Source organism: Piliocolobus tephrosceles, chromosome 1, assembly GCF_002776525.5.
Source record: "Piliocolobus tephrosceles isolate RC106 chromosome 1, ASM277652v3, whole genome shotgun sequence".
NCBI classification, from domain to species: domain Eukaryota; kingdom Metazoa; phylum Chordata; class Mammalia; order Primates; family Cercopithecidae; genus Piliocolobus; species Piliocolobus tephrosceles.
Genome location: NC_045434.1, coordinates 192,778,697 through 192,850,785, shown reverse-complemented (window position 1 = coordinate 192,850,785; position 72,089 = coordinate 192,778,697).

Sequence of the window (72,089 nt, the reverse complement as noted above, 5' to 3'; positions counted from 1 at the left end):
CCTAACAAGGCTGCTTGGGTCATCTGAGTCTGGGGCTAACGTGCCCTTGTCTACGGAGATGACTCGATTGCTTGATCTTCCTTGTAGGAGGAAGAGAAAGGGGACATGGCACAGTGGGAAATGAACCTGATTTACATTCCTGGAGGGAAAGAGGAACAGGGCAGCCATCAGGCATTTTTATTGCCACGGGGCTTATGGATTTGTACTACTGAATAGCTCAGGAATGGAGTGGCCTTCAGGTGTCGCCTGACTCAGGTACTCAAAAGATGCCATCAGGAGATGTTTCTTCCTTCTCTATATTTTGGCACCACTCCTCTATGCAAAGCGAGTTTTGGGCACCTTCTTCCTGGTTTTCAGATGGTTTCTAGCCCAACTTGAGTCCAACAGAGAAGAGAGAGCCTCCCTGCCCCCTGACAAAGACTCTGTCATTGACTAGATTAGATTTTAGTCAATCTCCTCTGAGCCCTCTTCTCCACTAGGCCTCCAGTTTGGCTTGCCTTTAGCAACAATCCCCCTACCCTTGATATCTAATCAAGTTCCTCTTAGTAATTTCTCACCCATTCCCTCACTCTGTTCATTGGCTATAAATCCCCAGCTGTCTTTGCTGTATTTGGAGTTGAGTTTAGTCTCTCTCCCCAAGTGCAACAGCCTTGAATAAAGTCTTCCTTGTCATTTTAAACAAGTGTCAGAAGAATTTTTCTTTAACACCAATAACAAATTAAAAGTCCTGGGCCCAACTCCCATTGGTCCCAAAAGCCATAGGCCCATCCCTGCACCAATTACAAAGGCCAAAACATGGAATGTATTCATTAGTTTAATTCAATCAGGGCCCAATACTGGAGCTGGTGGGGTTAACCCCACTGGAGTCATATGGGATGAGAATAAAGCTTGGGGGTTTCACAAAGAAAATTCTGGATATTAGTTTACCAGCAAAAGGGTACAAGGCAGTGGGTGGCAAAAGCCCACAGATGTCTTCTGCTGAGTAGGGGTGGGGAGGGAGGGGGCAAGAAAAACAAACACATTATCAGAAACCAAAGAGAGGAGGGAAAAACACCCGATTAGTATTCATAGCAGATCTCATTTTATTCTCCACAAAAGCTAATCACTTTTAGTTATTCTTATCCTACGTCTAGAAACCTAAAAGTTTAGAGCTGGAAGTACCTTCAAAATTCCTTGGTCTAGCACCCAGATCTTGGTTTCTAATATTATTCTCCAGTAATATGAATCATAGAGTCTTAGGGAAATGGCTGATTCTGTCTGGGAAAGAGAAGATAAAAGATGAGCCTGGAGAATCTTGTAACAGTGCCACAAAGTAAAGAAGCACTCAAAAAACAAAATGATGGGGGCACGGCAAACGGTCAGAGGAACCTGAGAGAGCTCCCAAAGATGGAACAATTTCAGGAACAAAATAAATAATGCAGTACTGGATTAAAATATAAAGTATAAAATAAATATCCATGAATCCATACTGAAATAAATAAATAAATAAATAAATAAATAAATAAATAAATAAATAGGAGGAAAAAACCAAATCTTCTTTATAGAAGGCTTTCAAAGAATTTATACTGCCCCCTTTATGGGGTGAAGGTTAATTCTCTAACTTTTTGTGTGTGGGCCTCACTTAATGATTCACTTGCAAAGAATAGAGTGTGGGAAGGGAAGGGGTGGGGCACCTGAGAGTGGAGAAATTCTGCAAACCTTAACCAAGTGATGGAGTTTGACATCACCAACGGTAAGTCATGGAGAGCATGTGCACCTGATATGATGTAATGAGAAAGGCACTTCATCTCTGTTGGATTGATTCTTCCCTCAAACCCAGAACACCAGTCTAATCATGAAGAAAACATCAGGCAACCCCAAATTAAGATTTCTGCAAAATATATTATAAGTACTCCTCAAGACTGCCAAGGTCATGAAAAGCAAGGCAAGACAGTCACAGGTAAGGGAGAAGTAAGGACACATGACAACTAAATGTAATGCGGTATCCTGTTGGGAGTTGGGAACAGAAGAGAGATATAAGGGGAAAAACTACTAAAAATATAATAAAGTCAGGGATTTAGTTAATAGTTATCTGCCAATGTTGGCTTCTTAGTTTTAACAAATAAGCCTTAGTTAACTAAGAGGTTAACATTAAGGAGGGCTGGATGAGGAATACAAGGGACTTCTCTGTATCTTTCTTGTAAATTTCCCGTACCTCTACATTCTCCTAAAAATTTTTTTTAAAAAGTACATAAAAACTCTCAGTTCGAGCCCCTCATTTAACACATGAACAAAGAGAAACCCAGAGAGATTGCCTGATTGCAGAAAAGTCTCGTGGTGCATCAGTGGAAGACCCAGGAATGGCACTCAGCCCAGAATGATGCAAACCTGACCAACAGAGACCTAATTAAATTAGGGGTTTGTTTTTCTCACCTAAAGGGGCACCTGGTAGTGGCCGCTCGTGAAGGTCCAGCAGCTCCAAGATGCCATCTTGGAGGAGGGCCAGCCTCCTCCCCTATTTCCCCTTGGTGGTGTCAGCATGTGGGGACGCATTGCAGTCACAGCATGGTGGCTGCCCCTCCCCACTGAGCCTGGAGTCCCTTGCCACAACCAAGTCCAGCAGGCTCCATCTCTTCTGGGGAGCTTTCCCAGAATGCCCTGCAGCAACCTCCACTCCCCTCTCATTGGTTGGAGATGTGTCACATGACTGCCTAAAGTAGAAAGTGGGGAAATGTGGTGTTTTCCCATTTCATTGGCCAGAGCTGTGTCACATAACTACCATAGCCAGGCGGGAAATGTAAAGTTTTTAAGCAGAGGAAACTGTTCCCAACGAAATAGGGGTTCTGCTAGTAGAAAAGCAGAGGAAGGTTAATGTCAGCTGCCACAGTCTCTGTCCTGATACTTGACATCTCATTTTCATGCTTGCTACATCATTGGATCCACACACAGGTTTATTGGCTGTCCTGAGCAGGCAGTAAGAGGCTGAGTGCATGGCAGGGGCCCCACAGTGAAGTACTGGCTGAGCCAGGCTAGCCCCAGAGCACCCAATGGGTCTCCAAAATCTGTGCTGTTGCCCTCTTTGTCTGCCTCTCTCTTCTTTCTGTTTTAATTCTCTACCTTTCTGGCTTCTCTGACCAGACCAGGTCAGCACATTCCTGCAGCCTGGAGAGGAGGGGCAGTGGTTTATCACTTATATTGCTGACACCACTTTCAAGTTGAATTTCACTTTAAACAAACCTGCTATTGAAAGTGTCACATTCCTACATTGCTAGTGGGGAGGTTTTGAAGTAGTCTTTCTGGAGGACACTTGAGCAGCATCAATCACAATTCAAAATGCACCTATCTTTTAACCCAGCAATTTTATCCTAAACGTTGGTGATTCTGAAAAGCTTAAGGATATGCATTTATGCAAGGAGGTTCTCTACAGCATTATTTGTAATAGTAAAAAGCAAAAAACAAACAGAACATATCGGAGACTATCTAAATGTCCAACAGGAGATTTGTTAAATAAATAATGAAGCATCCATACTATGGAATACTAAACAGACATTAAAAAGATTGACTATGTTCTCTATGCACTAACATGAGAGAATCTCCATGACATTTTTGAATAGAGAAAACGTTGCTGAAAAATATGAACAGCACGATGCCCAAAATTTCTATTCACTTTGGTTTGTGCACAGATAAATATCTGGAAGGATGTGCACCTTGTTAGGGTACCCTTGGGAAAATCTATCATAGGTCTGAGTCTCATTCATCTTTATCTGAGGCCATTTGTGTGTAAGATCCCATCCTTTCTTGTCTGCTCAAGAACGTCACCCTAGCAACCCTCCCTTCCCTCTTGTACTATCAAAGTTTTCCTCTCCACTGGATGGCTATCATCAGTGTGCAAACATGCCGCTATTTATTTCTACAACCACAAATAATAAAACATACAATACAATAATAAATAAAACCCTCTGCTACAAACACATTGCTTTGCTTTGCTTATCTTTACAGTCAAATCCCTTGAAAGCACTGTCTATAATCACTGTCTCCTACTTCTTGCCTTCCATTTTCTATTAAAACACTCATATCAGGATTTCATCCTCATCTCTCCATCTAAAACTGCTCTTGTGAAAGTGAAGAGCGACCTCTACATCATCACATTCAGTGATCAGTTTCAGCTGTCATCTGACTCAACCCATCCCTCCCCTCTTCTTGAAACTCCCTCTCCCCTCTGCTCCCAGAACCCCCACCCCTACTCTTAGTTTTCCTCCTACCTCCCTAGCGGTCCCTTCTTGGTTTCCTTTGCCGGTTCCTCCTTGGCTCCACAACTTGTAAACTTTGTGCTACACGCAGGCTCCATCCATGATCCTCTTCTTATCCTCCCTCACTTCCCTGGGGGCCTCACCAGACTCATGGCCTTGACAAGCTGTTCATATGCTGATGGATCCTAAACTGACATCTCAGCCTGAACCTTTTCCTAAAGTGAAGGCTTGTGCCTCCAACTGCCCACGGAACATTTTCACCTGGATGTCCAACAGGCATCTCAAGCTTCACATATCCCAACTGAAATCCCATTCTCCAGTCCTCTGGCTTCCCAACGTACTTCTCCAACCATCTCCCTCATCTCAGTTCAGGCAACTCCATCACCTCCCAGACCAGAACCCTGGAGGTGTGCTTGAATCCTCTCTTTCTCTCACACCATGTCACATCTATCAGCAAGCCTGTGTTATCTCTTTTTCAAAACATTTCCACAACTGACCACTTCCCATCACCTCCTCAGCTGCCTCCCTGGCTGCCCTCCCAGTTCCCATCTTCTCTCTCCTGAATGATTGCAGCAGCCTCCTAACTGCTTTTCCTGCTGCCTCCATTTCCCGTAAGAGCCAGCTTCTCACAGCGTAGCCAGAGTAGCTGTCTGATCCTAGTGAACTTGTCAGGTCTTGTCCATCATCTGCTCAGAACATGTCAATCATCCCATCCCAATCAGGGAAGAATCCAGCAACCTTACAATGGACCAGCTGAGTCCTCCTCCCCCCATGCCACTTGCCAGCCTCATTCCTGCTACTCTCCCCCTGCTTTCTTCGCTCCAGCCACACTGGTCTCATGCTTCTCTTTGAACATCCCAGGCCTGTCCTGCCCAAGGGCCTTTGCACTTGCTGCTCCTCTGCCTGGGTGCCCCCTCCCCAGACATCCTTGGGGCTTGCTCCCTAGTCTTTAGTCTTTGCTCAAAAATTCTTCTCCAAGAAGTTTTCCTCACCAATGTTACTTCAGAGGCCTTATTCCAAGATCCCTTCGGCCACTCCCTTCCCCCTTTCCTGGTTTGATTTTATTTCCACTTGCCGTTTTCTTACCTACTGTGTCACTGACTCATTGTTCATTGTAAGTTCAACGTGCACAGGGAATTTTGTGTGCTTTGTGCACTGATGTATCCCAAACACCAAGCACAATGCTTCAGTATTTGTTGAGTGAATGGAAGAATGAAGGTTACCATTTTCTGTCTTCTGAGACACAGATGGGACAAGGCTGTGGACAAAGGCTCTGGTTATCTACTGCTGCCTACCAAGCCAGTCCAAAATTAGTGGGCTTAAAACAACAAAAATGGTTTTATTTTTTCTCATGGTTTCTGTGTGTCAGCAATTCAGGAGAGGCTTAGCTGGGTGAATCTGGGTCGAGGGCCCTTGTGAGGATGCAGTCAGATGGTGGTTGGAGCTGGAATATCAGGGGCATCTGGGAGCTGGTCAGGCAGTCACAGGGCTTCTCTGTGTGGCTCCTCCATGTGGGCTACTATGGGCTTCCTCACAGAGTAGTGGCCTCAGAGCCCTCAGAATCTTACACAGAAGTCTGGAGCTCCAGCTTGACTATTCCTGAGGACGAGAAGAACCTTTCTTATTTTGTTGTAGTTTAGTCCTAGAAGTCCTACAGTGTTACTTCTGATAGAATCTATTGATCATCCAGTCACTAAGATCATCCCAAGTACAAGAGAGGGGACAGAGACCCCCACCTCTTCATGAGAGAAGCATCAGAGAATGTGTGGGCCTGCTTTTGAATCACTGTCATCCATCCTCTGGCCACAAATTATTTTTTCTTCTCACATACAAAATATAGACAGTCTTGCAAGTCTCATCGATTATGGCTTCAGGCTTATGATCTAGGATCACATCATGTATAAGAAATCAGGTCCAGGTCAGACTGGGAATCCTCAGATGCAGTTCCTCTGGGACAATCAGTGCAAAGTCATGTGAACTGAAGAGTCAAGCTACCTGCGCCCTCTTACATCCAACATGCAATTGCGGGATTGGCATATGACAGCTCCTATAGACATTCTTATATAAAAGAGGGAGAATGGGAGCCACTTGTCTACACCAATTCAGAAATCAAACTGAGTGCCTGGGGGCAGTTCCCTGATAAAGTCCTTCTTCCTGGAATTGGTTTCTGATGGCTCTGCCTGCTGCATCTTCCTTCCATGAGAACTGGTAAAACTGAGGAGTTAATTTGATCAGGTCTGCCCGCCCCACTTGCTTTTGGTTACTAGCTTACCCCTCCCGCCACTTTTTTTTCATGAAGCGGAGAGCTGTGGTAGCTGAAGGCCTTGCTGCTGAACACTGAAACTTCACCTGCACTTGCTACTTTATAGATCACACTCATCAGTCACCATGGTCATGGTCGCTTCAGTTGTTTTTCAGGTTCCAACCAGTTCAGACTGGCTGAAACCACCAACCTTCAACTGGGCCTGCAATGTGCCCAAGAGGTGGCCTTTTGACGTCGGAGGACCCAATACTCTATCCTCAGATCATACTAATGCTGCTATTTTCTGTACATATGTCCTGTGAAATGCCGTGAACCCCGAGTATGCATGCACAGAATGAACCTTTTGCTTCATTTTTTCCCCAATGCCAATCACCTTTTCCCAAGCCTTAGGTTACCCTACTTCCCTAACCCATAAATATCTCTAAGTCTTATCTTCGGGGAGGTGGATTTGAGAGCTGTTCTTCCATCTCCTCACTCTGCAGCCTTGTGAATAAATCTTTTGTCTTTCGCAAAACCCATGTCACAGTGATTGATTTACTGCACACAGCCAGAATGAACCTGGACCTGGCCGATAACACTAGCCCATATTTGCAGCTGAGTATTTTTTTAAAACTTACTTTCTGCTCACAATAGTTCAGGGTTCCAATGATAAGCCATGGTTACTTTAAAAACTTTGAGAGTTTCTTATGAATTAATCTAGAATTGACTCCATTAGGTGAAAGCTATACTCAGAAATCTCTTTCAGATAAGCCCTTCTCTGTTTTGAGACTGTCACAAACAAATATGCTAGGCTCTTAGAAGCCCCATTAACAGAAAAGATCTGCAAGGTCCACCCTCCCTATCCTTAGAAAGTCTTTTTGTTTTAGAAGTTCTTCGAGGCACCACCTTAGATGTTCTGAGGTCTTAGGAAAGAATTCAATCCTCTTGGCTTTTGTCCTTGGCCTGAAGATCTTATCAGAGAATCATTTGCCATTTGAATATGAGTGAGAGACTATTTCATTTTCAAACTCAACAAGTTTAGCTCATTTACATCATCATTCAATCTTTAGCTTATCTCTCTCCTCTTGCATTTTGTCATAGGCAGTAAAAGAAGCCATGTGTTTATTTCATAATTCTTCCTGGAAATCTTCTGAGCTAGATCAACTTGTTCATTAGAATATTTTCCTATGTTCCATGTTATATAACCCACACTCTTGCCAATTATTTCATCATTAATAACAAAAGCTTCCCATATCCTGCTTCAAAAATCGCTTTCCTTACTTTGGTTTAAGTCATCACTGATGACCTGCTCTGGGCCCTTCAGATTTCTGCCTGTTGCCTGATCCAGAAGACAATGTCCAATGCTTTGTCTTTTTGTTACAATAGCACCTCACTCCTTGTACTAAATTCTGGTCTTATTGTAGGTTTCTGAGAAACCAATCATTCCAAAAAGTACAGAGTTAAAGCAGTAACCATTATTTTATTATTCTTCACTCTTTCTGCCTGACTTTGACTAGGTCATGGCTGGGTGGTTGTGGCTCAGCATCCATCATGAGGTTGCAGCTGGACTCTGGCTACAGCCAGAATAGTTGTGGGATGGGAGCCTCTGTGGACTGACCAGGTAGCTCTCTTTTCCACACTGTAGTCTCAAAGCTTCTTCGTGTGGTTTCTCTGAGTGAGAAGAGTTTGGACTTCCTCACCATGGTGGTCTCACAGTGGTCAGAGTATTTATATGGCAGCTCAAGGCTCCAGCATGAGTATTCCCAGGACCATGAAAAGCCTCACTGTCTTTTTGACCTAGCCCTGGAAGTTACATAGTGTCACTTGTGCTATAGTCTGTTAAATAACTAGTCACTGAGCTCACTCCAGATTTCAGGCAGGTGACAGAGGCCCTATCTCTCTGATGGATGAGTGTCAAATAATTTGTAGGCATGAATATTTTTTTCAGAATTTTTTTTTTGGCAATACCTGCCTTATTCTAGCCACACCAAAGGGAAAACCACACACTCTCCCGTGATCTCAACAGGGAAAGCAGGGAGATGATTTTCCACTACGCTCTAACCTGGAAGGAGGCAGTGGTGCTCAAATGTCCCCACTGGTGGTGTCTGCAGCATCCGGTGGTGAGCTGAGCCTCACCTCCACCCATCCAGCATCAATGTGATTGACCCAGGTAGTGTGAGGCAAGGCTAATCAGCCCTGCACATGCTCCCTTCCACCCTGGTCTCAGCAGGGAACCGCTGGGAGCTGGACCTCCACACACTGGGCAGCGATGAGATTGAGTGAGGGAGCATGATGCAGAGCTTGTAAGTACTCTGGTCTCCCCCACCCACCCCGGTATCAGTGGGGCTCAGTGAAGAGCTGAGCCTCCACCCTCACCTGGAATCAATGACATGGAACAAGGTGATGGGAAGCAAAACTGGTTGGCATGCTGCTTCCCTCTCTCCACCTCCCTGGTGTCAATAGGACCCAGTAGGAGGGACATTATGTGACTTCCAGGTCTGGGTCATAAAAGACAAGGAAGGTTTTGCCTGGTTCTTGGGAACACTCACGCTGTAGCTTTGAGTTGACATCAGAGGCAGAATGGGGTGGTGCTGGGAGGCAGGATTATTTACCACCCCACTCTCCTTGCCCCATTGTCTGTGAGGCTCAGCAGGGATCCGAGCCTACACCTGGCATCAACAAAGTGTAGTGAGGTAATTGGAGGAAAGACTGGCCCTTGCTTTCCTATCTCCTCTCCTCTGGTGTCAGCAGAGACCAGCAAGGACTTGAGCTTACATCCACACTTGGAGACAAGTCAGTGCAAATTGGCGCCCCTCTTTCACTGACAAGGCATTAGGTGTGCCAGCAGAGGAGCTGAGCTCCCCCACTACCCATCTAGAACAAGCAGTGCTAGTAGGCATTCCACATTTTTTTTTAATGGAGTCCCACTCTATCACCCAGGCTGGAGTATAGTGGCAGAGTCTAGGCTCATTGCAACCTCCATCTCCCTGGTTCAAGCAATTCTCCAGCCTCAGCCTCCCAAGTAGCTGGGACTACAGGCACACATCGAGACATGCGCCACCATGCCCAGCTAATTGTTGTATAATTTTGAAAATAGAGACAGGGTTTTGCCATGTTGGCCAGGCTGGTCTTAAACTCCTCAAGTGATCTGCTTGCTTCAGCCTCCCAAAGTGCTGGAATTACAGGCGTGAGCCACTGCACCTGGCTGTCACTCCACTTTTGCCAAGGTGGTGCTGGAGCACAACAAGAGGCTAATCAGATGTCCCCGCCCAGCCCTGACACTGCCCCTCAATACGGGACTGCTTGCTAGAAAAGAAGATCAAGTGGGATCTTGAGTTTCATAATATAACATTCAAAACGTTCAGGATATAATAAACATTATTTGTTATGCCCAGACCCAGAAAATTCACAACATGAATGAGAAGAAAGTCAGTGGTTGCCGACACTGAGATAAATCGGATGTCGGAATTTGGTGATGGGCTTTTGGAGCAGCCATTACATGGAAGATTCAACAAGAAATTATGAGCTCTCATGAAGCAAGTGAGGTAATAGAAAATCATAACAAGGAATAGAATGTATTTAAAAAGAACAATGGAAATTACAGAATTGAAAAATAATATAGTAACTAAGTAAAGATTTGTTGGATGGGCTTATTAGTAGAGTGAAGATGACAAGGCAGTGAAACAGTGAATTGGAGGACAGATCAATAGAATTTACCAATCTGAACAACAGAGAAGAAAGAGATGAATAAAATAAATAAACTCTGAGGGACCTGTGGGGTAATGGTTGAAAACATCCCAAATGATATAGATAGATTGACAGCAAAAGAATGGAAAAAGATATATAAGACAAAAACTCATTTAAATAAAAAGCAGAGGTGGCCATATTAATATCAGGCAAAGGGGACTGCAGAGCAAATAAAATAATTGGAGACAAAGAGGGACATTTTACAATGACAAAGGATAATCCACTGAGGACTCCAAACAGTAGAGGCTTAAACACATGAAGTAAAAGTTGGCAGAACTGAAAGAAAAAAATAGACAAATCTACAGTTGAGATGGAGAGATCAACACCCCACTCTCAGCAATGACATAACTACTATAAATAAAATAAACAAAAATATAGAAGAGCTCAACAATACCATCAACCAACAGGATCTAACTGACACATACAGAACATTATACCCAACAATAGCAGAATATATATTTTTTTCAGGCACTCATGAGATAGTCACCAATATGGACCATATCCTGGGCCATAAACCCAAACTCAACTCCTATGATTTCTGTGTGTTTTCTGACCTTAATTGAATCAAACTAGAAATCAATAACAGAAAGACAACAGGAAAAGCTCCAAACACTTGGGAATTAAACAATATACATCCTAATAATGTATGAGTCAAAGAGAGTGTCCTACAGAAAAAATAATTAGAATTAAATAAAAATGAACATACAATATATCAAAATATGTGGGATGCAGCTATAATAGTATTGAAAGGGAAATTTATAGCACTAAATGTTCACAGTAGAAAAGAGAAACTTCTTAAACATCAAAAAAACTAAAAAGAAAAGGGTAGTTCCAGCTACTCGGGAGGCTGAGGCAGGAGAATGGCGTAAACCCGGGAGGCGGAGCTTGCAGTGAGCTGAGATCCGGCCACTGCACTCCAGCCCGGGCAACAGAGCGAGACTCCGTCCCCCCCCCCCCCCCCCCCCCCCAAAAAAAAAAGAAAAGAAAAGGGAAAAATATACTGAGAGATGGAAGAATAAAACAAAGAGTTGATATTGATGAATTTAAAAACATAAAAAAGTAGAGGAAATTAATGAAACAAAAAGCAAGTACTTTGAAAAACATAAAACAAACCGCTAGAAAAACTGACAAACAGAGAGGACACAAATAACCAGTTTCAAGAATAAAACAGAGAGATTACATCACTTTGCAGTCACTAAAATTAGAGTAAGGTAATAACAGGAACAATTTTACAGCTATAAACTGGACAATGTAGAAGAAATCAACCAATTCTGCAAAAACCACAAACTACTAAAACTCAACCAAGATGAAGTAGAGGAGAAATGAAAAAAAGAGAATAAAAGAATATTTAAAGGAATAATGGTTGAAAACATGCCAAATGATATAGGTAGATTGAAAGTAAATGGATGGAAAAAGTACAACTAGTTCTATAACTGATCATTACGAAAATGAATTCATAATTTAAAAGCCCTCTCCAAAAGAAATCTCCAGTACTATATAGTTTGATTTGAGAATTCCACCAAATGTTTAAAGAATTAACACCAATTTCACACAATCTCTTGCGGAAAACAGAAGAGGAGAGAGCACATTCAAACTCATTTTATGAGCTAATATTACCCTGATACCAAAACATATAAAGACCCTACAAAAAGAGCTGCAGACCAATATCTCTCTTGAACTTAGATGCAAAAATCCTCAATACAGTATGTACAAGTCAAATCCAGCAATGTATAAAAAGTAATGATAAACCTTGACCATGTAGGATATATTACTGGTGTGCAAGGCTGGTTCAATATTCAGAAGTCAAACAATATAATCTACCATATTAACGTGTTAAAGAAGAAAAATTATATAATCATATCAACCGATGGAGTGAAAACATTTGCCAAGGTCAGCATGGCAAAAATTCTCAGCACACTAGGAATGGAAGGGAATTTCCTTAAGGTAATAAGAACATCTACCAAAAAAACAAAATCAACAACCACAACAATAACAACAAACTCCTTACATCATAACTAATATTGTATTGATGGTGAAAAACTTCATGTGTTCCCATTACAATCAGGAACAATTCAAGGATGTGTGCTCTCACCACTCTTATCTGACATGGTACTGGAAATTCTAGACAGTGCAATAGTTCAGGTGTGATGGCTCATGCCTGTAATCCCAGCACTTTGGGAGGCCAAGGTGGGTGGATAACCTGAGGTCAGGAGTTCAAGACCAACCTGGTCAACATGGTGAAACCCCGTCTACTAAAAATACAAAAATTAGCTGGGTGTGGTGGCACGTGCCTGTAATCCCAGCCACTTGGGAGGCTGAGGCAGGAGAATTGCTTGAACCCGGTAGGTGAAGGTTGCGGTGAGCCAGGATCATGCCACTGCACTCCAACCTCGGTGACAGAGTGAGACTGTCTCAAAATAATAATAATAATAATAATAATGATAAAAATAGCTCAATAAAGCAAGAAAAAGAAACAAAAGGCACACAGACTGAAAAGGAAGAAATAAAACTGTCCTTATTTGTGGAAGACATGATTATCTACATTAAGAACCCCAAGGAATCTATAAAACAAAATGAAACAAAAAACCTCTATAAGTAACAAGTGGAGTTAAGCAAGGTCACAGTATACAAGACAAGATCAACACAGAAAACTCAATCATGATTCTATACATTCATAACAAAGACATGGAAACCAAAGTTAAAAACACAAAGTCATTTACAATTGCCCAAAAGAAAATTAAATTCTCAGTTATAAATGTAACAAAACATGTATATAATCCTGTATGTTGCAAATTACAAAATACTGATGAAATAAATCAAGGAAGACCTAAATAAATGGAAAAACATACAATGCTTAGATTGGAAGACTCATCATGGTAAAGATGCTAACTACAACAATGTTAAAAAAGAATAAAGTGGGAAAATCACTATACTTGACATTAGGCTTACTGTATACCTAGAGTAATCAAGACAGCATGGTGTCGGTGAACATATACACAAATATTAGTGAAACAACATAGAGAACCCAGATATAGATCCATGTATATATACCCAACTTATTTCTGACAAAAGTACCAAAATAATTTAATAAGAAAGGTAGTTTTCTGGGTGTGGTGGCATGCATCTGTGGTCTCAGCTACTCCAAGTCAGGCATGATTGCACCACTGCACTCCAGTCTGGGCGACAGAGTGAGGCTCTGTCTCAAAAGACGGAAGACAGTTTTTTAAACAAATGATGCTGGAGAAATTGGACATCAGTAAGCCAAATAGGTAAATAAACCTCAACCTAAACCTCAAATGGATCCATTAACTCAAAATGGATCACCGACTTAAATGTGAAACATAAAACTATAAAAGTTTTAGGAAAAAAAAAATAGAAGAAAATCCTCTGGACCTAGGACCAGGTGAAAATTTCTTGAATTTGACATTACAAGAACAATCCATAAAAGGAAAATTTGATAAATTGGTTATCATCAATTTAAAAACTTTTACTCTGCAAAAGATTGGTGGAAAGGATTAAAAGACAAACCTCTGGCTGGGAGAAAGTATTTGCAAAGCACTCCTCTGACAAAGGGCTTTTATCTAACCTGTAGATAGAATTCTCAAAACTCAAGAGTGAAAAAAAAAAAAATCAATCCAAATAAATCTAATTTTAGAATGGGTGAAGGACATTGAGAGACTGAGTATACAAATGGACAATGGCCAGACCATATGTAAAAATAGAACTTTGGCTCACAACCTGCAGCAACCTGCCCAGGAAGCCTGCAACAAACAACTCAGGAAGCCAGCCGGCCATAAGTCAGACTTGCAGGAAGCCAAATTGCTGTCTCTAGTGACAATCCAGGAAGCTAAACAATCACTTCTGCAACATTTGGCCCAAAAGGGCCAGGACTTGATTAGAAACTGACAGCTTCCCTAATTTTTGTCCCTGCCTCCATGATCATAGAACCTACCAGAGTAACTCAGATGTGCTCTCCTAACCAATCACATAGGATTCCTTGTTCCTAGTTTGCCTGTCTACAGCTTTCCCATGCCAGGAGCCTCCAATCAGGGTAAACCTGAAGCCTTCCCATTTTCCACTATAAGCCTCTCCACTCCCCTGCCTGCCTTTGAGTCTCTGCCAAAATGCAAGTGATGGTGGCTGACTCCGTTGCCCTAGCAAGCTCAGAATAAATAGCCTTTGCTTTTCTCATTTGTTGATCTTTGTTTATTTTCACAATATGAAGAGACATTTCACTGAAGAGAATATCAGAGCTGATGCACTACAGATGAAAAATAAGCATATGAAAAGATGTTCAACGTCATCAGCCATTAAGAAAATATAAAGTAAAACCACAGTGAGATATTACTCCACATCCATCAGAATAGCTAAAATAAAAAAAATAGTGACAATAGGAAATGTTAGTGAGGATGTGAAGAAATGGATTACTTCATTCATTGCATTTAAAGTGATACAGTCTGGAAAAGTTTGTAAAATAATATAGTCACTCTGTAAAATGATACAGTTACTCTGTCTGTAAAATAGAGTCCCTCTGGCAGTTTCTCACAAAAGTAAATGGAACAATGCATAACCTTGTTATATGGTTATTTCTGTTGAAACATCATTTACTTAATATTATACAGTATTGATACGGACAGGAGGTGGTGAAATACTGGGTGGAAGAGGGTGGTTCCTTGGCAAAGGCCCCACCCTCAAGCATGGAAACTGAGATCCTAAATGAGGACAGTTATCCCTGTTTTCCTGCCCAAGTGTTACCTCTTTGGCCTGCCCCAGCACCTTATCCTGTGCCCATATAAACCCCAGACCTCAGCTGGCAGAGAGACAAGCAGCTGAACATCGAGCAGAAAAGAAGCAACTGAGCTTTGGAGACTATGAATAGATACTGCTTAACTTCAGAAGGCACGACTTCAGAGAGGAGCCCGGCCAGAGACGGTGGGCTCAGGGAAAGATCACCTTCTTCCCACACCATACCTTTTCCAGCTCCCCTTCTGCTGAGAGCCACTTCTACCTCTTAATAAAATTCTTCACCTCCATCACCCTGCAAACTCTTCACGTAACCTGATTTTTCCTGGATGCTGGATGCTGTGGGTGCGGGAGCCCAGAAAGGCTGTCACACTGACTCTTCACTGAGCTGTTTAACATTTAAGCCATCTGTGGATGGCAAAGCTAAAAGAGTAGTAACTTTAACACACCCCTAGATGCTGCTGTGGGGCTGGAGCCTGAAAGTGCTGGCCCCGCCCTCAGCACCCACTCGCCTTGTGTACTCCTTCCCCTGAGGAGTTGAGCCCAGTGGGCTGGAGTGAGTGAAGTTTGACCCTGCTGGCACCAAAGTAGCTGGCTGTACCCAGAGCCACTGTACTCCAGTTCCGGCCTGTGAAACGGTCAGGGAACTATCCTGTCTCAGTATTGTCGATTTATTAACCTTGAACTCACCAACAACAGCATCTTAAGTCAGGCCTGAACAATGCTTCTTCAACTCAAGTATTTGCTCCGTGAGGCACATCATAGCCTTCTTGTGCTCTGGAACACTAGACAGCACATCAGCACTATTGGGGACCGTTTTAAACAGCAACATCACCAGCAAAAAGTACAGAAATGCAACGTGCATGGCACTAACTATACCTGGGAATGGTGCTTGTTTATAGCATGAGAGCTGAGACAAGAAGACAGAGTGTCACTTTGTTTGACCTTACCTGGGAACATGTACATCTGATGACTCAGATTTTTCACTGTTTTTCACCTGTTGGCAATGACAGTAAAAGTGCTGCAAATGTTGATTTTGGGGTTATAATAAATTTTAGCAGTCAGGTGAGTTTTGAAATACAACACTGTGAATAGTGAGATTGACTCATAACATACACCCACTCACACACAGCCCCGCCATACCCCCACCCCCAACACACACAGAGAGAGGGAGGGAGAGAGAGACAGAGAGAGGAGAGAGAGAGGTGGACCCAGCTTTGGATTAAGGGCTATTGACAGTAGAAAGAAATTTTACACTTTACCAAAGGATTTGCCAAAGGCTTTCTTTCAATGCTGTGCTCTCCAGAGACCACAGAAAAGGATTTTGATTTACAAACAGTTTCTTCCGTGCTCAGATGCAAACTTTGAGGGCGTGTTCAATTTCTGTTTCAAGCAAGTTCCCACCAAGCACTGGTGCTGGGCATGGCACAGTGGGGGAACAAAAGTGAAGATAAGGTGTGTGTTCGAAGGGAGTGGGCACTGCCAACTCTCGCAGAGGAGCCTTTTAAAGACGAGCTGCTCAAAAGCTGTGGCCAGGGGCAATTTAGCAAGACCCTCCTGATTTTCTAAATCCACCCAGAAGCTCAGATTAAAAAGGCAACTCTCAGCTCTCACAGACTCCTAGTGGGGGTGTCCAGAGAGTTGCAACTGCAGGGAGAGGGGTATCTGGGGATGGAGACACAGCTCCTCTGCCTCCCTTCCCACCATCATTGTGCATATTCCACGAAAGGTGCATCTTATGAACAATTTTTTAGGTTATGTGTTGACAAGATGGTCTCTGAAGCTATGCTAAAAAGAAGTTGGGGGAAGTGTGTGAATTCAAGCCTAGTTTATGCCCAGAGAAGACCAATGAGGCAGGTGGTGCTTTTCCAGAACCTTGGTCCCCCACCAACCAGGCATGGACCCAGCAACTCAGCAAGTCACAAGGGAGAGCAAAGTCCTGGGGAGGTTTTGGTCAGTTGGAAAGAACCGGTTCGTTTGAATGGACTATTTCTTTCTGGGTCATTGCCAGCAAATCAATACTCAGCTGTGCCACCAGTGTGGTGCCCGCCTCCCCGCTCAGGGATGCCATGAAGAGCAGTGATCTTGACAAGATCTAAATAGAGGTGTGCCGAGAGTAACGCAGACGGAGACCACGTGCAGGCGGCTCTCCAGGAGTCCATCAATCTACACTGATGAATTACGTGGGCAGGTGGCTCTGCCACCAGTCTCCCAGCTCAGGACAGGAGCGGTGTAATTACCTGTCTGGCAGTGGTTGTCTGGAGCGAGCCGGTTCATTCTTCTCTTTTATTATTGTTGAATTTCAGGAAAGTGTCCTCTGCAGGCCGTTTTCTAAATGTTGGATTTATTTGATGACTCCACTAGTGACAAGGGCCAGGGCGTGTCCTGTGGTGAGGAGGACTTGGCCGCTTGGCCCATCGCCCAGAGGCTTCTCTCAGAGGGTGTGGTGGGTGGGGTCCCCATAGCCTCCACTGTCCTCCCCATCAGTGGCCCCGTAGACGTCCCTTCCCTCCCCCTTCCCCTGCTCTGTGGACTGGGCCTGCCCTAACGTGAGGCAGCTGGGAACCCCTGAGATGGGGAAGTCGTTGGGATGTTTCTGGGAGGGGTGTCTACAAAGGAAACCCCAGTCCCCTGGGGGTGACAGTTTCCCATCTGCCCAGTGAGGACTCCTGGCTGGCAGAGGACATGTGGGTGCTGTGTCCTTATGACACCAATGAAAATGGTGTCATAATTTCATTGGTGAAATGAACAGGGACGGCTCTCCCTCGTCCCAGGTCCAGTGCCGGGCACTTCACCCCTCTCCACACTCACTCCTTATGATAGCCCATTTTGCAGGCCAGAGAGTGGGGCATGGAGCAGTGGTCACAGACAGGAAGTAGCCTCACTGGAGTTCCAGCTCAGGCAGGCGGGACTCCACACACCTTTGTCAAATGCCAATCCGTGGTCCCCAGTCCCCACAAGCATCATCTGACCCTTCGTGGACTCACTGTAGCTGTGGCTGGTTAACTGGATGGCGGTGTTGCAGGCCATGTCCTCACCTGCCAGTGTGCCTCCTGTATGAGGGACCACACCCCATCCTCTCCCCACTGTTTCTAATAGAGGGGCTGGTGCATAGCAGGAGTTTAATAAACCCATGCAGGAGAGTGGAAGAATACATGTGTGAGAGGAAGTTTCTGAGCGTCAATCCATGAAGCCCATTATTTACGTCCACAGTGGGGAAGGTGTGGCCGGGAACCTCTTCCATTTGTTCATTCATTCACAAGCTTCTCTTGAGTGCCCGTTATAAGTCCAGCTCTGCAGGCAAGTATCTGGAGAGACTAAGCATAAGAAAACAAGAGTTCTGCTTTATGAAGGCAGAAAGAAAGTCAGGACTCTGAAGAAGCAATGATGGCAAAATGTAAAGTTGTCCCCAGAGGGGCTGTCCAAGGAGCTCTGAAACATAACAGAAGGATTAAGTTACATTATGAAAGTCCTCTCAAAAGAGTGATGTTTAAGCTGAGATTGAGCCTAAAAGGTTCTGGCAGATGTAAATTTAGCACAAATCAGCAGTATTATGCACCAATAAACCCTTAGGCTGAATTAATGAAGGGCTGATATCTAGAATGTGGGAGGTGAGAGTCTGTCTCTGTCTATTCTGGGCTGCTCAGAGGTTGCCTGAAATGTTGAATTCACAAGAGAGAGGCTCTTCCTGTCTTCCCGCTTGTATGAACAAGGGCACTGAGGCTCAGAGAGGTGAAGTAACTGATAGAGGGTCACTCAGTCAGTGAGTGGAAAAGCCCAAGCTGTGGAAGGCACAGTCTTTTACTTTAAAGGCACAATCCAGAGGTTGCGCATGTGTGCATCCATGTACACAAAGACACACATGTGTACACACACACACACACACACACACATGCAACTTCTGCTCCAGCATCATTGGCAGAACTGGGCCATGTGAAAGGAAAACAAATCTCAGGACCCAGAAATCACTAAGCCAAAGGGAAAAATCAAGCTGGGAACTGTGCAGGTGCAAACCTGTCTCCCATTTTATTCTGTTGCATTTCACCCTGACAATGTAAATTGCTAGCTTGTCTTCACAGGTGCAGGACAAAGAACAGAACTCTAAGTCATTCCTCTGCTCACCTGAGACAAATGCATATCTGATTGCTCCCTCTGATGGAAAAATGCAGATTCACTGAGCAGACAAAGGCATAAGTGACTATTCCTCTACCCACCTCCCATGTAAATTGTGTATTCAGTTAAAGGTTAATCAAAGACTCGAAAGAATGCAACATTTATGTCTTATCTACCAACAACTTTTATTTGTTCTTTATTTTAGTTTTTTGAGATGGGGTCTTGCTCTGTTGCCCAGGCTGGAGTGCAGTGGCATGGTCTCAGCTCATTGCAGCCTCCACCTCCTGGGTTCAAGTGATTATCCTGCCTCAACCTCCCAAGTAGCTAAGATTACATGTGCCCGCAACCACACCTGGCTAATTTTTCCATTTTTAGTAGAGATGGAGTTTCATCATGTTGGCCAGGCTGGTCTCAAATTCCTGACCTTAAGTGATCCACCTGCCCTGGCCTCCCAAAGTGCTGGGATTACAGGCATGAGCCACCGTGCCCGGCTTACCAACATCTTTTAAAAAATTTTCCTCTTTCCACAATATTCACCCTTTCCTCCTTTAAATATTGAAGCCCTCGAAATCATCATTGGGCAGCCATCCTTAACCTTGGCAAAATAAAAGCCTAAATTGACTGGGACCTCTCTCAGATACTTTTTGGTTTACGGCCACATGACCACATCTTGGTGCAGGGGATGCTGGGAAATTGTAGTATCAGTAATTGTTCTGGGCAGCCATATAAACACTTGAACCAAAGGTTCTATTAGCAAAAGAAGTGTGGAAGAATGTGTTGGGAGGTGACCAGCGGACTCTGCACAGTGCCAAATGTGCATTGGAGGAATGCTTCTGTGGACTGGGGTGGGCTGGCAGTGGGAGGGAGGAGATGGGTCCATTCTGACATCTCCATCTTCCTGCCTCCTTGGAGACTCCTCTGTGCTTTCTTGATCTTGACACTCATGTGTGGTTCTTTTCTTGCCTTAATTTGGATTTCCCAAAGTACCCTCTAAAGCACATTGCAGCTCTGGGATTCCCTGAGCTGGTGAGACTACCAGAAAGCATGTTAACGAGGGTGGCACATTCCCCCAATGCAGCCTTATCCGTTTCCAGTGACCACTGTTGAAACTCATGATGCATTCATGAAATCACCCATTTTTACTGGGTACCTACTTTGTGCTGACAGTGTGCCAAGTGCTGGGGATACAACAGTGAGTAAAAACAGATGTGCTCCTTTCCTCCCAAAGGCTAGACTACAATGGAAGAGAGGCATTCTACCACACAAAATTCATACAAGTATATGTGAAACTGCATCTTAGTGCTACAGATTAGAGGTGGTAGGGAGGTTGGAGAAGGCTTCACCAAAAAGGTGATATTTAAATTGACTACTGAAAGATAAACAGGAGTTTTCCTGGTGAAAAAGGAGAGGGGAGAGCATTCCAGGTGTAGGGAACTGTGTGTGCAAAGGCCCTGGGGTGGGAGGTCAGCATAATCAGGAGGCACCTGTGGGTGGATAGGATGACAGGCGAGCAGTGGAGTGAAGTAAGCCTGGGGAAGAGGCTGTGACTGGGATGGGAAGGGCCTTGTAGGCCAGGTTGAAAGTTCCACATCTCCAGTAAAGGCCCAGGATTATTTTAAGAGATTCGAGTAGGGAAGCTTGGTTTCCACAGTCAGACAGGTCTCCTTGGATTCTCCTCCAAATGTAGATAGAGCCAAGACCCCATCGAAGAGGGGACCATGTCCCATGTGACTTTGGCTTCTGGGGCATGTTTTGTCTGAATGCTTGACTTTAGGGAGGCTGTGGCAGATTCAGAGCAGCCTGTGGGGTGTGGAGAAGAAACCAGAGCAGGGCAGGAGTTGCATCGGAGATTTCACATCTATCCGTCTGCAAGGAGACCTGGAGCACCTACGGGCTTCACTGTCAAAGGCTTGCTCTGGGCACCTGCTGAATACTTTCAGGAGATGGAACACAGTCCCCATTAGCCCTTGCTGACCTCACTCTTATCTAAGAACCAAATGTAAAACCTCTGGATTAAACTTAGCCCTCTGAACCTTGACTTCAAAAATAAGAAAGATCAACTCTTTGAGGACATAGAGTCAGAAGTGTTTTCTCCTTTGGGCATCTGCTGCTCCCCACCCCTTTCAGCTTCTGGGAAAGTCGGGGGAAGGGTTCTTCTAGGGCAGAACAGACACTCAGCACCCCTCACTTTCTCCCTCACATTCTTTAGTGGGGCAGAGGGAAGTTGCAGCTGGTTGAGGGTCTGCACATAACCTCAGTCCACCTCATCTGTACCATGACCTGGTTTATAGGTCCAGAGGTGAAATGAACACTGCAACCCACCATGCTTGACTGGAAAGATCTGCAGAGGCAGGAACCAGGACCCTAGACTGGGACACTATAGACCAAAGGCTTTATCTGCTAAGCAGGGTGTCAGAACAACCAGGAGCTGGTGGCTGAGGCCACTGGGGTTGGCAGCTGAACCAAGGGTCAGAGTAATGGACCCAATGGAGTGACAGCAAAAGAGGACTCAGATGGAACAGCTGGGAGCTGCTAAGAACCCTGTTCAGGTCCACAGCTCATAAACAAGGCACAGAAAAATTAAGTAACTTACTGAAAGTCACACAGTTAGTAAGCCCCAGGGCCAGGATTCAAATGCATACTTCCCTGGAAGCAGAAGTGGGCTCCCACTCTACACCCTCCACCTGCTTGAAGCCCAGGGAGCAAACAGTCTGCTTCCAACATTGCAGGTCCTCTCTCCCAGCTGTACCAGTGAGGTAAGAGGCAGAACTAGATTCCAGAGGTGGGACTTGGACACCGGACCAAATTGATGACTAGTTAAAACAAGGCCACGATGGAAACAACTTTCCATCAGACATGCCCATCAGTGTACCATGTCAATTTACCATTGCCATGGCAACACCCAGGAGTTACTGCCTGTTTCCATGGCAATGATACAATGACCCAAAATTTACTACCCCTTTCCTAGAAATTTCTGCATAAACCATCGCTTAATCTGCACGCAATTAAGAGTGGGCATAAATACGACTGCAAAACTGCCCTGAGCTGCTACTCTTCGCCTACAGGGTAGCTCTGCTCTGCAGGAGCAGTCATTGGAGTTGTGACACTGCCTCTTCAATAAAGCTGTTTTCTTCTATCTCTGGCTTGCCCTTGAATTCTTCCCTGGGCAAAGCCAAGAACACTTGCAGGCTAAGCCACACATTGGGGCTCACCTGCCCTGCATCAGCTTGGTGCCCAGTGTGGGGCAAAGAAAGAAGATGGCATGAGAGATGGCAAGGCGGTTGGCAAGGCAGCAGCCAGCAGGATGATGAGCCAAGAGGTGGCGAAACAGAGCTGTAGCACCTGAGCTCTAACACTAACCAAAGCTCTTTTCATAGCCATCATTTTCCCTGGTAGGCAGCAGAGCCGAGCCGATGGGTAAGCGGCCATAGTGCCAATGCCTTGCTTGACACCTGCTGCTCTGCCCCGCCGGCTGGTGGGTTACCAACCCTATGCAGGCCCTTCCCATCAGCGGCAGCTGAGCCCACCCATGCTGAGGGATCCTGGAGAGATTTTCACCCAGGTCACATATGGAAGATCAGTTGGCAACATTCCTGCTCTGGTGGATGCATGAAGAACTAGGGAATAAAACAAAAGTCTTTGACTAGGTGACTAGTTAGAAGTCCCTCATTGTTTGAGAGCCCCAAAGCACACCCCTGTCACCCCTTTCCTCCAGCCCTTTTATCTCCTGACTCCATTGTATTGTTCCATCAGTCATTTCATTTTCAGTCCTAAAACGTGTGCAGTATTATGTTTGCTTTTAACTTTCCGTTAGTTGTGTGTGGGCAGTTGTTTAAGGCAGGACACTTGGTTGTGAGAGGTCCCCTGTTGTGCTGATGCTGGGACACCAGAGTCACGTTGTTCTGTGACCCCCAACTTGGTCTTCTGTTCACTGCTAGCTGCCTCCTGGGTACCCCAGGATTTTCAGCCTTGGTGAGGGGACCCTTGTTGGCCGAAGCTCGAGTGTTCCAAGTTTTCAGCATTGGTATTTTGGCTACCCCTGGATGCCCTGGGGTGTTTAGCATTGACAGTCCCTCTAGGATTGTGGCTTAGAGCTCTCCCCTTAGGGTCTTTCCTTTTTCTGCCCTAAGGTTAGAAATATTATTAGGTTGGTGCAAAAAGTACTTGCGGGTTTTGCCACTACTTTCAATGGCAAAAACTACAATTATTTTTGTAGCAATCTATATTTTCATAGTACCCAGTTGTTAGTTCCTTCCTGAGTGCTGTCTTACAACTGCTTTTCGCAAGCCCTTCTTGGCCAAAATAATCGGGACCTCCCAGGCCCCCGGCCTTATGGACAGCCCCCCATGGCAGGAGACAAGTGGCCACCCAACTATTTTTTTTCGATGTTTCCACTACGGGTAGGTACTCCAACAGGTCAGGGCCTCTGAGGTCTTCCTTTGGGCAATGCTCTTTACCCCTTCTCATCCTCCCTTCCCCAGTCAGCACTTGTTTGGCCCTCCTCTCTGTCCAAACCTCACTCTCTGTGAAATTTAGGCTCAACATCCAACTGCCCATTTGTAACTGGTAATCTGCTTTGGTAACACCTTGCTCTCTATATTTTGTAGAAAATGGGAAATTAAAAGGGAAAAGTGCCTAGGCACTTAGTTAGCTTAGTTAGCTAAGCTTAGGCTAACTGAAATCCCCTGTAGCGATCCTTACTAGAAATGAGGACAACAGCAAGCATCCCGAAAGACTCACCATGGGGGTGACTTTTAGATAATTGGAGTAAGTTCAAATTATTAGACAAGTTGAAAAATAAAAAAAAACTCATTTACTATTTCAATAATGTTTGAGTTCGATACAAATTGGCAAACATGATTCTTTACATTATAATGATATTATACAATTAGACTTGTTTTGTAAAAAGGAAAGAAAAAGGGAAGAAGTTCCCTGCGTGCAGGCTTTTGTGGCCCTCTCCCAGGATCCTAACTTAAGGGTTAGCGGTGGAGTCTAGCTCGTGATACTCCCAGGCACCCAGAAGCCACACCTGATATTCTGGATGACCCCCTCCTGGCTGCTCCCCTTGGGAGGCCTGTGTCCCCTCCTCTGGAGTCTTCTTAGAGCCCTTGTTCTGAGGTGAGCCCTACCAGTTCTCCAGTGCAGGATTTCACCCCAAGGTCATCAGGCACCCCTCCTCCTTATCCAATAAGCCCTGGCCCACATCCCCCACTGCCTGAGGAAGTAAGCCCAACCAGTACCACCAGGAGTCAGGCCCCATATCAGCCCCCCAATCAAACCTGTGTCCAGGGAGGTAGGTGACAGGCATGGAGGAACAATAAAAGTGTATGTGCATTTTTCCATATCCGATTTGACTTTATGCAAGGAGAAATTTGGTCCATTTTCAGGGGATCCAAGGAAGTTTGTAGAGGAGTTTGTTAAGTTGACTGTGTCTTTTGATTTCCTTTGGCACGAAGTGCAGATATTATTATACACTTGTACTAGAGAGGCAAAACACAAATTCTAGGTACTGCTAGGGAACATGCAGATGGGATGGCTACGTGTAAGCCAGTCCGTGCCATTTATCGTGTGGGAGGAGATGCAGTTCTAGACCCTCAGTCGAATGACCAGAGAGGATCTCAAGATCTTGAATGCAGAACCCATATGCTAACTTGTTTAATAGCCAGCATGAAACAGTATGTGATTAAGCCAGTTAAAGTGAGAAAAATAACTCAGGAGGAAGATGAGAATCCCATTCTAATTCTGCGTTGTTTAGTTGAGGCACTCAGGAAGTAATCTAATACAGACCCCGACCTCCCAGAAGGGAAAGTTCTCCTAGGTGCGCATTTTATTATGCAGTCCGCCCCTGACATTAGGAGAAAGTTACAAAAAGTAACAATGGGGCCTCTTGGGAAGCGCCTCTTTTGTCCTTGTTGGGTGTGGAGGCCACTCTAAGGCCGGACCAGACCCCATGCTGTCACTGTCAATCCTGTTCGCTCTCCCAATTACACTGATCCAGTGCGGGTGGAAATACAACTCTGTAGTAAATATTTCAACAATGATAGCATCGAGGAATCATCTTCGTGGTTGCTGGATTTGTCATCAACATCCCCAGGACAGAGAGTTCTATCTTCTGGCTTAGACATTGCTTTTGGGATTTACAGTAATAGGGACAGGGCAGAACACGAGGCAAAAACCAAAAGAATTGGCCAAAGAGCAATTGTTAGCTGCTAAATTAGGCCCCCAGCTGCCTCAGAGTTACCCACCTCAAGGAAATGTGCTGAGATTGGCATCTGGGGTGCTCCGTTGAGAGTACCCCACTCACCAGCCTCTAGGCCAAAATCAGTGTGCCATCTGTAAGCAAGAAGGCCACTGGAAGAAATTAAAAAGGGCATCCCACAAGGGAAATGGTTAGTCCCCCATTCCATCAGGAGATTTGGCCTTGCTAAAAACTTGGAAAGAAGGATCCCCTGAAGATGAATTACAACCAAAATGAAAAGGCCCATATCGAGTATTATTGAGTACCCCCACTGCTGTTAAACTTCAGGGAATAACTATTTGAGTACACTTGTGCAGGATTAAACCTGTTTCTTATGAGTCACAGGCACAAAAGGAGGACACCACATCTGTGAACATCTGTGAACCTTTGGAGGACCTCTGCTGCCTGTTTAGAAGAAGCGTGGTGATTCCTCAAGGATCTAGAACTAGAAACACCATTTGACCCAACAATTCTGTTACTGGGTATATACCCAAAGAATTATAAATCATTCTACTATAAAGACATATGCACATATATGTTTATTGCAGCACTCTTCACAATAGCAAAGACTTGGAATCAACCCAAATGCCCATTAATGATAGACTGGGTAAAAAAAAAAGTGGCACATGTACGCCATGGAATACTGTGCAGCCATAAAAAAGGATGAATTCATGTCCTTTGCAGGAACATGGATGAAGCTGGAAACCGTCATTCTCAGCAAATTAACATAGGAACAGAAAACCAAACACCACATGTTCTCACTCATAAGTAGGAGTTGAACAATGAGAACACATGGACACAGGGAGGGGAACATCACACACTGGGGCCTGTCAGGGGGTTGGGGGGTAGGGGAGGGATAGCATTAGGAGAAATATCTAATGTAGATGACGGGTTACTGACAAACCACCATGGCACGTGTATACCTATGTAACAAACTTGCACATTCTGCACATGTACCCTAGAACTTAAAAGTATTAAAAAAAAAAAAAGAGTCACAACTCAGCCAGAGGTGGCAACATGATGCTGTGTGTTGGAATAGGAGCTTTAATTTTTCTTTTCTTCCTGATTGTAATACTTCATTTCTGTCACTTTAGCCAACCTCTCAGGAAGTGCCTCTTTTGTCCTTGTTGGTTGTAGAGGTCTCTTTAAGTCCTGACCAGAAACCATGTCGTCACTGTCAATCCTGTTTGCTCTCCCAATGACCCTGATCCAGTGCTGGTGGAAATATAACTCTGTAGCAAATATTTCAACAACTATAGCATCAAGGAATCATCTTTGTGGTTGCTGGATTTGTCGTCAACATCCCCAGGATAGAGAGTTCTATCTTCTGGCTTATCTGGAAAACCTCACTGCTATTCCCCCAGACCTCCTAACTAACCACAGTGCTCCTGAAATACTCCAATCCCTACTAGCTAAGTGGAACTCTACCCCCACTTAACAGCTTCCCCCTGAACTCCCCCACCACTATTACCTGGGCCTGGGAAGTTGGGTCTCTCCATTTTCAGTGCACTCATGATTCTGTCTTTTGCACCCACTGTTGTATTAATGACAGTAAAGTGGATGCTTCCTTGTGATGCTCTGATCCAACTCTAGTTTCCAAGTTCCCAAGGCCACAGTGAGGTAACTGGGATTCCACGTGTAAGCAAGGAGAGCATATATGGTGCCTTCTCACGGATCAGAACATACAAGGGAAAAGTAACTGCCTAGCCTGGGAAGGTGGGAGTGCTGCCCCCTTCTGGAAAACAAAGATTGTCTGACCACCCTCATTGGAACCAGAGCGCGGTGAGGGGAGATAATATCTCTGTAGACCCAACTCGGCAGCAAAGGAGAAAATGTCACACCCTGTAGGGCCTCTATCTGTGCCCCAACTGGGCTCATTTTTGTTTGTGACCATAAACAGGAAAAAGTCACACCCCATAACTGCTCCCAACTCCCTAGGGAGTCACTTGTTTTTTTAGGGGCAGTTTTCCCTGTATATCCAAAACTCGGAATAGAGGGAAATATAAGTTGGCCATTCTTGACCCTCCAGGGGTCACTGTTTCTAACCCCATAAGACCCAAGGATACCAGGAGTAGGTAAGTAATAGAATTAATTCTGGCAGGAATCGGGATAGTGATGGGACTAGCAGCACCCTGGGGTGGCTTTGCTTACCACGAGTCAACCCTAAGGAACTTGTTCAAGCCCTTAGCCACCAACACAGGTCAGGCATTAAAAGGAATTCAAGAGTCTTGGACTCTTTGGCAAACGTCGTTTTCCATAACAGACAAGCATTGGATTGTTTATTAACTGAACAAGGTGGAGTCTGTGAAGTTACTAATAAAACCTGCTGCATACATATTAACAACTCTAGACAAGCTGGGATTAACATTCAACAGATCTACGAGCAAGCTACCTTGTTACATACATATAACCAGGGCACAGACCCCAGCTATATCTGGTCAACTATCAAAAGTGCCTTCTGAAGTCTCACCTGGTTTTCATGTCTCCTAGGACCTTTGATAGATGTCGTCTCACTGCTACTCTTTGACCCTTGATTGTTTAACCTTTTCATAAAGTTTGAGTCTTCTAGATTACAACAGTTTCAGGTAAAGGCAAAGCTGACACCAGGCTTCCAACTCATCTCACCTACCAACCCAGAGAATGAAAGCATCCTGCCTCTAGATCCCTTAGATCAGGTATCCAGCGATTTTTACTCCTCCAGTGCTAGGCAGGGCCTATGCCCATAAACTCAGTGGGAAACAGGTACAGAAAACGGACTTCCACCTTTCTGCAGCCCCCTTAAGATTAAGGAGGAGGATCTAATCTCTGAGAGGGGAATGAGGCAGGAGATAGGACTCAACTCCAGAGGCAGGGCTCAGACACCAAACCAAATTGAGGACTAGCTAAAGCAGAGCCAGGGCGGAAGCAGCTTTCAATCAGACATGCCCAACCGTGTGCCACGTCAGTTTACCATTGCCATGGTAACACCTGTGAGTTACTGCTCCTTTCCATGTTAATGACAGAATGACCCAAAAGTTACTACCCCTTCCCTGCATAAACCTCCCCTTAATCTGCCTGTCATTAAAAGCGAATATCAATGTGACTGCAAAACTGCCCAGAGCTGCTACTCTCTGCCTACGGGGTAGCTCTGTCCTGCAGGAGCAGTCACGGAGCTGTGACACTGCCTCCTCAACAAAGCCATTTCCCTCTACCTCTGGCTTGCCCTTGAATTCTTTCCTGAGCAAAGCCAAGAACCCAGCGGGCTAAGCCCCACTTTAGAGCTTGCCTGCCCTGCCTCACCAGCACGGCTTTCCCTCTGAGTCTCCACACGAGGCAAGCCAGTGTTGTTACTGGCTTGTTGTTACCTGAAGGCTCTTAGATAATGATTCCGTTCCTCCTGTGAGGCTGCTGAGCTGGCCAGGCCCGGGGCCCACTAATGGCTATTTCTTGAAGTTCTCTCTGGGTCCCCTGCTCTCTGTCTTCAGTCTTCTGTAAATGTTTCTGAGTTCATTTAACCAACTCTACATGACCTGGCTCATTCCTTACTCCTCCAGGTTTCTGCTCAAATGCCGCCTTGCCAGTGGCATCTTTTCCCAAACCCTACATCTAACCTAGCAGCCCCAAATCACTCTCTGTCCCTCTTACCTTGTTTCATTTTCCTTTATGCCACTTACCACCTGACACAGTTCCTATCTTTTATTTGGATATTGTTTGTCAGCCCTACAGAAACCCCAAAATGTGCATTCACTGGGGCTCAGTTAGCCTTGTTCCCTGCTGTGTTCCCTGGTATGGAGGGCAGGTGACAGATTTGGGATACCCACTTCTTACATGATCTATTTGAAGGGCAGATTTGACCACACCGTGTTCTGCTGAAAACCCTCTCATTCCTGATTGCTCTGGGGATAAATGCAGCCAGCTTGGCTGTGGCTGCAAGCCCTGGCCCTTCCTACCCTCACCAGGCTTCCCCTGACTCTGTGCTCTAGCCCCTTTGGCTGGTTTCCATCTCTCTCTTTTCCCCGATCTGCTTCCCCAGAACCTTTGCACATGCCCCCTCTTGGCTCCAGATGTTCCTTCTCAGCCCTGTGTTAGTCAGAACCTACTCATCCTGCAGGTCTTCATCCCATCATGTCATCCCTCAGGGAGCTCTTCTGGTTTTTTGTCTATCTCATCTTCCCACATCTATGGAGGGAGGTGTCTTATGGCTTCACAGAATTCTCCTGAGTATGACATGTTGTATTGAAACTACACAAATGGTAGTGCAACTCTGTAAGGCTTGTTTCCTTTGCTTAGCTGTAGACAACATGAATGCAGGAGCTGACTTTCCTCACTGCCCCATCCCTGTGCTGAGCATGGTGCCTGTCAACACCTACACATGGAATGAATAACTGAGTGAATGAATGAATAATGTCCCTACAACACTGCAACACCCATGCAGCAATGCCTAGAGTGGTGACAAAAGCAGAGCTGGCCAAGGATAGGGACAAGGATGGGGTGATTGCTACCCTCTTCAGCCCAGATGGAGAAACCCTATCCCTTCACTCAGGAAAAAGCACCAGTACCTTTACCAATACTATCAGCAGAAAGAACCCTGGAAGAGCAGGCAGGGGATGTGACATCCTTCCTGACACTGCCTCCTCCTCCCAGAAGCCTCCTTTGGTCATCCCCACCTACAGAGACTTCATCCTTTCCTCCTCTGCATTGTGTCTGCACCTTCTACACACTTTCCTTCTTGCTCATTTCATGGTAGATAACAAAGAATAATTTATATTAGAACCCTTCTCCCCCCATGAGACTGGGAGCTGCTTTAGGCTAGGAGTTGTGTCTGATTCACTTCTGTGTCCCCAGTCCCTGATGATGGCTTGGCTCTCATGAACTGTTTCATTAACGGACAGCTCACTCTGGGTAAATTTCTGCTCTTTTCTTGATCTGTTTCTTTTCCTATAAAGTGGGGTGGTAATAACAGCCAACACCCACCTCAACGGGGGGCTGTGGGGAGACAGTACAGAGATAAATGTGATATGCCTAGCTCAGTGCCTGCACTCAAGAGGCACTACTGCAATGATGGGCAGGGCTGCTGCTATGATGGGAGGGGCTGTAGCTATGTGGGTGGGGCTGCTGCTATGATGGGCAGGACTGCTGCCATGATGGGCGGGACCACTGCTATGATGGGAGGAGCTGTAGCTATGTGGGTGGGGCTGCTCCTATGATGGGCGGGACCACTGCTATGATGGGAGGGGCTGCTGCTATGATGGGTGAGGCCGTTGCTCTGATGGGCAGGGCTGCCGGGCATCTGTCCCGAGCCTCTGGCCCACTTCTTACTCCACCCACCTCCACCCAGAAAACATTTGCTGCCATTTCCTGGTAGCTGCTTGGAGCCATCACTGGTCTAAGCTTTTCAGCAGCATTTCACTATTTTGTCCCTACAACCCACAGTGGGGCTGATATAAAGGTCCTGGGTGATCTGTTTGAGATGCAAACCCCTCCTGTCCTCCCGCTATCTAAAGCCCTTCAGAGACTCCCCCTGCTGTTAAAGCAAAGACCCAGACATGCAAGTCCCAGCTCCTGCCCTGCTCCCTCCTACCCCACGTACACCAATCCAGGTGTGGCAACTGAGGCTCTGAGAGGTGATGAGACCCACCCGAGTCCGCTCCATCTGGGGATGGCAGAGCCAGACTCAAACCCAGGCCTGTCAGGATCCATTCCTGGGGCTTGGCCAGCCCTGGCAATGGGTGCCCATCCAGTGGGCCTCTTAACAGCTGGGGAAGATGCTTCTTCCCCATATCTGAGTCACCCATGGCCACATGGTTGAGTGAAGTCATATGATGAGGCTCCCGCCCAGCAAAGAGCAAAATTTGCCCAGCAAAGAGCACTTATTGACCTGAGTGCCACAGTGAGCAGCCTTGTCCCCGAGACCATCCACCCTCCATCCACCTCCTGCAGGCCCGCCCTGCTCTCTGGCCCACCCTGATTGGCTCCCCTGATTTCTCATCTATTGATTTAGAAAGGAGCCTGTGGGGGATGCAGGAGGCTCTGATCTGTGGCGCTGTGTTTGTTGAAGACACTGGAGTCTTGGAAGGGGATTAGAAATACATAACCAGTGTGATTTGGGTCCCAGCCTGAGCCCCGTGTGTACATTCCCTGGGCTCCTCATTAAAGAGCGAATAGATTGGTTTTGGAGGGTCCGAGGACAGTGCAGCCGGTGTGGCTCTTCTGCCTGTTGCTGGGTCTTTAGGGGCGTCTAGTGGTGAGAATGCTGGTGCCACTGAGCATCAGTGTCTGAGGACCTCTAGCTGGCTAGCTTTGCTGGTGTAGATGCCCCCCAGAGTCCAGCTTACCGTGTGACAACACTGGCCCATCACAAAAAGCTGAGGGCAGAGGGGAGCTCTCCGTCTTCCTGACACCTCCCAGGGCCCTTCCTGCAGCAATAGCCTAGACACCATCGGGATCCCGGACCAGCCAAGCACTGATGAGCTGGGACTCCAGGCACATTTCCCTTCTCCCCTCCCTTATTAACCAAGGATGGATAGGAAGTCCTGAGGCCGGGAACTGGGGTATATGGGCTTACAAATCAGGGTGCCTACCCTCAGAGGCTCCAGCCTGATGGGGAAGGACAAGCATGATGCAGACCATTATGCTCTGTGGTGGGGGTTAGCGTGGGTTTGTATTTGGGCAGCATTGAAGTGACACAGTTAAATGTCAGAGGCTCTTGGGTTCTGAGAGCCGGCTGTGCCACTGACTGGCTGTGGAAGTCTGGGTAAGAGAGTTATCGTGCTGAGCCTCAGTTTTCTTTCTTTTCTTTTCTTTTTTTTTTTTTCCAGACCGGGTTTTGCTCTATCGCCCAGGCTGGAGTACAGTGCTGTGATCTTGGCTCACTGCAGCCTCCACCTCCTAAGTGATCTGAGCCTCAGTTCAAGTGGTTCAAGTGGTCTGATCAGTTTTCTAATCTGTGTAATGAAGATTATGTTAGGATTTGGGAGGAACAAACCAGTTGATGCAATTAAGCATTCAGCACAATGTCTGGCACGTAGTAGGTGCTTACTGAACAGTAGCTCTTATTTGTGCATTCAGTAAGCAGATGTTTAGTGAGTACCTGCTGAGTGCCAGACCCTGCTCAGGAGAGTGAGAACTTGGTGGTGAAGAAAAGCTGGATGCTTTGTCCTCAGACATCTTAGAGTCTGGATCAAAGGACTGAGTGTGAATCACTCACAATCGGCTCTGAAGGGGAGAGTGGGGTCCTAGGAGTGTCTGTAACAAAGGATCCTACTGCAAAGATGGAGAGGAGAGGATGGGCTCAGAGGCCTGGCTGCCACGTTCAGTGAGGGAGGAGAGGAGGTGTCCAGGACAGCACCCAGGCTCCTGGCTGGGGCCACTGCACAGACAGATGGAGCTGTTATTCACGGGGTGAGGACACTGGAGAAGAGCTGGGTTTGGGGGGTGCAGAGAGTTGATGATGTTGGACTTGCACGTGTTGGGTTTGCAATGCTTTTGAGACTCTGCATCGCATGCATAGTTGGGGGCTGAATCTTACTTTGCAGACCCTTGGTGGAGAGACCCTGAGGGGATCCAGAGAACAGTCCAGCACTGCTCTCAGGGGCTCATACATGGTGGGGTGTGGGGGACCCACAAACCATCACAGGTAAAGGTTGTTGTTGAGGAGAGGGGACACTCCTACCCTGATGGGGGTGTGGGGCAGGGGTCAAGGTCAGTTCTCAAGGTCACCTCTAAGCTGAGTCCTAAAGGATAAGTGCAATTCACCGGGCAGAGAACGGAGAGGACACTGAGGCCTGAGGGGTCCTGCAGGTGCTGAGGAGAGAGAGCCGCGTGGTCATGGAGCTGGAGGCATTCAGGATGGCTGTGTGGCCGGGGGGAGGAGGAAGCTGTACAGGAGGCCAGGAGCCACAGGAATCAGAGCAGGAGGGGTCTTGAATGCCAGCCGTAGGGTTTGCATTTAACCTGTGGGTCACAGGGACTCATCAGTCCATTCCATTTCAGCAGGAGGATGTACTCAGGGCTGCCATGTGTGAGGAAGGAACTTGGGTGCAGGTGAACAGGGACAGAGGCTCTGGCAGCAAAGAGATCAGCTAAGAGGCCATCGATGGTGCAGGTGACAGAAAAGGGCAAGGCAGCTACATGGGGACAGCAACAAACAAGGGCATGGGAGCAGCCTCGGAGAGAAAGAGAGGACTCGGGCCAGTGAGGAGCACAGTGTGGATTATGGTCAGAGGACTCGGGCCCGGTGGACGAGTGGGTAACACTGGATGTTCTGTGGGCCCCCAGCAGGAACGACAGACACCCTGGAGGGCCATCCTGCAGGGGATTAAGTCACACAATGTGGGTTTAGGACACGACATTATTATATGGACACATGTAATAATCCTCCCAGCAATCCTGCAAGGTAGGTGCTGCTGTCACCCCTATTTTATAGATGAGCAACCGCTTATTCAGAGAGGTTTAGTAACTTGCCTAAGGTCACACAGCTAATTAGCAGCAAATCTGGGGCTTGAACCCAGGAAGTGGCCCTAGAGTCGATGCTCTTAACTGTGATCCTGCCTGGACTGTAGGAGATGACTCTGCTGTGCTGCTGCCCTCAGGAGCTCCAGTGCCACAGATGGAACCACAGGCAAACCGAGTGAAGTGGACCATCACCTCTGGCTGTGGGAATCAGAGAAGACTCCCAGGAGGAGGCATCATTTTAACTTGGTCCTTAGGGTAGGGAGTCTTTGAACTGGCATGTTCAGTGGTGGCATGTCAGTCAGGGTGGTTATTGCAAGCAACAGAAAATGATTGTGGATGATGAAAGCAAAAGAAGATGTTATTAAGCCAACAAGAGGTTATTTCAAGAATCACTGGGACAGTTAGAAAGCCAGGCTTAGGGGCTGTGACATCAGGAAAAGTGCCACAAATCAACCGATAGATGACAGCATCTCAGCCTCCTCCACCACGTCCTAGAGCCTACAGCTTGCACCACCTCCGCTATCACCACCTGACATTGCAGGCTACAGCTGAACCCCTGCTGTCTCTTTTCCCATGGAGCCTCCAGCCTCTGCTGCCACCCTTGCCACCATCACCAGAATAGGCTCAGCAAGGAGAACGCTTGCCATTGGGCTTCTGGCCTGAAGTCTAGACTGGGAGATGGGGAGACCTGATTGCAGGAGCCTCATCCTATGACTTCACTCAAGCTGTGAAGGAGACCAGGAAAGAACCTCTTCGGCATTTTCAGGCTCTGTCTCCTAAGCTGGGAATTCCTCAATCAGTAGGAAGAGATTTTTCAATAATGTCACAAACACACTGGACAGGGCTGTGGCCATCGCGTCAGGTGACAAGGTTGGCACATATGAAGGTGAAGAGGAGAGAATGGCATAGACCACAGGGAGGATGGTTAGGGTACAGCAGAAAGATTAGAACACAAGCTCTGTCCTTAGAATGTGCTTCTCAGCTACTACACATCAAGACAACTGAAAACAGCAGTGACTGAGCGGTGTGAGTATGAGCGTGCTTGTGAGCAGCTGTATCCTCACAAGGCTGACACCTGCTCTCCCTGTGCTGTTGTTTCTGTGAACTCTGCTGGCTGAGGCTGAGTGACAGTGGCTGAGGATGCTGCTTCTTGGGAGCCTGTGTCCCTGCTTGGCCTCCTCTGATGCTGGCGGTTGGCTGCCTACCTGCTCCCCATGCAGCATTCCTGCTGAGAACAGAACCTTGACCCATCCTGCAAATCTATTTCTGGGATGTCAGAGCCCTAAGCTCCCACTCATTCATGCCTTCACTTACTAACACACACTGAGCACCTATTGTGAGCAGATGGCCCTGCTCTCCCGACCCTACCTGCATCTTGATATTTGTCACCCATAGAGGCAGCTGTGGTGGGAAAGATGCTGCCCAGGAGATCAAGTTCATTCTGGCTCTAGTGAATTACTCTGGACACTTGGGCAGGACACTTGACCTCTTTATGCCCAATTTTCCTGTCTATGATATGTGTCCCAATAACCCTACTGTGTGGTTTTTCACTTCTGCCCTGCACCTGCTTTTGTTAACATCACTCCCCATTTTGTGTCCTGCATCTCACCATGAACTCCCATCTCTTCTGGATACTCAGATGTCTCTTCTTCATCACATAGCCTGTGACTCTCAGACTCTCTGTGCCCCTGCGGGAGAAACCCAGGGCTGGAGAGGGAGCTTGTCTGGCTCTTCCTAACCCGCAGGACGCAGTGGGTGCATGGATACACCATTTAGTGAATGCTCTCTCCACTACCACGTGCATCGCATGGCCCCACCAGGCTGGCAGACCAATGCCCTAGCACTTCGCAGGCCCAGTGTTAAGCGCTCATGGTGGTTGGGGATGTGAACCCTCCCCACAGTAGTGAGAGAACATCCCTGGAGAGGAAAGAAAGGGGAAAGAGAAGAAGAGGAAAGACTGGGAAGTGGTGGAAGGAAGAGGAGGAGAAGAGAAAGAGGAGAAACAGGGAAGAGAGAAGAGGAAGAAATTAGTGAAGGAGATGGGGGGCGAGGGGGTAGGGAGGGCAAAAGGAGAGAGGCATAAAAGGACAAGCAGGGGCCGGGCGTGGTGGCTCATGCCTGTAATACCAGCATTTTGGGAGGCTGAGGCAGGCTGATCGCTTGAGGTCAGGAGTTTGAGACCGGCCTAACCAACAGGGTAAAACCGTCTCTACTAAAAAATACAAAAATTAGCTGGGCATGGTGGCATGCACCTGTAATCCCAGCTATTCGGGAGGCTGAGGCAAGAGAATTGCTTGAATCATGGAGGTGGAGGTTGCAGTGAACCGAGATCGTGCCACTGCACTCTAGCCTGGGCAACAGAGTGAGGCTCTGTCTCAAAATAAATAAATAAATAGGACAAGCGGGGCGAGGGGAGAAGAAGGGAGGAAGACAGTACAGTAAGTAGGAGGGCGGAGAGGAGAAGGGAGGGCAAAGGCAGGGGTGGAAGAAGGGATTATAGAGGCAGGGGAGTGGGCAGGAGGGGACAGCAGAGAGAGCAAGGGGGAGTAGAGAGAGGAGGGGGCAGGGGCAGAGATGGTTCCAGAAAATGGGGGAAGGAAGGAAAAGAAACAAAATCAAGGAGGAAGCAACTGTCATAGAGGGTAGAGAAAGGGATGGGGTAGAATGAGGCGGAGAGGGATTAGAGGAAGGAAGAAGTCGGGGGAAAGAAAGAAGAGGAGGAAGGCAGAAGTTACCCCCAGAGCCAGCTTGCAAGGGCTCTGCCCACCTGGGCTTCCCTAGAGCAGAGGGCCTTTGGTCTCTGAGATGACTTCCGGAAGCTTTCCATCCTTGCTCACCAGCAGGTCTGGCAACTGGGGCACAAGCGGGCCTCATGCACAGGGACTGCTTGTTAAAGCGCCCCAGCAGAAACAACCCAACAGGTCTCTACCCGCCCGCAGCCTGCCCCAGAGCCTAGAGGGCCAGGAGGGTCTGGGGGGCTGGGCCAGGGTCCACATCTAAATATGCCATGTGGCATGGCCAGGTGCAGTGGCTCACACCTGTAATCCCAGAACTTTGGAAGGCTGAGGCAGGCGGACCACCTAGCCAACATGGTGAAACCCCGTCTCCACTAAAAATACAAAAATTAGCTGAGCATGATGGTGGGCATGTCTAATCCCAGCTACTCCGGAGGCTGAGGCAGGAGAATGGCTTGAACCTAGGAGGTGAAGGTTGCAGTGGGCTGAGATTGTGCCACTGCACTGCAGCTTGAGCAGCAGAGCAAGACTGTCAAAAAAAAAAAAAAAAAAAAAAATGCCTGTGGTAGGACAAGAACTTGGCTGGGCTTCAGGACAGTTCAGTTCTAGGCACAAGTCAGCCAAGAATTTGCTGAGCAACCATGTCAAGTCACTTAACCTCCCTGGGCTTCGGTTTTCTTCTCTGTGAAAAGAAGAGCTGGCATTGTGTTCCCTTTCACTCTGGGGTTCTGTGGCTTATGAATAAGAATAACTCAGAAACATATTGATTACTTACTATATGCCAGATACCTAAAGGCTTTATATCATTTAAACTTGTATATATATGCATATAGATAAATCACGTATATAAATATCTCGGAAAGAACTGTGTAGCTGTCATTGCTTCAAGTTACTCACAGGAACTTGGAAACTGCATAATATGCCAAAGGCCATGCAGCCAGTGAGTGACAGAGCAGGCTTTCCCCAGCCCACACTCGGGCAAATCCTGAGCCTGGCCCCAAATAGCTCCATTCCCCCAGAGAGGGAGCCACTTCATCACAAAGGTCACTCTCTACAAAGACAGAACACGGAGGCCGATTAAAGCCTGTCAGCCCAGCATTACTTTTGTAATCGATGCTCTGTAATTGTGAACCGGGTGTCTGTCGGCAACTGCCTAATTTTAGCTGGGTCTTTGCAGGCTTCTCACCAGGCTCACCCGCCCCCATGGATGAGCAGAGAGGTTCCAAGAAGCATCATCGATCTTTTGACTAAAGTGTCCTCATGAAATACAAATCTGTCATTTCTCAGCAAGCCGTCTGTCGTGGTGGCACAGAAGAGATGCCACCGGGAGAGTGAGAACCATAATTTCATGTAAAACCGGACGTCTTGCATGGTACCCCGCAACCCACCTCTTCCCTGCTTTGACCTTGGCCTCCCAGCTCAGTCCTGGGAAATCCATGCCTTTTACTGTTTCAACTTTGGCACAGAGCGATGAGGGGAAAAGCTGTCAATAGGTGTTGAAGACATTCCCAGTTGTGGGCAAGCTCCTTGTTAGGGGGGCCCTGGCCTCTGGCAGTGAGTTGGCACCAAGTTACTTGCATGAGGGGGACTTAGTGCTCCTGTCCTTGGACACTCTGCCCAGTGTCAGTGGCTAAGGAGGCAGCAGGGGAGGGCCTGGGTCCAGAGAATGAAAACATCGTCCTTAAATAGCAACAGTTTCTCATGGGCATAATGGCCCTGCACACGTAGTGGGAAAGGTGACTTATTCTAAGGCCACACAGCAAGTTTAAGTACAATCACACCTCCACCACTTACTGTGTGACAACAGGCAAGTAACTGGACCTCTCCGTGACTCAGTTTCCTCAGTTGTGAGATGGGGTTATGCTCGTACGCACCTCATAGGGTTATGGGGGAGTTAGCTGAGTAAAAGCACACTGGGTATTTAACACGAAATCAACTAAAATAATAGTGATTAATACTGGTAATATTTTTCAGTGTTAACCTGTTTGCTTTACTCTAAGATGACATCTATCAGAAGATACACCATCAATTTACTAACAGCTTTTAGAGGGAAGAAAACAAAAAAAGACATCGAAAATGAAATATCTGTCCATTGAAGGATGTGTCTTCTTTTAGAACATTTAAAATATATGTCCCAGAATTGAAGAAATACAATATTGACCACAGAGGGCTCTTTTTAGATCTCAGATTCCTGGAGCCCTCCCATGAGCCCTCAAAGCCTGAGAATGGAAGTAGTGTTGTCCAGGGGAGAAGACCAGAGTTTACTCTGCTACCAACTGGCCGAGCGACCCCAGGAAAGTCCCTCTCCTTTTTGGCCTCAGTGTTCTGCCTAGACAGTACACAGGTGGTACGAGATGATCCCTCAGGCCCTTCTAGTCCTGGGTCTGGCAGGAGAGGTGTGAATTCTTCTCTCTGTCCGTCCTGCAAACTGAGGGCTACAGGGTTGGACCACTTCCCCTGCCGTGCTAGACTCACCAGCCCGCAGGATTTCTGGAAGGCAGGCACCGGCAAGGGCCCTAGCTGATTAATCCTCCCCCTACTTAGGGGCTCCCAGGACTGCCTTTGAGGGGAATGGGAAGGAAGAACAGGTGGGCAGAGCCAGGAAAGGGAAGGGAGATAAGCCACGGATTCCACGTGGGTCTGTTTACTCCCATTCGCTCCCGCTCCCGGTTACCTTTAAACAGGATAAAATTACACTCCAATCCCCTTCATCTCCATGCGATACTTCTAAAAGAAGAGCAACTTGACATTTTAGGAGTAAAAAAAAAAAAAAGAGCAAACGTGAGAGGTATGTAATATCCAGTGGATGCTGAGGGTGGGGCATTTTCAGGGAGCTCATATGTAAACCTCCTTGATGTCTTGAAAAATAAAATCAGACCGGCTTTCAGTGGCAGAAGGGGAGAAGAGTATTCCAGGAGGAAAGCCAGCTCCCTCTGAGGCAGAAAGAAGGCTGGGTGGGGAAGAAGTGGGGACAGGCTGGGCTCTGAGATACTCAGGGGAGGATTTGGGGGCGGATGCAAGAGCTCTGGCACCTGCGTTCCCCAGGAATCTACACTTCCTTTTTTTGTTGTTGAGATGGAGTTTCACTCCTGTTGCCCAAGCTAGAGCGCACTGGCAGGATCTCAGCTCACTGCAACCTCCGCTTCCTGGGTTCAAGTGATTCTCCTGCTTCAGCCTCCCAAGTAGCTAGGATTACAGGTGCGCAATACCATGCCTGGCTAATTTTTTGTATTTTTAGTAGAGATACGGTTTCACCATGTTGGCCAGGCTGGTCTCGAACTCCTGAATCTGCACTTCTTAATCCTCCCAGTAAACTACTCCCCAGCCCTTTGCAAATAGGCTCCTGACCCACCTTGCTATGTCTCCATGACAACTCCTCATCAGTAAATCCCTGCCTTGGTCCTCAGCTCCTGACGGCTTCACAACCTAGCCCTCTTCCTGTTCATCTGTGACCCTGGTTCCCCGAGCTCTCACTTCTGTTCACTCTGTTTCTGCTGCTTCGTCCCCTTCACTGCTTACTCTCCAAAGATGCCCCAAACTTTGTTCAGGAGACTTAGGAACCTGCAGTTCAGCATTAGAGGCAATAGGCACAGAGCATTAGAAGCAGGCAAGACTCTGATGTTGCTAAAAGATAAATGCTATTTTTTGGTTGTTTTTAAAAAATAATACAAAGCCTTAGAGAAATATCTTAGGCAAACTCCCAGGGGCTCAGTGCTGGGCTTGGAGTACTATTGGATATTATATTTGGGCAGCCACTCGGCAGCTCCTACACAAGCATCCTCATGTCGTTCTACATTCCGGCCTTATGGCTGCAATAGAAGGCCTGAGCGAGGGGTAGCCAGACCCCTTAGGCCAACTTAAAGCAAAGGCAAGCAACTGGCATTTCCCTTTTTTTTCAACAGAGGATGGTGTTCAAAATGCTCTTTCTTTAGTAAACTTATTTTCCCCGTTTTTCTGAACCACGTGTCCCCTCTCCTGGTCACTCCCATTGTCCTGTGGCTCTAGATTCTTAGCACATCTTGGACACCAGTCTGCAAGTTGAAGAATACTCCATTTTTCATCTTGCAAACGGCCTTTGCCTTGGAGCATGGCCTTGCTTGATGAATGTGCTTACTGTTTTTCTTACAAAAGCTCCTTCTGGCTAGGTAGGAAATCACCGCTAAACGAAACTTTAAAGCCTGTGCGCATCCCACAGGTACACAGTCTGGTCCCCCTAGTAACACCCAAACCCCTCATAATTAACCCTTCTGAAAAATATCCTGGATTTATAGTCACTGGTGCTTTCACTTATGGAGGTGATGGATGTTTCCAAGCTGATGTAAGACTAGGGGTAGCATGTTCAAAGATAAAGAGGATGAACTTGGAAGCAGATGCATCTGGTTTCAAAATCTGCTTCCGTCATTTGCTGATCATGTGACCTCGAACCAGCAGCTCTCTACCCCCCGGTCACACATTTCTCCACGGCAATGACCTTACAGGGTTCCTTGGAGGCTGAGCACAATGTCTGTCACCTGCCACAATGAATCATGGTCCACAGTCCTAACCTCTCTTCTAGTATTTCTCCAGTTGTATTTTAATCATCGATGCATTTGCCTGTAGTCCTCACAGGCTCCAGAGTTCCTTGACGAGAGGAACCACATCTGACTCGTACTCTTGGAATGGCGTCAGTGCCTGTTATGCAGTAGGTGCCTAATGAATGCAGCCTGATTTAGTGGAACGCAATGGCGTCCTTTGAATCCTCCTTTGTTCCAGTCATTGTGTTCTCTTCTTCAGTGGCTCTACGTGTGTGTCAGATTCCCGAATCTTCTTCCATGTCTATCATTCTCTCTGTGTTGACTCTTTTACTTAGAGTCAACAACATGTTTTATTATATATCTTAGATTTACACATTTCAGTTTTGATTCTTTTTTCTTTTTTCTTTTTTCTTTTTTTTTTTGAGGTTGGGTCTAACTCTGTTGGCCAGGCTAGAGTGCAATGGCATGATCCCAGCTCACTGCAATCTCCACCTCCAAGGTTCAAGCGTCCTCCTGCCTCAGCCTGCTGAGTAGCTCAGACTACAGGCATGTACCACCAAGCCAGGCTAATTTTTTGTACTTTTAGTAGAGATGGGGTTTCACTGTGTCAGCCAGGATGCTCTCGAACTCCTGACCTCAGGTGTTCTGCCTGCCTCGGCCTCCCAAAGTGCTGAGATTACAGGTGTGAGCCACCGCGCCTAGCCCATTTAATGAAAAGATTACACACACACATACACATGCACGCACCACACACACACACACAGCTTTTTCTCTAGCATGTAGTTAACACTATGAACCATGATAGTGGAATAACTTCTTTTGACCTAGATAGCTGCCTTTTTGGTTGCATTTCATTACATTGAACAACTTTAGTAGACACAATATCGCTAAACGGAAAAAATGAGAATGACTTTGGAACCTGTATTTTCTTGATGTGTTTAAGACCTAAGGATTCTTTTAATCCTAACAGAGCTCCAAAGATCATCTAAAGAAAATGAGGTTTTTTTTTTTTTTTTTTTTTTTTTTTTTTAATAAACTATCTGGAGCCCCTGCCTAGGAACCACTGCCCATAGTTATTCAGTACCTTCAGGCCTCCCAGGATGAGGTAACAGTATCACAGGTTTCTGTGAAAATACTTTCCTTGTATCACAAGCATCTTCATTTGCAGGCTGAGTACTCGATAATGGTAAGATGATCTTGTACATGAAGTTTGCCCAACTGTATGTACATGTTGACTGAAACATGATTGGATGCTCCTATTAAGAGATCAATTTCAGAATCACCCTTTCTTTTTGAATTCTCCTCCATTAGTTCAGCGGCCAAACCAAGGCGTGGAAATTCCAGGACAACAGAGAAGGCTGTGACATGCCTGTGAAATTCTTCCCTAGCTATGAGAGAAACATTTATTTTACCCATCATGTGACTCATGAGCTCTCCAAGCACCTCTGTAGCAATGAGATACTCTGGCCAGTGGGTGAGGTACTATAAGTACAAAGTTTCTGTAAGTGGACCCATGTTGGTGTTGCCCAAGTGGGACAGGTCATCACAGGTGGGGGTCCTGAGTGTGGCCCTCATGAGAGTGCTGCAGCCCACCTTGACGGGTTCCTGAGCACAGTCCCCCAAAGCCATGCTGTGTTTGGGCTGCAGGGCAGGGCAGGAGAGGAACTTTCTTTCTTTCTTTCTTTTTTTGAGGCAGAGTCTCACTCTATCACCCAGTGAGGGCAATAGAGGCACAGTGGCACGATCTCAGCCTTCTGCAACCTCTACTTCCCGGGTTCAAGTGATTCTCCTGCCTCAGCCTCCCGAGTAGCTGGGGTTACAGGCACGTGCCACCATGCCTGGCTAATTTTTGTATTTTTAGTAGAGACGGAGTTTTGCCATGTTGGCCAGGCTGGTCTCCAACTCCTGACCTCAGGTGATCCCTCTGCCTCGGCCTCTCAAAGTGCTGGGATTACAGGAGCATGAGCCACCGCGCCCAGTCAGGAGCTTTCATATTCATTTCTCTGGCTTTGCTCTATTTTGTTTGGAGCAAAATGATTTTCTGAAGCTGATTTTCTTCTGCGTCGCTGATGGAATTTCCATTCATGCTTACGCACTGTTATTGATTTTATGGCATTCACCTCTGTACTATTTTTCATTATAGTTTCTTTCATTTCTTTCTTAAGATATGCCACTCCATTTTCATCTCTCTCTTTGTAATTGTCATCAATAACTCTTTTTTGAGCCCTTTGGCTCGGAGTTTTTTGTTTTGTTTTGTGTTCAGTTTTCATGCTAGCTTCTCTGAACTTTTGTTCTGATTCTTGGGCAATTTCTTGTATAAAGTAAGTCCCTTGTCTACCTTTTGATTCTATGCGTTTTCTCTAATTTCTCTTTCCTTTGGGAGGCCTGGCTCTGTGTGCCAGTTCCTGCGTTTGTTTCTTGCTGTCCATTATTTATTTCCAAATAGAAATGGCCTTTTGCTGGAGCAGAAGATGCAGCAAGCAGGACAGTCCTTTGCTTGCATTTGGATTTGTCACCCCAAATGTGTCATTTTCTTTGTCAAAGGAGGGGAGGTAAGGGCCCCTCTATTTTTAATTGTCAAAAACAAGAGTTTAGCATGGCTCTAGGCAAATCACATAAGGCCCATAGGTTCTCTGTGTGCTATGACCTGGGGATCCACCCTGCCCGGCTCCTTCTGCAGGCCTCTTCATCTCAGTGGTATCCGGGAGACCAGGCGTGGACTGTGGCAATGGCTTGCCAGCCTGAGGTCTCCTCGGGCCCTCTCCTTCTGCCCTGCTGAATCAGGGCACTGGGTCCCTTGCAGCCAGTCCACTGTCACCTCCCCTCATGCCAATTAAAAGGTTACTGCCTGGCCTTTCAAGGAGTTTGACGTGCAGCGTTTGGCCTCCACATCTTATGTAATAACAATATAATCCTTCCAGTACTCAGAAGTCAACCCTGATTCCTGTGTTTCTCTCATATCCCACAATGAACCCATCCACAGAGCTTGTTGGCTCCATTTCAACCTGTGTCCAGAATTCATTCCCGTCTCACCCCCGGCATTTTGACCACCCTGGTCTGTGCCACGCCTGGACCACCACCTTGTACCCGGACAGCTACAATAGCCTCCTGAGTGGTCTCCCTGCTCCCTCCTTTGTCCATGAGTCTCATCATGTCATGTCATTCCACTGAATGGCAACACTTCCAGGGCTCTCTATGCTAGTCAGATCTATGGAGCCCTGTCCTCTCTGGAGCTTCAGTGTGACTCTGCTCTGCCCCTCCTCCTCTCTGCTTCGTCTCCACCTGCCTCCCTCCCCTGCATCCACACCAGCCTCCTTTCTCTTCCTCCATGCTCCAGGAGCACTCCTGTCTTGCCTGGGCACAGTGGCCTCTGCTGCCTGGAAGGTGCCTCTCCCGCCTGTGTGGCCAACTTCCTTACCTTTTTTCAGTCGTCCTTAAATGTCATCTTCTCAGCCAGGCCTGCTGTGGTTATGTTCTGTAGTGCTTCATCTTGCCCGCACTCTCTGTGTTCTCAACTCCCTTGAAACTGCTTTACTTTCTCTTTTGCCTTAGTGCTTACATCACATTTACTTCTTTATTATATTTGCTATGTGTTCCTGCCTTTTAACCTGGAAGCTGCATAAAAGCAGGAAAATTCTCCTGTCTACTGCAATATCACTAGGGCCGAGGGCCAACCCTGTCACACGGTTGGCCTTAATACACATTTGTGAATGAAGGAAGGAGTGAATGAAGCAATGCATGAATGCAGAGACACGCAGGTCCTGCTCAGGGTCGAGCCTGTCCTCAGAGCCCAGCCCTGTATTTAATTCATGATATTTCAGACCTTCAGCAGAAAGAGGAGGTTGGTGCTGTGGCCTTTTCCTTGCCTGATGGAAAGGGAGACCACTTGTTTCCAGTTTTCCATCATCTTTTTTTTTTCCCATTTGCGGTATGTTTCCACCCTTCATTGTTAGCAGACCAAAGTTAACATTAACTGGACAGCTCAGGAAAATTGTGCCCAGCCCAGAGCCCCTCTTTTCACAGGGCCTGGGCCTGTCTTGATTTCACTTGGCTGGCATGGCCCCTGCACGTGCACACAGGCACAAGGTGCACCCGGTCGAGGACCTAAGGTAGGAGGAACAGCACAATTAAAGCTAGCAGAGTCCTTCACCAGAAGCTGCCACCCCTGCCTATAGTCCCAGTTATGAGACACCCCCAGCACAGCTACTTAGTCAACTTCATGCAGTTCATGTTCCTCCTCTAAATGATGGGATCGATCAACCTAGTGGACATGTTTTTTATTCCCTGGTGCAGCAAGAGATAGAATTTCTCTGCTACCACCAAGTCCATTTCCAACTCACTTAGGCCCCCAGCTGCCAATCTGCGGTGGAATGAGTGATGACCGATGGCTGGGCTTTGCCCATCACTCCTGACCCTCTAGGGTAGCTGCTGTCTCTCTTCTCTTCTGGATGGAATGAGCTGATCTCTGCAGCCACCCAAGCCTGCCTCTCTCTTCAGATTCTCACTGGAGCCTATTAGGAAAACCAATCTGCCATCAGGTGCTGGGTGTCTAATTAAGTCCCTTGACATTCAGAGAGTGAGACTGTAGAGCCTGTTACTCCTCCATCAGTTCTCACTTGGCTGTGCTTGGGGGCGAGGCTCTAGTTCCAGTATGAGAACTAAAATGCCCAGGCAGCAAAGGGAGGAGACTGGGGACGACAGGCCAGGCCCTGGATTCCAAAATATAAGGAAGGAAGAGAAGAGTCAAGCAACAAGTCTAACCTGGGCTCTTGTGGGCCAGACAGTCCATCCTTGGGTCATCCTCAAGGCCTTCTTCCCCCACCCACCCCAACGCCAGCACATCTCAAACATTCCTGGAATCTGCTCATCTCTCCTGGTTCTGTTGTCCTGTGTTACAATTTCTCCTGGACAGCCCAGCTGTTGTCCAACTGCCTCCCCTGCCCCTGTTGTCCATTCTCTGCACAGCGGCCAGGATAGTCAGATCCTTCCTCTCCTTAGTGGAATCCCATTCAGTGATAGGCGGCTTTACATGTGGCTTTAGCTTTAGAGCCTGCCATTCCCCTGACCCTTTTAAGACCCTGGGAAGGGCCCTAGCAATGTGCTTAGCAAGAATCATCAATTCAATAATTACTTGGGGTTCATGGTTGCTCAAGAAGCTTTAAAAAGCCCTGAAATCTCATAGCTGCTATATGAAAAAACCTTGATAGTGATTTTCCCAGATTTGACAATAGTCCTAACGATCTATGGGACATCATCAATAATCAATTGCAACGATGAAAATAAAATGTTGCTAAACCGACAGTAACAAGAAATCAATTTTTATCAAACCCAGCTAGAGGAAAAACTAAATAATCTTTCTTCTCTCTATGAAAAATTGTTTTATGAAGTCATTGCCACAGAAGATATAATCCAGGAGAATGTGGCCCAAAAAAGTAAGGAAAAAAAGGACTCTGGAGATATGTCAGGAGCTAATTTAAAAACACTGTGTTATTTTTCTTGCTTCTGTAATGTTTTTGGTAATTTTTAGCTGTTTAAATTCTGTAATGTATTGTGAATTATTTTCTCACTCTAAATAAATGTTCAATTACATAGCTCATTTTGATTCCTAATTCTGGAATCTGGCTCTTCTTTTCTAAAAAGGGTGCTCCAAATTGTATGTTTCAGGTCCCATAACATGTGTACCCACTGTCCCTGAGGGCTTCCCACTGCACTTGGAATAAAACGTCGCCTCCTCCTGTAGTCCTGCCCTGCTCACCTCCCACCCCACCTCGCCGCCGCCTCCTCTTTCTCACTGGGCTGCAGACTCCCAGGGTTTCTCCCTGTCCCTCTAACTACTAAGCTCAGTCCTACCTTGGCAACTATGCATTTGTCCCATATTCTGCCTGGAACCTCCTCCTCCGATCTTCACTTTCAGTCACCTGGGGTCCAGCCCAAGGCTACCTCCCCTGAGAATCCCTGCCAAATATCCCTACTTGAAGTGGAGCCTCCTGCCCGCCCTACTCCACCCTCCTCACTGCTCTATCCCTGTGTTTTGTCCACTTCACAGTGCATACTTCTATCTCCCTGAGACTAGCGTGTTTCCTCTTCAGTGCCTGTCACCTCTCTGCGTCCCGGGAAGCTGTGGTCACATGAGCCCCAGGAGTGGTTGGGTGGGGCGGGTGGTCATGTCTGTCTTGTCTATCATGGACTTTTATCACACAGAATGGTGCCTGGCTCACAGTAAACACTCTGTGGATAATTGAGATAACTGCTGAGTAGATTGTTGTCTACAGTTCCAATCGGCAACTTCTTTTTGGAAGATGTGTTGGCAATATGCCCCCAAAGCATGAAAATGCACAAACCCTTTCTCCCATGACTCCTACTTCTAGAAATTAATCCCAAGGCAATTATCAGGAAGATATACAAAGAGGGGGGTTAACCACCTGATAAAAATCATGGGAGTCAATCACATTGGGGTTTTAGTCTTGACTCCACCAATTAAATAGCTGCTGTGTGACCCTGAGCATGTTGTTGACATCTATGAGTCCTGGTTCCTCATCTGTAAAAGGGGATGGTAATAGGAACACAGCTCAGTGCTGACTAGTGCTTTATTTCATGATGCTCACTATGGTATTGTTTATAGTGGGATAAAATCTGAAAGAGCCTAAATATCGAACCACAGAGGAGTCCAGATCAGTGCCACCCAGTTGAAGTATAACGCAACACAAACCGCAAATATAAACACATATGTAATTTTTAAATTTTCTGTGTGCACATTAAAAAGTAAAAAGGAAAAACTGAAATCAATTTTAATAATTTATTTTGTTTAACCCAATATATCCAAAATAGTGTTTCAACTTGTAACCAATATAAAAATTATTAGAGAGATATTGTACCTTCTTTTTTTGTGTGCCAAGTCTTGAAAATCTGATTTGTATTTTATGCTTACATTTATTTCAGACTATAGAAATGACCCCTGAAAGTATAGTCTTTTTTTGAATCTCACTCCATTGCCCAGGCTAGAGGGCAGTGTGATCTCGGCTCGCTGCAACCTCTGCCTCCTGGGTTCAAGTGATTCTCCTGTCTCAGCCTCCTGAGTAGCTGGGATTACAGGCATGTGCCACCATGCCTGGCTAACTTTTGTATTTTTAATAGAGACGGGGTTTTGTCATGTGGGCCAGGCTGGTTTTGAACTCGTGACCTCAGGTGATCCACCAGCCTCAGCATCCAAAAGTGTTGGGATAATAGGCGTGAGCCACAGTGCTCAGCCTGAATGTACAGTTTTCAAATTTCAATGGTTTCAATTGTCAGTTTCATTGTTTCAATTCAGATCAGTCACATTTCCAGTGCTCAACAGCCACATGTGGCTAGCAGCTACCACACTGGAGTGTGAAGGTCTAGGTAATTTATAGTGCAACTTTAAAATACAGTACAGCCATGAAAAAGCCTGGTTTCAAAAGAATATCTAATCATGCCAGAAAAAGCTCAAAAAATGAGATTCAGTGAAAAATGTAGTGTACAAAACCAAATAAAGTATGCTCCCACTTTTGTTAATGTAAATATATGCTTATGTTTATTTGAGTATGTAAATTGATGCGCATATTGCAAGGACATGCAGCAAAATCCTAACAGGGGTCATCTGAGGAAATGGAATTATGGTGATATTCATGTTCTCTATACGTCTGTGTTGCTTTTAGAATCAGGAGGAATATTGTCATTTTTAAAGTGTCCAAAGTGTGCTTAGCCATCTTGCACCATGACCTGACTGCAGTGGCCATTTGTGGATATGAGATGTTCTAATAGAGAACTGGTCCCAATTTTCCACCTTTCTCTGGACCCAAGCACTCTGCCACATGACTGCAGCTACTCCTACAGAAGGCAGAGTAAACCTCCTAGCCTCTTGACTTTGGGTTCAGCCCATGACTTCTTTTAGACAACGGTATCACCTTTTAGCAAAGGTGATCATTGTCAATTCAGAATCTAGGCCTTAAGGTGCACTGTGTGTTCCTGTGCACCATCCTGTGCCCCTGCCATTTTCATGAGAAGAAGATGCCGTGTCTATCTCTCTGGTTCTAGGAGGGTAAGGAGGACATGGGGCCAGATTTGTATCTGATCTGTGTCTCAGAGCCACCAACCTGTGGATGTGTGAGAAATACATACTGATTGTAGTGTGTGGCACCAGTGTTTGTGGTTGTTTGTTATAAAGCAAGGGCTGACTAACACAGTGTTGTTGAACTCTTTCACATATACTCAATCTAATCAAGGAGGCAAAAGTTGATTGGAATTATAAGTTAGAAAGCTGAAATCAAGATGATATTTGATGTGCTTAAATGTGTCCCAAAAAGTTCACATATTGGAAACTTAACTCCCAATACAACAGTGTTGGGAGGTGAATCCTAATAAGAGGTGATAGAATCATGAGGGCAGAGATCTCATAAGTGGATTAATGTTGTTATCATGGAAATGGGTTTGTTATTTTGAGGATAGGTTGTTACAAAAGTGAGCCTGGCCCTTCATGCTCTTTCTCTCTCTCTTGCATGTACTCTCTTGTTCTTCTGCCTTCTGCTATGGGATGACACAGCATGAAGGCCCTCACCAGATGCTGGTACCATGCTCTTGGACTTTCCAGCCTCCAGCACCATGAGTCAAATACATTTCTGTTTATTATAAATTACCCAGTCTTAGGTATTCTATCATAGCAATGGAAAATGGGCTAAGACACAAGAACACTTTGAAAAATTCAAAAAATACAATTACCAAGGATCTCCAAGGCAAAAGAAGCCCAGGCCTTACCTCTGTAGCTTTGGCTGTGTTTCAGACACTCTTGATTACTAAAACCTAAAGTCAAAGAAGGACAGAATTTCTTTGTTCTGAGGTATTACCCTGTCCTGAGGATGCCAATGAAAACTCCCAAACCTCTTGATTTGAGAACACATTCTTCCTCCTTGAAAAATTATTCATGTTCATCATAGAAAATACAAACAAACCAAAAAAGAAAGAAAAAGACAAAAGAAAAATCACTCACAATCCCATTACCCAGTGATAACTTCTATCAAACATTGGTGTGTGTATATATCTATATATATATGTGTGTGTGTGTGTGTTTGTATAATTACATTTTTCCTACAAAAAGGATAACATACTGTATAGAACATACTGTTCTATAATCTTCTGTTTGCATTTACTATGCCATAAAAATCTTGCTTTGCCACTTAACATCTTCCACAGGATAATTTTGAAATGTGGAATTATTGCCTAGTTTTCACTCGGGTGGATGTAACATAAATAACTCTACCTAACTCTTGAGGTATATAGATTATTTCCAGATTATTAGATTATTGTGTGTTGCTCTTTAGCTATTACAAGCAACATCCTATACATTAGATCTCTGTGTGTGTCCCTGATTGTTTCCAAGGGTTAAATCCCTACAGGTGGGATGTCTGGGTTGGGACACATATTTATAAAGCATCCCCTATAAGAGTGTCACATCCTCACCTGTCTGATAAGAGGGACTCACTTCAGCATGTTTATCTTCCCCTTTCTCCAGCTTCCTATTGTTTTCAAACATCCCTGGGAAGGAGAGGTCCCTGGAAGTAACGTTGTCCAAAGTCCTTAGCTTGACTACATCAGACCTGCCCTTCAGAAAGCAGGGCCCTGAAAGAAGTGGGAACTGGAAAAGGGGAGCAATGAGGGTGTCAAACCTCCCTTCACCCTCGCACACTCCCATACGATGAATCCTCTCCCTGCAGCGTGGTGGGGCAGGTGAGGAAACCGTTCCCAAAGGCTGCCTGAGGCCGACTCTGCGTCTGGACCCATTTCACAGCCCAGAGCCCTGGAGCTGGGGCTCTTTGTCCCTTACCTGTGATTCCTCCAGGCAACACAGACAGCAGTTGATCCCCGGTGCACCTCCTTCCCCCTACTCAGGTGAACCCATGTCTGAGGTTCCACTGACCACTTGTGACTCTGCCTCACTCTGGAGCACAACATGTGGAGGGAGGAGCCTGGGACCCGGGTGCACATGGGGAACCTAAGATCTAAACTGGGCTCGGCTATTGACGCGCTGGCTTTCCTCGGACATAATTTCACTTCTCCAGGTGTGACATAGACTGTTCAGCTGTTCACCAAATACGTTTTCTTTTTAACTCCTGTGCACACAGCAAGACTATGCCCACCAGCCTTCTCTGTAAGTATGTGGGACCGTGTGACTGTGTTCCAGCCAACTGCATGTGAGCAGGAGTGACATGTGTTGCTTCCACCTTGGGCCCTTGAGAACCTCACATTAGGAGCTCCTGCCCTTTCTGCCAGCCCAATACAGATGAGCCAAATGACCTTGACCTCAGAAACCAGGTGTTGAAGATGGCAGAGCTATAAGTTGGAAGGGGCATGGGTCAAAGAGAGCCACCTACCCATCAGTAAGACTTATCCTCAACTTTACATGGGAGATAAATCAGCTTTTATCACAGCAGACCCTTAAATGTTAGGGCGAAGTTTTTAGAGCTGCTAATATCATCTTTAGTACTCTGATGATATTATAACAGAGGGCTTTATTTCCTCATCTATAAACGGGAGGAAGAAAGAAGGGAGTCAGCACCCACCGAGGATCTTTTCTGTGCAAAACCCCATGCTCCACACATTATACACATTTGTCCTTTAACCCCCTGCAAAATGCTATGATCTTAGGACTATTATTCTAATTTTCTGGAGACTGAGCTGGAATTCAAACGCAGGACTTCTAGACCCTGATCCCATGACAAACACAGCTTTGAGGTTCTGGAGGACCTAACACTGCAGGCTCCTACTTCCTGCCTAGTGAGCAGAGTGGTAAAGAACGTGGCAGCTGGAGTCTGTCAGGCCAGGACCCAGGCCCTCACCAGAGGAGAACTTGGCTTATCTAGGCCTCAGTTTCCTCGTCTGTCCAGTGGGGCTGCTGTGATAGCATCCACCACATGGGGTCGTTTGAGGACGCTTTTCCTGATTAGGTTCAGGAGAAGCCTTTTTACTTCACCTCCACTGGAGATCTCCAAACCTCTGCCTTGCTGGGGGAATTAGGAGCCCATCATCATTATTCCTTGTTACCTAGGAAGCCAAACTGCCTGTGATGTTTTATTGGCCTGATATTTTCCTTCAAAGATCTCTATCCACTGCTGTGAGAGTTGCTGGCTTCTACCAATTTGATGAGATGAGCATCTATCATCTCCCAGGGGGAAGTCTGACTCTAAAGGCTCTAAAATAAAAGGGGAAAAGGTTTGATTTCACTGGGGCTGGTCTTGGGGGGACTGGTGTTGGGGGCTGCTCCTGGGGAGTCTGTATGTGAATTCCCAGCAGCAGCAGTGGAAGGTCTGGACTCTGCAGCCACATCTGGTGGGTGACGAAAGCTGGATGGGGAGGCTGTTCCTAGGAAAACTAATCCCAGTGCTTGCCGTGTGTTTCTATGTGACACCACACAAGGAAGCCTAGTTTACCATGGCCCTGATCTCCCCCACCAGCTCTGGTCTCTGTGATCTGCCCCCAACTTCCTCCCAGGATTTCATGAAACCTCAAATCTGTTTGTGCAACCTCAATTCAAACAAGTCTATTAACTTTCACCCAGTGAAAGTCATTAGTTGTTGCTGGCTTTGCTGGCTCACAGTGTCTTCAAGCCAGAAAAGAGCTTGGATGTTTTAGGACCCTAGCTCCTTCAAAGACCACATGGCTCCTTCACTGCTTCAAGGTTTCTAAAGGGCCCCCTGGCATATAGACGGAGTCTGATCCCCTTAGCACGGCATTTGATTACTTGCTGATCCAAGGGCGCTCCCAGCCTTGCCTCTGTCCTCGTTCTGCCTCTGCCCTGGCTCTGCCCCTGTCCTGGCTCTGCCCCTGTCCTGGTTCTGCCTCTGCCCTGCATGGCTCCTCACCTCTGGCTGTGATAGAAATTGTCTCAGTATATTAGGAACCTCCTCAGGTCTGGGCATTTGTACCTGTCTGGAATATGCTTCCTCTCTCCCACCTGGTGAAATTTCCAGCACCCACCAGAGACTAGCTCAGGTGTCACTTCCTTCTTGAAGCTTTCCCTGATCCTACTAGGAGAAAGTAGCTGTTCTGCCTTCCATGCCCTAGACACCTCTGCCAGAACAGTGATGCCTGGCGCTTCGTGAGCTGCTTGTCTTAGTCAGCATAGACAGCTAGAACACAACCCCACAGCAGAACAAAATCCCATAGCCTGTGTGATTTAAACCACAGAAACTTATTTTCTCACAGTTCTGGAAGCTGGAAGTCCAAGATCAAGGTGCCAGCAGGATCAGTGTGTGGTGAGGGCTCTCTGTTTGGGTTGCAGATGCCTGCCTATTTGCTATGTCCTCACAGGGCCTTTCCCTGGTGTCTACATGTGTAGAGAGAGTGAGATCTCACCCTGGTGTCTACATGTGTAGAGAGAGAGTGATCTCACTCACTATCTCCAAATACAATCACACTGGGGGTTAGGACTTCAATATATGAATTTTGGAAGGACACAATTCAGCCCACAGAAATAACGGGCCCTTTAAATTCGGAGCTGCTTTTTAGTTTTGTGTTCCTAGGAGAAGCTACTATCCTAGGACAAGTAGAAGAGCCTAGTACAAGAAAGAATTGAGTAACCAAGTCAGACAGCTGAGCTGAGTAGAGAACAACAGACTGAAGACTTTTAAAGATAGAAAATTCTATGAAAAGGAAGCTTTTCAGTTTCTAGAAACAGAAAGCAAAACACAAACTCCCCAAAACAATAGAGGAGTTTACTGACCAATGGAATTAAAAAATTCCAGATGTGGGCTTCAGGAGTGGTTTGATCAGGGTGTCAGGTTCACTTCTTGATAGTTTTCTCTACTATACCCACCTTTATATATTGATTTTGGCCTCAGGCTGGTTTTATTCGTGGTGATAAAGTGACTGTGTTAGGTTTCAGTTCAAGATCCTTATCCCAACCATTCAGAAAGACAGAGACATCTACATCACAGAATTCTCAGCAAAAATCCTAGAGTTTGCACTGATTGAACCAGTTACTGTGGCAAAAGGAATGTGATTCTCTGAGTAGCTTAGACAAATCATGTCCCACCTAGTTTTTTGGATGGTCACTCTCAATGAATTCTCAAGGTTGTACATAATGGAGTACTGAAAAACATTAATTTTAATATTCTTTCCTCCCTCCCTTCCTTCCTTTTCTTCCCTTCTTTCTCTTCTTTCCTCCCTCCCCTCCCCTCCGCCCCCTCCCCTCCCTTCCCCTCCCCTCCCTTTCCCCTTCCTTCCCCCTTTCCCTTCCCCTTCCTTCCTCCTTCCCTTCCCCTCTCCTTGCTCCTCCGCTCTCCCCTCCCCTCCCCTCCCTTTGCCTTCCCTTCCCTTCCCTTCTCTTTCCTCTCTTCCTTTCACAAATTATATACTGTTAATTATTTTTTTTTTTTGAGACGAGTCTCGCTCTGTCACCCAGGCTGGAGTGCAGTGGCATGATCTCGGCTCACTGCGAGCTCCGCCTGCCAGGTTCATGCCATTCTCCTGCCTCAGCCTCCTGAGTAGCTGGGACTACAGGCGCCCGCCACCACGCCTGGCTACATTTTTGTACTTTTAGTAGAGACAAGGCTTCACCGTGTTAACCAGGATGGTCTCGATCTCCTGACCTCATGATCTGCCTGCCTCAGTCTCCCAAAGTGCTGGGATTACAGGGGTGAGCCACTGCGCCCGGCCTATATATAGTTATTATAAGTCAGACTATGTACTAGGTATTGAATGCATATATGAGATTAGGACAAGATTGCAATCTCAAGCTGTTGAGAATCCTACTTAAAGGGATTTTGAAAATTATCCAGAAGGCAATGAGGAACCATAATGGGATTGTAAGAAGGTGAATGACTATATTAGTTATCTATTGCCACATAACAAACAACCTCAAAATTTAACATCTTAAAACAACAAACATTATCTCAGTCTCTGTGGTGCAGCGATCTGGGCAGAGCTTACCTGGATGCCTGAAGTTCCAGGTCTCTCACATGGCTGCAAGAGAGGCCATGGCTAGGGCTGTGGTCATCTCAGGGCTGACTCTGGGAGCATCTATTTCCCAGTCTACTCAGGTGGCCCCTCCACAGAGCTGTCTTGCAACATGGCACCTGGCTGATCCCATGATGAGAAATCGAAGAGCTTGAGCAAAAGCACTTGAATGGTAGCCACAGTCTTTTACAATCTAGTATTAGAAGGAAATCCCATCTTTTCTGGAATGTTCTATTTGACACGCGGGAGGCAGTATGTCCAGCCTGCACTCCAGGAGAGGAAATTATACAGAAGTATGCAAGCAGGAGGTAAGGATTGTTGGGACCATCAGAAAGTCTGCTTGAAAATAAAATAAAGCAATGGTTTACCTGCAGTTCAACATTGCAGAGTGATGCCAGCACCAATGTCATAGCCTGCAATGGCATAATAAGGGCAATGATTAGTAAGGGAGGGTTTAGGGATTGAAAGGAGAAAATCTTGTTGGATTGGACAGACTCATTTATTCATTCAACAAACATTTGCTGAGTTCCCACTGTGGGCCGGCACTGTGCTAGGTGCTGGGGATGCTGCCATGGCTGAGACAGATCCCCCGTGTCTCCTCTCCTGAACATCAGTGTGTGGGAAGAAAGGTTGAATGAGTGGTCATGTACTCCTTGAATGTCAAAGAAAAGGGCAAGGGGTAAGTCTGTGAATAACACACCTCTGCCCTTCCAAACGGGTCTGGGGGATTCAGGGAAGGCTTCCTGGAAGAAGGCACATTTCAACTGAGCCCTGATAGATGAGGAGGAGTCAGGGGAAGGGTTGGGCAGAGAGCATTCCCAGGGGAGTGTCAGTTTAGGCCCCCTTGGGGGTGGGTCTCCCTCCCCCACTTATCCACACCCCTTTTTCCACCTCTGCTTCTTCTCCTGGCTCAATCTTGGCCCCCACCATTGCCATGCTTGGCCTGTGTATTAGTCCATTTTCACAGTACTGATAAAGACACACCTGAGACCACGCAATTTACGAAACAGGCTTAATAAACTTACAGTTTCACGTGGCTGAGAAGGCCTCACAATCATGACGGAAGATGAAAGGTGCATCTCACATGGTGGCAGACAAGGGAAGAGAGCTTGGGCCAGGCACGGTGGCTCATGCCTGTAATCCCAGCACTTTGGGAGGACAAGGCAGGTGGATCACTTGGGGTCAGGAGTTCAAGACCACCCTGACCAAAATGGTGAAACCCCATCTCTACCGAAAATACAAAATATTAGCCCGGTGTGATGGTGGGCACCTGTAATCCCAGCTACTTGGGAGGTTGAGGGTGGAGAATTGCTTGAACCCGGGAGGCGGATGTTGCCCTGAGCTGAGATCACATCTCTGCACTCCAGCCTGGATGACAGAGCAAGACTCCTTCAAAAAAAAAAAAAAAAAGAACTTGTCAGGGAAACTCCCCTTTTAAAAGTCATCGGATCTCGTAAGACTTATTCACTCTCATGAGAACAGCATAGGAAAGACCTGCCGCCAAGATTCAATTAGCTCCCACCAGGTCCCTCCCACAACATGCAGGAATTCAAGGTGAGAGATTTGGATGGGGACACAACCAAACAATATCGTCCTGCCATGCCATCTGTCATTCAAATGCCTGTTCCTCTTTGTCCTTCAGGTCTCAGCTTGAAGGTCACTTCTCAGACAGATTTTCCCTGTCCTCATATTCTAAGGTGGCGTCTGTCTAACCCCCACTGTGAGTCAATCTCCATAGTGTCACCCAGTTTTCCTTTCTTCCCTGCACCTGTCCCTACCCGGAACAGTCTTACTGATGCGTTGTTTACCTGTATCTTCCTCCCGACTCCATAACGTCTGCTCCTCAGGGCAGGAACCTTGTCTGTTCATTGCTGCACCCCTAGGCCTGCACACAGTAGGGCCTCAGTGAGCCTTGGTGGAATGAATGAGCCTTCCTGCAGATCCCAGCATCTCTCTTTGCAGCCTCTGACAGGAGAGACACTTGGGTGTGCCCTGGATTCAATGCCTGTATTCCCCTGAAATTCTGATGTTGAAACCTCTTCCCCAAGGAGATGGTATTTGGATGTGGGACATTTGAGAAGTGACCCAAAGGTTGAATCCTCATGGAAGGGATTACTGTCCTTATAAAAGTGGCTCCCAAGAGCTCTCTGGACCCTTCTGCCATGTGAGGACACAGGGAGAAGGGCCACCTCTGAACCAGAAGCAGGTCCTTCCCATACCCTGAGTCCCAACCCACACTTCTCAGCCCCTAGAATTGTGAGAAGTGCATGTTTGTTGTTTAAGCCCTGGTCTATGATAGTTCGCTATGGCAGCCCAAACAGGCTATGGCAGGTGGCTACCCTGGGGTGATCGGCGTCCTGAGCAGTTTTAAGCCCCCAGCAGGTTGACCCCACCCCACCCAGACCCTCCCCTTGGCTGCCCATGCTGGCCTTCCCCATGGGGCAGCACGAGGAGCTCAGAGTCCCAGGCTGGACCCAGCCAGGCCACTACCCTGTGATGCTTTATGGTTCCTCTCTAGGCTCCTGCTATCAGACACACTTTGAGAGTTTGGAGAAGGAGCATTAAAGCCAGTCAAGTGCATAATTCATTTTTTTTTTTTAAAAAAGGGCCAAACATGGGTTTGCACAAAAGCCTGTGACAAACGCAGCTTCAGGGAATGATCTGGCAGGAAACGTCCATTTTTCCAAAGGGCACCATGGCCCTGGGAGAAATAATGAGGGCTTTTTTGGGATTCTGATCATTCCCAGGTGCTGACAGGCCAAAACGCCGAGAACCGCTGCGGCTCAGTGCTCACACGTGCACCCAGCAGAGTCTATTGTTGGGTGTCTCAGCTAAGCATCCAGCTCCTCGGTTGGCCTGTCCTGTCCAGGATACAACCTTGCAGTTCCTGCCTCCCTCCTGCTGACACGTGCTCCATCTCCACTGAGGTCTCTGTGACAGCTCCTAGGTGATCCCACCTCTTCTTACCCCTGGACGCTCAGCACCTGGTCTGCTGCCAGCTCAGAGGAGAGAGCACAGGCCGTGGAGCCAAACAGGCCAGGCTGTGAGACCCCGTTCAGGAACAGGTGATGAAGGACCAGCTGCGTTGCTGATCGACTCTGTGCAGTGATGCTACCAGGGGTATGTGTATGTGTGAGGCAATTGATCGCTGCTGTTTTAGATGCAGGCTTCAGGGCTGGGGACTATATGGCTTCCCAATGTCCCCACTAAAGCAACAGTCCCAAGTCTTTTTGGCACCAGGGATTGGTTTGGTGAAGACAATTTTTCCACAGACCTGGGCGGGGATTTTGGTTTTGGGATGATTCAGGTGCATTACATTTATTGTGCACTTTATTTATTCTATTTTTACATTGTAATATATAATGAAATAATTATATAACTCACCATAATGTAGAATCAGTGGGAGTCCTGAGCTTGTTTTCCTACAACTAGATGGTCCTATCTGGGGGTGATGGGAGACAGTGGCAGATCATCAGGCACTAGATTTTCATAAGGAGTGCACAACCTAGATCCCTCGCACGTGTAGTTCACAGTAGGGTTTGCACTTCTATGAGGATCTAATGCCATGGTTGATCTAACAGGAGGTGGAGCTCAGGCAGTAATGTGAACTATGGGGAGCGGCTGTAAATACAGATGGAGCCTCTCTCACTCATGCTTGCCCCCCACTCACCTCCTGCTATGTGGCCCAGTTACTAATGTGGCCTGAGGTTTGGGGGCCGCTGTGCTAAAGGACATCACGAGAGGTTCATGTTTCTCATTAGTGCCCCTGGTCCTGCCTTCCCAGACCCTGGTGGGCCCAGTGTCTAGTGCTCCTTCTCCAGCATCCTGGCATGCTAGTCTCCCGGCATCCCATTACTAGCTCAGAGCCTGGATCCTGGCCCTACCGTCTCCCTGGTCTGGGGCCACAGGATCCTACACAAGCTCAGTTGCTCTGCCTGTTGGTCCTGCCTGACCTGGGCCCCATCCCTCTCCACTGCCTACACCTTAGACCAAATCCCATCAAACTCTATAGAACACTGCAGTAGCCCCAACATGTTCCCCATTCATTCTCACCCCACTTCCTGTCCCTCCTCCATGGCAGGCAGGGACATCTTAGCAAACTTTGGATTCAAATTAAGCTCTGTTCCTGCTTTAAACTCCTAGTATTTAAAAACAAAATCTGAACTCCTCGAGATGGAGTGAAAACCACGGCCCTGCAGGGAGCAGATGGCCCACATGGGGAGAACTGAAGGGAGTGGAATTGAGGGACGGTTCTCCAAGGTGTGGCAGGGATACAGGAAGCCAGCAGGGCATGGCGAGACCCCGGGGCAGGCAGCAGTGGGAGGCTGTTTTCATCTTAGTACTGAAGGGACCAAAAGAGGAAGTTGTCACCAGACCCCAGAGAGAGCTGCAGCCTTGCGAGAGGAGCCGCCTGACGGAGATGGGGCCATGGGAGAGAAATGCAGCCATTGCTGCTGTGGCTCAGAGGGAGGGAGCCGGGGAATAAGCAATCGTCCTCTCTCTACTCCTATTCCTTGGTCTCCTCTGGTGCTTCCAGAACCCACAGAAGCTGGGGCACAGGAGGGCACAGGAGCCCTGTTGATGCCATCCACGTAAGTCAGTCTTCTGGCAGGAGGCTGAGGGTGGGTTTGGAGGGCACTCAGAGGATGGCAGCACATGTAGCCCCAAGGCCCAACATATCTGTCTCTGCCTGCCCCTCTGACCTTATCTCCTGCCCTCTGCCCTTCTTACTGTTTCCACTTACTGTTTGCACTGACCTATGCTCAGTAATATGGTTTGGGTGTGTGATCTCACCCAAATCGCATGTTGAATTGTAATCCTCAGTGTTGGAGGTAGGGCCTGGTGGGAAGTGATTGGATCATGAGGGTAGTTTTCATGAATGGTTTAGTAGTACCACCCCCTTGGTACTGTATAGTGAGTGAGTTCTTAGGAGATCTGGTTATTTGAAAGTGGGTAGCACCTCCCGCCTTGCCCTCTCTTCCTCCAGCTCTGGTCATGGAAGATGCGCCCACTTCCCCTTTGCCTTCTGCCGTGATTGTAAGTTTCCTGAGGCCTCCCCAGAAGCAGAAGCCTCCATGCTTCCTGTACAGCCTATGGAACTGTGAGCCAATCAAGCCTCGTTTCTTTATAAATTACCCAGCCTCAAGTATTTCTTTGTAGCAATGTGAGAACAGGCTAACACACTCAGTTTCTCAAATATGTGGAATCTATTCCTGCCTCAGGGCCTTTGCACCTGCCCTTTCCTCTCCCTGGGAGGCTCTTCCTCATCTTCTCATGGCATGGAGATCTCAGCACAAACGTCACTTCCTCCTAGGGGCTCTGCAGACACCCATCCAGCTGTGTCCCCACATCCCCCACTAACACTTCTGTCACATTGTGCTCCTTTATTTGCACATAGCGTGGATCTCCATCTGACATTTGTGATTTACTTCTTTGTCAAGGTTAGAACATCAGCCTCCCCTGTCCCCAGGGCAGGGACCGTGCCTTGATTATTCCCCTCTACACTCTCAGCACCAACAGCACACACCAGCTGCTTTAAGATTACTTGTAGAGTGACTCTCTGATCACAGGCAGTAGGTCAGGGCTATGAGCCCAGCCTCTGAAGCAACACTGAGTTTGAAATCCAGTTTGACACTGGGCAAATTACTCAACTCCTATGGGTCTCAGCTTCCTCCTCTTTGAAATGGGGACAATAACTATGGAATTAAATGAGTAAATGTGGGAAACATTTCCACACCTGGCTCCAGCAGGTGCTAATGAAGCACTTACGATTATTCTTGTTGTTGATTTTGGGGAGCATCAAGCCCCCAGGAAGGGCTCCCTCCTTTATTCCCTGGGGGCTAAGCTGCTGCTTCTCTCCTGAGACTCTAGTCTGTGTCTCCTTCGGCCCCTCAGGCGTGCTCTGACCACCCACCGTTCCCACTCAATGCTTTCCCTTCCTCTCCCCTCCTCCACAAATGCCTCCTTAGTTCAACCATCACCTCCTCAGGGAAGCCTCCCAGGATCTCACCTGGGACCAGATCAAACCATGTTATCCATCTCCTCCCTGGCTGCCTGCTGGGGTCATTCATTTCACTGTAATTAACGAGACAGTGTCTGACTCTCCTGGCAGGATCCGTTTGTCTGGTTTCCTGCTATAGTCCCAGTGCCTCGCTCTTTTTGGCATTCCATCAATATTGCAACCTCCTGGCCTCTGAGTCCTTCCAGGTTCCCACTCCCCAACTTCAGTCAGGTGTTCAGCTCCTTTTGTGGGTCAGGCTTATCTACGATGGAGGTGGAGGGGTTCCTGAGCAGGAGGGCTGGCAGACTTTTGGCTCAAGGTCAAGGCGCCTCCTCACAGCTGGTAACACAGCCTGGGCCTGGCCCTGCCTGTTCACTGGCCTGGCTTCCATCCCCTGGTTACCCTGACCTTTTTGTCCAAGCCTCAGTTCTTCCCTCCTTCTCTCCCTCCCTCCTTCTCTCCCTCCCTCCTTCTCTCAGTGTTTACTGAGCCCCTCCTCTGGACTGGACACTGGGGCTGTAAGTTGCTGCTCTTGACCTCAGGGCCTCCCGGCCTGCCAGAGGGGGAAGTGCTGTGAGAGGATTGAGAAGGGGACACAGAAGGAAAGCCAGGGAGGCCCTAACCCAGCCTGCTGGGTTTCTGGGAAGTGGTCAGGGAAGGCTTCCCAGGAGAGGTGTCCCCTGAGCTGAGTTTTGAAGGATACAAAAGAGCTGGCCAGGGGAAGCTGAGGGAGAAGCACTCCCGGCAGAGAGCAGTGCACGCCTGTGTGTCCAGTGGTGAGAGAAAGGTGGGTACCTTCTGGGAGCCCCACAGCAGACAGGTGGGGATAGGTGGAGGGAGGGGAAACTAGTGACTCAGTGTGGCAGATTGCAACACGGCCACAAATTCCTCCCACCTCTGAAGCCGTGCCCTTTGCTCCAGGATGTTGCTGTTTCTCCACACCTTGAACCTGGACTTGGCCTGGTGACTTTGCTTTTGCAAAATGGGACATCAATAAGCACAAACAACAGGTTGAAAAGCTCTAGCCCTTTCCAGTACCCGGGGACCCTGCAGCCACCACCATGTGGATAAGTCTGAGCTGGTGTCTTGGCGGATGAGAGATCACGGGGAGTGAGGCCCCAGCCATCAAGTCCTCCCCGCTGTCCCAGCTGAGACCTAGACAGGTGAATGAGGCCACCTGAGACCATCCAACCCCAGTGGAGCCTGTCGAGACGGGAAGAACTGCCCAACCAATCCATGGAATCACGAGACATAATAAACATTTGCTGGTTGAAGCCACTGTATTTTGGGATGGTCTGTTACGCAGCAGAAGCTAACTGATACATGGGAGGATGAAGTTGATCAGTGGGGTCCTTTTGTGCCTGGCTGGGGAATCTGAAGTTTGTCACTGTGACTATGAGAATAGACTCAGGGACACAGGATCAAATCCTGGCTCTGCCACTTATTCACTGCAGGACCTTGGGAAGTTCACTTTACCTCTCTGTATCTCTAGTTTTTCATAAGCTACAGAGGGACGAAAACACCTTGAAGGACACTAAGAGTAGTGCATGTGTAAACAAACACGAAGTGCTGCGAATATTACCTGGCATGTGGTAACAGCCCAGGAAATGCTGCCTTTTTATCATCAAGTTCATACTGTGACTTCCCCGCTGGAGCTCAGCCTGCATCGGCTGACTCAGCACGCTGCTCTTGACTGACACGACACCTGACCTGGGCTTTTGTCTGTGCCCATAGGGTGTCCAACCATCCCAGTGTGCCCAGGACTGTCTGGTTTTAACACTCATAGTCCCCTGCCCCAGGAAATCCCGCAGTAGTCCCAGGTACTTGGTCACTCTACCTGCCAGGCAACCCCTAGGTCTAAAGAAATTTCCAGTCCCATTCCACCCAACTGCTCTAAGATGGCAGAGTCTCTGCTCTCTCACACAGCTGAGACCCTCTTGGTTTTAAAATAAGAAATATGTGCAACACGCACAGGGCTCTGAGGGAACATCATTCTGCATGCACATGAGGCAGTAGCCATATTGTTAGGTTGTTCTCAAAACACCTGGGGGCCTTCGCGTGATGACTGTGTCTAAATGGGGCATTGGAGAAATTGTCAATGACACCAGTGTTTCTACGACAGGCTGTTCGGCTTTATGAGAAGTTAGCAAAGCATTGAGCCAACTCCTGCAAGAGCACTTCCTGGTCTGTTCTCAGACAGAGGCATCAAGACCCTTTGTTTTTGCCTCCCCCACCCCAGCTTCAGAGCTTGGGGCTTCCAAGGCCTGGGGGCTGGTCCCTCTTGGGGACTTGAGAAAGGGGAACGTGGGGGGTGCCAGTGCCCCTGGGAGGAGCGAGGTGAGTGATGTGAGAATCAGGGGATGTGATGATCTCATTTCACCAGGTCTTTATAAAGGATTTCATCATGTCTTTATAAAGGATTCCCCACTTCTCTGTTGTATCTGTATTTAACGGGGGTCAGAGACAGACCTGTTCTGACAACCCAAAGAATTGTCAACCCTTGAGGGTTCAGGGGAGAACGCAGAAGAGGCTGCAGAGCCCGCTCTGGTCTGAACTAAAAGGTAAAAGGGCCTGGGAGGCTTAGAATGGACAAGGTCCCCTTTCCCAGGGCAGGAGGCCCAGCAAGTCACCTAGCTGGCCCCTGTGACCTCCTAGAAGATGAGCCTGGAATGACCTGTGTGTGCAGATGTCCTGAGGAGGCACACAGGCCAGTGGCTGGGATGATAATAGCAGACTGGGAGCCCTAACAGCCAGAGCCCTTCATTAGATGCCAGCCACGAGGGTGTGCCGCACAGAGCAGGCCACACTGGCAGTCTTCCCCTTCATCAGGGGCCCTTTGCCCTGGGAGAGGGACAACACTGCTCTCTAGGGGGCATCTTGCTGCCCCCAGCCCACTACCTGCACCAGGGCCAAGGGGGCACCATCTCTGCCTACATGTGACCCAGCCACAGCACCAGGGCTGGGCAGTACTGGGGGCCGGGAGGTGAAGAGGACAGGCAGGCCATGGGGCAGCCTGACTGGGTGTGAATCCTGGTCATTTCCTGACCAGCTGTGTGGCCTCGGGGATGTAACTCCATTTCCTGTTCTTCAGATTCCTCATCTGTGAAATGGGAACAATCACAGTCCTGCCCATCAGAGGATGCTGTGAGGATAAAATGCATTGACACCAGTAAGGAGCCATGAGCAGGTGTGTCCCCCTTAGCCCTTCAGATAAGAGGTTGGGAAGGAAAACAATCTGACAAATTCATTCTTGCTGACAGACAGTGCAATTATAAACTTCATCTGTTGGTTTAAAGAGCTGGAAAGCCTTGCGTCCATTTTTGCCCTGTGGCACTATCCTTCCTCTGGCCATAATCATTACATTACTTTCATATGCAAATATCCTCATGATCTCCCAAATCTCACCCAATGACAGCATAAGCCAGAATGTCCTGGATCTCACGATCAAATCAGGTCCTTAGGTGGCTGAGGCTCCCTGAGCATGACTCTCTCAATCAAGAGATCCAGAAACTAAAATGACAAGAGAATGGTCCATATCATCTTGGAGCCCTGGTGGGCAAATATTGCCAGGTTCTGCCACTGCAGAAGCAGGGATGCCCTTAACTGGGGCCCAGGTCTGCCTTCTGGGAGTACATTGTTCTCCATGGTCTTGGCCCCCTCCTTGGGCCCTTGGCTGTACTTCTTCTCCCTCCCCTCTATAAATGTAATAAAATTTCTTACAAGGAATTAGCTCAGGCCAGGCATGGTGGCTCATTCCTGCAATCCCAGTACTTTGAGAGGTAGAGGCAGATGGATCTCTTGAGGTCAGGAGTTCAAGACCAGCCTGGCCAACATGGTGAAACCTATCTCTACTAAAAATACAAAAATTAGCTGGGTGTGGTGGTGCACACCTATAATCCCAGCTACTTGGGAGGCTGAGGCAGGAGAATCACTTGAACCCGGGAGGCAGAATTTGCAGTGAGCCGAGATTGTGCCACTGTACTCAGCCTGGGTGACAGAGCAAGCCTCCATCTCAAAAAAAAAAAAAAAAAAAAGGAATTAGCTCAGATGATGATGATGATGAAGGCTGAGAAGTCCCCAAATTTGCTATCTACACGCTGGAGACCCAAGAAAGCTGATGGCATAGCGTAAAGGCCTGAGAGCTAGAGAGGCAACAGTCTAGACTCCAGTCCAAGTCTGAAGGCCTGAGAACTAGACATGCTGAGGGCAAGAGACTGATGTCCCATCTCGGGCAGTCAGGCAGAGAGTGAATTCAACCTTCCTCTGCCTTTTTATTCTGCTCAGGCCCTAAAGGGGGCCACTGACATCAAGGAGGGCCCTCTGCCTTACTCAGTTCACCAATTCAAATAGAAATCTCTCCCGGAAACACCCTCACAGACACACCCAAATATAATGTTTAAGCAGATATCTGGGCATCCCCTGGCCAGTCAAGCTGACACATAAAATTAACTATCACAGACACTTTGACCATTCTTTCTGGAAGTCATTTTGCCAAGGTCTGCGGGTCCATTCCATGTACTTTCCATCTTCCAAAGTACTGTCTGTTACTCTGCAACTACACAACATGAGTCTTTATTTTTCACACCTGCTGTAGGAGCTTCCCCTCTGCCTTTCCCACCTCCTCTAACAGTTTTCTTGCCATTTTTTTCTAGACGTTGCTTGCAGATTTCTTGCCATGTTTCTGTCTGTGCACAGTGCCAATTTTACTTCATTCTATTGATCAACCAAGTCGCAAGGTCAGCCTGTGTTTCAGGTGAGTGGTGGCTGCCTCTTGAGGAGAAGAGCCGCCGATGGCTGTGGTCAGATCTGCCCTTTTCATACCCTAGGAATCCATGGTCAACACTGCTCAGTGTATTTTAAACAAATTTGATGCATCAAGTGCTGATTGTCATCAATGTGTCTTGCAGCTCCTGAAACCACTGGAGGGTTTTTGTTTGTTTGTTTTGTTTTTGTCGTTTTATTTATTTATTTTATTTATTTATTTATTTATTTATTTATTTATTTATTTATTTATTTATTTTTTGAGACAGAGTCTTGCTCCATCACCCAGGCTGGAATGCAGTGGTGCGATCTCGGCTTACTGAAACCTCTGCCTCCCGGGTTCAAGTGATTCTCCAGCCTCAGCCTCCCGAGTAGCTGGTACTAGAGGCGTGCGCCACTATACCTGGCTAATTCTTATATTTTTAGTAGAGTCGTTTCACCCCATTGATCAGGCTGGTCTTGAACTCCTGACCTTGTGATCCGCCTGCCTCAGCCTCCCAAAGTGCTGGGATTACAGGTGTGAGCCACCGTGCCTGGAGGTTGTTTTTAGCCATGCGTGGCTAAAAATCACTGAGCTGCAGAGCCCTGGACACCAGGTTCCAGACCCCAGTCTCCTAGTGTGTTGTGGGGTATTCCTATGGGAGTCACTGCTTCTCCCTGCTTCACCTTTGAGCATGCAATCATTGAATATTTACTTGGAGCCAGGAATCCTGTTCGTCACAGGTGGAAAGAAAAACTAAGTTGTGGTTCCGACTTGCCAAAGATTGTGGCAGAAAGTGGTAGTTTCAGTTCAATTGTAGCCTCGGGGACACAACCTATTTTTCCTCCCATGCCTGTTTTACTTTTAATTTTTAAACATAACTGCTCTCCATTACCATACTCACTGAAATTAACAATAAGTCCTTAGTATCTGCAAGTATGTAGACCATATTCAATTTTCCCATGGTTTCATAGATGTTTTGCTTTTGTCTTTGTATCATAATTTGTTTGACTAAGGATTCAAGTGGATTTGACACATGTGATTGGTTGATAAATCTATGTCTCTTTAAATTGAGAGTTTCTCCTTCACGCTTTATGTGCTCTTACAATTTATTTGCTGAAGAAACTCAGTGGTCTGTCCTATAATTTTCAGAACAACCCTTTGAAGCAGCTACTTAAGGTCCATAATCCCCACCCAAACCTGGGCAAACCCTAGCGATAAAACCCGGCAATACTTCTTTGGCATTGAGTGGTTTAAATATAGACTATAAATAGCCTTAGATGAGTATTGGTCAGTTTTTGCCATCAAAGTAGTTCTAAAGCCAAATGAAATTTGGGAGTTGCCGGTAAAGGACTGGGAACCCAAATTACCCAATGTGCAGTTGAGGAGACTGAGGCACCAAGAGGAGAAGGGTTCTCTGAGGTCACCTGGATAGCAAGGGCAAGACGCAGGATTCACAGCCGAGGATTCTGGTGCACATCCAGGGTTCTAAATCCCTGTGCTGAACTGCCTCCCTGCCACCTGCTAGGTCCCGGGTATGGGCAGATGGGGTTCTGAACCTGCCTAGGCCTCTTGTCAGCTGATTGTGATCTAGGCTGGGGATCCTGTTGAGCCCCCACTTTCCTTGCCTACAAGGTGGGAGTAAGGCTGCCTGTCCCTGGACTGCTATCAGGGAGGATGCTGTCTTGGAAGCAGTGGGAAAGGCAGATGCATGATAAGAACCCTCAAGTTGGGCTTGATAGGAACCGATCTTATCACCTGTAGGGCAAGAGCGTGTGTGGAGGCCTCGTTGTCCGCCTCCTCTGCCCACCCCCAGCTCTGTCCTCAACCACTGGAGCCTGGCTCCCATGGGATGACACAACCTGCAGGTCTAAGAACCATCCATCCATTCCACCCTCTCCCTGCAGCTGTCCCTGGGCCTGCCTTGTGGCCTAGGGCTGCTCATGTAGGCAGTGCAGATTGTTCTTGGGAGAAGGAAGGTGATAGAGGCTTGCATAGGATCCGAAGTGGGCTTGGAGCATCCAGGAATCCCAAGGCCCTGGGTAGGCAGAGCAGGGCATAGGAAGGGAGAGGCAGGCTCCAAACACTGTGTCCCCTGTGGAATCCTCAGGTCAAGGGGCTGTAGGCAGCCAGAGGGTGGCTGCAGTGGGTCCATCTAAGGTGGAAATTCAGGGCAGGGGCCCTTTTAAGAGGGGGTGAGGCTAAAGGCAGGGCTGCTGTAAATGCTTCTCTCCTCTATCCCCCTCCCCTCCCCTCGGGGCATCCAGAGCTGCCCATCTCCTCTCCCTCACCCCACTGCCCAACTCAGCTCAACCCCACCCCAGTCCATACCTGCCTGCCCCTGCCCCTGCCCCTCTCAGCCCCCAGGCCCCTTGGCTCTGCTCAGCAGGTGCACGGCTGGGGAAGCTTTATAGAAACCTCTAAAAATGAGTTTTCCCTGCGTGTCAATCCTTCATCTTCTCACCACACTACTCCCTGAGCATTTTATAGCATAGAAAAAGAGAAAGAAAAGTCAACCCAGCATTTATTGAGATAAATAGCAAGAGTCTGCGAGGCTGAATTGTTAAAAATACATCTTCACCTGTGCCGATGACAAGAATGCAGCTGATAAGTCCTGTCTCCTTTGTCTTCCCGAAGTGTCTCTGCACAGAGAGGGGTCTTCGTTCCCACCTCCTCCGACAACCTGGCATTCAGGCTGCAGGAATCTCTGAGACACAGCAATTCCACAGGAACCAACCTCGAAACGCCTTTCCCATTCGGCTCTGCGCAGTGCACTGGAACCCTTCTGATTGATTTCTCATTGTTGTCTCTCCTGGGAGAGAGTGGAGGCGGTGATGCTTGCTGGCAGCCTGCTGCATTTCAGTATTTGCCTATTCAATGAGTTTACTGCTATGGGGTCACACCTCCCCAGTGAAGATTAGCTTAAAACAAGAGGCACTGATTTCACTCTCAAGTCTGGGAGCCCAGGACCCCCTTGCTCATGTATCTGCAGATGCTTAGTGGGTAGACTTTGCTGATTTGACTGGGCTTTCTCCTGAGTCTGGGGCCTTGGCTGTTATGGCTCTGGTCCTCATGGCTCTGGTCCTCATGGCCTGCCCTAGGCTGGCCGTATTTGCATGAGATTACAAAGTGCTGGGAGGGTGAGGGGAAGGTACACAGCTGATCTGGGTGCAGAACTGGCATGATGTCACTTTTGACACATTCTTTTGGCCAGAGCAAGTTACAAGAGGAGTCCAGATTTAAGGAATAGAGAAAAAGACTTCAAATTCCAATATAGGAGATGTGAAGTCAGGATGGGAAGGGCCAGACAAGGGGGATGGGTAATTATAGACATTTTTGCAAACGACCTACCTCATTTGCTTTATTGCACTGAATTCTTGAAGCCACCCTGTGAGGGAGGAGTTATTAACACCACTTTTTTTCAGATGAGGAAACCGAGGCTGAGAGAATTTCATTTGCTCATTCCTTTATTTCTTCCCTCTTGATTGGGCATCTCAGGCACTGGGTACTGCTGGCACCGGGGACATGGCTGTGACCCAGCTATGGTCAGCCCCACCCTGGGGAAGACACAGGAAGGGGCAGACATGTGAATGGATGAGGACTATGTGGGAAGATTCTTGCTAAAGGGGCACGGGGCTGGGGAGACTCAGTATGCACAAGGGTGAGGTGGGAGATCAGAGAAGTTTTCCCAGAGGAAGTTCTCAGCTGACCTCAGAGGAGTAGCTGGAATTAGCTAGGCAAAGAATGGTGGTATGAAAAGTTTTACAGGTAGAGCAAACAGCAAGAAAAGTCAGAATTGTTCAGTGGACAGAAAGTCATGGGTCTAGAAGCGCGAAGCTGGGATCCCAGCCCAGACGCGGCTGCTGCTAGCGTGGGATTCTCAGGGCAGTGCGGATGGGTCAACAGAAGGGTTCTCAGAAGGGCTTGCTGAGAAGGGTTCCTGGAAGTCCAGAGACACCGTGGGTGGTCAGGGAGTCCCCACCAAGCCTCCCTTCCCAGAGCCTGGAGGCCACATGAGAAGGTGGCAGCATCTCAGACGGAGAGAACCTGGATCCTTCATCTCTGCTGGAGGTGTTGTCTACCCACAGGGATCCCCAGCCAGGACCTCTGCTTGGGCTTTGCTCAAGAGAAACCAACTTGCGTTGAGTAAAGCCACTGGGATTTGGGGGCTCTTTGCTATTTCACCCACTCTGGCTGATATAACCCAGTCCCACTCTTCTTCAACCTTCATTAGCAAGTATTCATTGAGCTCCTCCGTGCGCCAGGCTCTGTGTCACCAGGACACAGCCATGGATGACAACAACAGGAAGTCTCAGATGCATTTGGGGAAGCAACCAAAAAAATGACTAAATGAACAAATAAATAAAATCATTACCTAGACTGAAACTTGCTGTGAAAGAAATAAACAGGGTGTTAGGATAGCAAATGCCGGATGCAGGGAGGGTGTGTGGGAAGGGCAGGGGACTTCGGGAGGATGGTTGGGAAGTGCCCGAGAGAAAGAGGGAGCCGCAGGGCAAAAGGAGGTTCCTGGAGAGAGGACAGATGCCAGCTGCTCCCAGTTTTATGCAAATTACTTCTCTCCATACTCCCAACAACCCTGGAAGGGGCTGTTATTGGCCCTGTTTTATAGGGGACAGAACCGTGGCTCCAGAGAGGTGGAGTGAAGGGGCCAGGTAGAGTTCAATCCCACTCTCAGGGAGCAGGGATGGGTCAGGGCAGGTGGGGCAGGGGTGGGGGAGAGAATAACTTGGCAGCCTTACTGGGCCAAGTACCGAGATCCTGTGGGTGGCCTGGGAGTCCCTGGGACCCCAGGGATATGACCCCAAGGGATGCAAAAAGTGCCTTTGGGGCCAGAAAATCAACCGGGGGAGTCATGAGACGAGCACAGGGTCGGGATCTGACCAACACTGTCCTGGTCTAGCTGTGTGCCCTTGGTCAACGTGCTTAACCTCTCTGAGCCTCCTGTACTCGTCTCTACCATGGGGAGCAACACCAACTCTCAGGGCTGGGGTGAGAGTGAGGGAGAGGAGGTAAGTCACTTCCTCCAACCTCAGAGCCCAGGGCCTGGTTCTCTGCTGCTGTCTTTCACCCCACGGGGGTTTACTGAGCTCTGATGACACACAGGCTCTATGTCCATGCCATCGTCCAGATTCCCCCAGGCACGGGACACAGGAGGATTGTTCACTAGATGGAGCGCTACGGGAGCAGGGGCCCCGTCTGTCCGCACTGCTCTATCCCTGGCACCTAGGACAGTGCTTGGCACACTCCGGGTACCTGATATGTATTTGTCAAACGAATGCAATATCCCCATTTTGTAGATGAGAAAACAGAGGCCTGCAGAGTTAAAGGGGAGCACTCCAGTCACACAGCTGGTGGTCAGGGCAGCCAAGAGTGATCCAGGTGTGGAGAGTCCCAGAGCCATGAGGACGCCCCAGTGAGTGTTTCTCTGGTGCTTGGGAAGTGAACCCTCAGGCTGGGCTTGAGTGTGATGTGCTCAGGAAACCACCAGGAGGCAGGTCCTAATTCTTCTCAGAGATTTGGGACCCAGCCGGTCCCAGCTCAGCCCGCGCCCTCAGACAGGCAATGCAGATCTTGGGGGGACAAGTAGGGATCAGCTCCAGCTGGGCCCAGAGACAGCTGTGGGCAGGGCTGGGAGGAGGGGGTGGCTGAGGGCTCTTCTGCTCCCTGGGACCTGGTCAGGATTTTGGACAATCCTGACCCATTGCTGCGGTGGGAGTGGACCGGACATCCAGCCCAGGGCCTCTGTTCTCTACCAGGCTGTGCTAGGATTTTCTCCTGCCTGTGGCATCTCTGATGTGTCCAGTTGAGCATGAAATGACCCTTATAGGGCATGTTTCATTTCAGAAAGCTCTTCTGAGATGCAAACTCTGGCCAGTTCTCATATCCGCCCAAGGTGCAGAGCAATGTGTCCTTCATTAAGTAAAATGTTATAGGTCACAGTGCGACCATTTTAAAATCTTTCGTCTCTTCTGCTTTCTCCACCTCACAAACCGTTAATTTTCAGTTGTCTTCTCTGCTTCCTATCCTCACTCTGTGCCTATGAAACAGGCCCTTTTCTCCCTCTCTTTCTCCCTCCCTCCCTTCCTTCCATCCAGTATTTTTGATCCTGTGGTGTGTCCCACGGTGTTCCAGGCCCCAGGAAAACAACAGTGCATGAGATACCTGCCCTCATGCAGCTTCTAGTCTAAAAGGAGGACAACAGAAGAAGGAGATTAAAGCTAGACACCACCCCTGCCCTCCTGAGTCGCCTTCATTGGATGTGGCAAAGGCTGCTGGGCACCTGGGACCTCATGATAGTTGATTTTGTGTCAACTTAACTGGGCTAAGGTATGCCCAGGAAGCTGGTAAAACCTTATTTGTGGGT